The sequence below is a fragment of the Physella acuta genome, unplaced genomic scaffold (assembly GCF_028476545.2).
Source record: "Physella acuta isolate Inbredline_101_S28 unplaced genomic scaffold, ASM2847654v3 ptg000516l, whole genome shotgun sequence".
Lineage (NCBI taxonomy): Eukaryota > Metazoa > Mollusca > Gastropoda > Physidae > Physella > Physella acuta.
The window spans coordinates 554019-610000 of NW_026732035.1; the positions used below are offsets into that span (position 1 = coordinate 554019).

A 55982-nucleotide genomic window follows, 5' to 3' on the forward strand; every position below is an offset into this window, starting at 1 on the left:
CTGGCACTTATATTTTATCTCAAACTTTTTCAGACCTCGGGACTTGTCCACGATATGATATGATACCTAACGTAAAGTTGACATGATTAAACCTGACATCTTGGACAGGTTATATGTCGTGTTGTCTTCTGTCGATCAAACACACACCTTCACCTACAGAGACAATTATATTTTAACTGAGGGTCCGATAATGAAAGATAATTAATTAGCGTGGGTCATAACCCTTCTAGACATAGTCTGTTCAGTATGAAGAACCATTGTCAGTTATTGATGAAACGATCAATAAATATAAAATTCAATTTTAACATTAACATCATACAATTCGCCATAGGAAAGTCATACAGTTTAAATAACAAAAAAAAAAAAAATATTGAGATTAAACAGTAGCCCTATTTTTCTACTAATTTAAGCCAAGTGTGTCCAGTTATAAACCCAACCATTCTGGCTGAGCCTCTAATATTTTATTCACATATTTATTTTATAAATTAATATCTAATCTAGAATCTATACAAGAATCTCATTTGTTGAGATCATTATCAGATCTAGACGTTTTAAGAAAAAGGGGAAGCTACTCTAATATTAAAGTTTATCAAAATGGCAGCCTCCATCCTTTGAATGTCAAAACACACTGATGTAACGCTTTATGTTGACAGGCCTATACTGCTTAACTATGCATGGACTTATTTTTAAAATGTACGTTGGATTAGCTTTAAGTTTCATTTCTTAAATAAGCAAACATGTTACATAAATATAAAAAATTCTACAGCCAACACTGAACACTGATGAACTGATGATGATCTTCAAAATGAAAATACTTCAAATCAAAGTGTCAACAAACTCATTCCAACTCACAGAAACAAACAACAACATAGGACATAAGACATCCGACATAGATCTAGATTAGATTATCATTATAGAATATAGAAGATCCTAGTTAAACAGTAGTAAGTAGGGGCCTAGTACTAGTAGATCTACTTACTACAAAAATAGTAAGTAAATAGTAAATACTATTACTTAGGCCTAAATAAATGGCCGCATTTGCGCGGTTCGCTCCGCATTACGCGTAAGGCCGCCTTTGCGCAGTTTGCTCCGCGTTACGCTTAATCTTTGCCCTAGGTGGCACGCGATCTAAAAAAAACAGATATTATCAGGACTGCCCGATTTTTTTTCGTGGTAACAATTTGAATTTAATGTTGACATAGATCTAGATCGAGTTTAAGTGTATTTAGATCTCTATATTATTTCAACACCTAAGAGTCTAGTACTTGTAAAAAAAACAGTACAGTGTGCGTCCTAGATCTAGCAGCAACCTAGCTAAATCAAACTGTCCTTTAACCTTTAGGCCTAGCTATCTAGCATGCGTGATAGTAGATCTAAAGTCTATATTATTTATCCTACGTGAACTTAAAAAAAAAATTCAATTTGCTTGAGTGGGGAGGGGGGTGGGAGGAAGAGAGAAGTGAAGACAGACGATCTCGTGTGAACGTCTATGACGTATGCTTTAGGCCTGCTGAACTCAGTGACCTCGCCGACCGTGGGCCGTGGTGGGATTTTCCACTCACGGGATAGTAAACGTAAGGCAAGCAATCACGCCAGTGACGATGTTTGGAAATTTTATTTAAAAAAAAATAGAATCATAGTCTACGTCATATTTTCAATATGAAAAAAAAAATGTAAAAAAAAAAAGAACCGGCAGAGTAAACCCCAGGTTCGAACTCTGAACACGGGGTCTATGAACTTAGCCTACAGCTGGCACACTGCTGACTCAACCACAGCGGATGTGATAGAGAAGTCAAAAGTAAGCATTTTTAATTATAAGTTGGCAAATCAAACCTGCGAGACGCGTAGTATATTCTTTAGGGGCCACGCTTTGCGAGACGCGTAGTCACTTCGTAAATAAATACTACACTTATTTGTGGATTTTTTATACCAGTGTCCGATAGTTACCGATAGTAGAATCTAGAAGAATCATCTTAAAATTAAAAATAGTGGTGTTAGGTTACTCTCCGGTTACTGGGTTACTGGTAGTTAACTAAATAGTAAATACACACTTGGCTTGACAATCTTGATAATGTTACTTGTTAAGTTGTTACTTATAAATTAATATAAATGTCAATGCTAACCTACCTATACCTAACCTTAACCATTAATTTAACCTCAAGGGCCCAAACCTAGTCCTAGTCCTACTATTACGATAAATATAAGCCATAACTCTAATTTCTAACCATAAAACTAGATGAGATTACAATACTGTCAATACTTACTAACAACCTAACACACCTTTTTTTGGAAGAGTCTATTATCAGACATCGGTATCGTCTACCATTCCTCTAATTACTTAGATCTAGTACTAAGTCTAAGTCTTAGTCTTATTGCAACTTTCTTCCCTGTGCCACCACCTGCATTCAGTGCAGTAGGCCTATGTATTATGCAGACAAGTAATATACAGCCTTCAGACAATTTTTTGAGTCGACCCTTTGTATCCCTATCATCAGAATCAGATAATGAACCCCCAGTGTGGCCTCAACCAACTGGCTGGCTTGTTGCATTGAGTTAAACTCAAAACAATAAAATAAAAAATCTCATTTAAATAGGTTAGACCACATGCCATGCACACTTAGTGTTGTGTCTCATGCCTTGACTTTAACAAAAATAAACTAATCAGTTGAATAAATATGTATTGTTGTGTAAGCCTAATCTGATTACTAATTATTATATAATAGGAGTAACATTACAAATACTTTATTATATATTAATATGTATCCCTTTTAATTTATTTCAGCTTCAAACTTCAGACTCATTACTTCTGTGTATACCGCCATGCTTCTTGGAGTTCACACTCCGTTAGAGCTACATTTGTTGAGTATTTTAAAAGCAGGGGACATGAATCTGTTCCTTCATCCACAGTTATCCCAAAAAAAGGGGATGGAACATACTTCACCAACTCTGGGATGAACCAGGTTAGGCAGAAAGATGACATTAAAACTTAAAACATTGGTCAAATCAAAATTATTAAACAAATGTAGGCCTATTAAAATCTTAATTTTTTTTATTTTTTTTTTATTTACCAATTAAATTGTCATCACATCTCTAATTGTAATGTCTGACACTGTGTGGAACAGTTCAAGCCAATTTTTTTAGGAGAGTGTGACCCAAGTAGCAAGTTCTTCAGCTTAAGCCGAGCTGCAAACAGCCAGAAGTGTATCCGTGTGGGGGGCAAACACAACGACCTGGATGATGTGGGGCAGGACATGACACACCACACATTTTTTGAGATGCTTGGCAACTGGTCGTTTGGTGATTACTTTAAGGTCAGGTCCAGTGGTTCTATGTTATTTTCAAGTTTAAAAATAATTCTTTGCAGTTTTTGAATGAGCATGTTAAACAAGAATTAAAAGATTTGTAAATTAGTATAATTTGGTTCTATTTTTTAACTTAAATGAATGTTAGCTGTGAGTTTTTTTATTATATTATATTAATTAAGCCTTAAAAATCTGAATTAAGTAAAAAATACTTAAATATTCTTACCTGTCAAATGAAACTTTGTATGCATTAGATGAACTAATAGAAGACAATTTCTTTTATACCCCATTAGGAAGAAGCTTGTGCTATGGCCTATCAGCTGTTAACCCAAGAATACAAAGTCCCACTGAACAGGCTGTACTTCACATATTTCTCTGGTGATGATGCCATGAATGTACCAGCCGATACAGACTGCAGGAATATTTGGCTATCTTTAGGGTAAGGATTTTAATGCGCCAGTTAGGGGTCATCCAGTTTATGACGTCCATAAAAATTTGGAATTTTTAATTAATGCAAAATTATTCTAACACATCTTACACTATATAAAAAGAATAATAGGCCTATATTTTGTACCACTTAATAATAAATTAGGCCCTATGTTTATTCAAATTTTTTTTTGCCATATTAAACAAAAACTGCAAAGTATTTTAAACAATTATTTTTTTATTTAATAGGATTTTTTCTGCACACGTAGATGTCTTATAATCTTAATAATTATAGCATGTGCATGTATGTTTACTTCATTTTTCGTTTTATACCAAACATTACTCAATGCGGTCAGCATTTGTGCTAAGTCTGGAAAATGTCTAGAAAAGTAAATGTTAGACTTTTATAAGTCTGGAAAACCATTTGTTTTTGGGCTGGCTTTTAAAAAAGTCTGGAAAAAGTAATGAATTTAATGTTCTAAGATTCAAAAATTGTCTTTTTTACTGAAAGAGAATAGCTGATTTAATTCATAGATTTTATATGCAGTTTTTTAATTCATCTTTTTAATTTTTAAAATTTTAGATGTAAGTTTTTAGGTGTAAAATTCAACATGTGGACGTCCACACCCCTCTCCCAGTCCACACCCATCTACAAAAGTCTTTTTTTTTGTTTTAAAGCATCCATCCCTTTTGAAGTTAATTTTAATATTATTAAAAGAATCAACTTTCTCAGTGTTCCAAAGGAGCGTGTTCTTCCATTTGGACCCAAAGAAAACTTCTGGGACATGGGAGTTACTGGCCCCTGCGGCCCTTGCACTGAGATCCATTATGACCATGTTGGCAGTAGGGACGCGGCCCATGAGGTCAACACAGGGTCAGCCAGTGTTGTGGAGATCTGGAACCTTGTCTTCATGCAGTACAACAGGTAGTTTATGTTGTCTTAGGTCTTGTCTTCATGTAGTGTTAGGTCTTGTCTTATGTTGTGTTAGGTCTGTCTTTTGTTATGTTAGGTCTGTGTCTTCATGCAGTACAACAGGTAGTTTATGTTGTCTTAGGTCTGTGTCTTTTGTTATGTTAGGTCTGTGTCTTCATGTAGTACAACAGGTAGCTTCTGTTGTCTTAGTCTGTGTCTTCTGTTGTGTTAGGTCTGTGTCTTCTGTTATGTTAGGTCTGTGCTGTGTTATCTTGGTCACACTTTTTTAGTTATTTAAGTTTCAGTTTTGTTGTGTTAATATCTTAATATCAGTAGCTCATTCCTCTGTTATCTAAGATTCACATTGATTAATTTAGTCTCATTTTTATTTCATTGCATAGTTTTCATTTTTTTTTTGTGTTTACTAAAAGACTCAGTGTTTATTTGACTAGCTCTTAGTTCATTCAGAATGTTTTCAGGATATCTAAATAGATGTAGGAAAACCTTGATTTCATCAACTCTTTTTAATTTATAAACAAAATTCTTATTATTAATGCCATTCACCATAGTGACAAAAGCTTTCTGCGACTAATAAAGGACAGTTAAAAATGTTTTAATTCATACATGAATTTCCAGGTTAAAAGACCAGTCTCTCAAACCATTACCCAAATGTCATGTCGACACAGGCATGGGTCTGGAGAGAATGACAGCAGTTTTAAATGGCACCACAGATAACTACGCCACTGATCTTTTTACACCACTACTTGATTATATACAGAAGGTAAAACTTTATCATGCCATTAATTCTTTTATTAAAAGCCTTGAAATATTCTCCATGCTTTTTTTTTTATTCTTCATGCAATGTTGTAAATTTGTTATCTAGTAGTTTATGCAACTGAGATTTAATGTCTGCTGTTGCTACCTATGTTTAGACCACTGATGTATCAGCTCATAGGCGTCCACATTGAAACAATTAATTTAAAAAATATTGTTTGGATCTGCTTAGCTTGACTGATAAAAATATCAACTTTTAGATTTCTCTGCGTGACTGATAAAAATATCAACATTTAGAACCCCTCAGCTTGACTGATAGGTCTTGTGTTTCTCTGTCCAGACCTCTGACATTTAGATCCTCTCCCCTTGACTGATAGGTCTTGTGTTTCCCCTCAGCTTGACTGATAGGTCTTGTGTTTCTCTGTCTAGACCTCTGGGTGCACCCCCTACTGCAGCAAGCAAGATGACCTTAACATAGGGTACCGTGTGTTGGCTGACCACGCCAGAATGTTTACTGTTGCTATCAGTGATGGACTGCTCCCCAGCCACGACAACCTAGGGTAAAGTATCTAATAAGTTTACTGTTTCTATCAGGATAGGGTAAAGTTCCTAATCAGTTTACCCAGTTTCTCTATTGGTAGCTAACTCATGTAATTCAGTACCTAACCTTCTTCATTGGTAGCTGAAACTACAAATATTCTACAAATCTCAGAACTTAAGAAGCTTTACTCTAGCTAGTACACATCCCCAGGAACCAACCAGCTGAGGTAGTTTCCTACTAAGATCTAACAATCAGTAGGTGGAGTAGAGTCCCACATGTAATCTTGTCAGATCCTAAAAATGTTCTACTTAAACTTCAGTTTTGTTACTTTATTGTAGGCTACATGCCTTGTTAAACATTAAAAGATTTTGTGCAACTAGTCCAAATCAACAAATGAACTTTTTTTTACCCGTTAATCACCATGTTTAAAAAGTACATACCTTAGTGTGCTATGTTATAAAAAGTACATACGTGAGTATGCTATGTTATAAATGTTGGTACTTTGCAGGCACAAGCTGCGTGGTATCATCCATAAATGTATTCACATATGCCGCGAGACTTTCCGCATTGATCCACACGCTGTCCTACCATCTCTGGTGTCACTTGTGGTGCAGTCACTGGTAAGTCGTGTTTGTGGTGTATAGTTTGGTTCATGTGTAACATGGTACAGTCACTGGTAAGTCGTGTTGGTGGTGTATAGTTTGGTTTATGTGTAATATGGTACAGTCACTGGTAAGTTGTGTTGGTGGTGTATAGTTAACGAGCCGACCCGCTGCGTATCATACGCCGCTATTTAGTTGGTTTTTTTTTCTACTTTTCAGTAATTTATAATTTGTGAATTCGACAGTACCAATGCTGCCATTGAAAATATTTGCTTAAAAACACTAACCCCCCCCCCCCCCCCACATGAAAGCAGCCTCCTCTTAGTTACCTCCTCTAAGTTTAAAATCGTTTCAAACTAAATTATCTGCCCCTAATAGCCGTCACCAAACCCGTCTCTGTGATTGTAAAATGTAAACAGAGTGAACACCGCTCACCAGATCATGTGGGGGTGGGGTGGGGGTGGTAGTGATAGAGAGGAAGAGAGGGGACTGCAAAGGCGCGCTTGCAGCTTGTTTTCTAACTGATCCCAGAAGAGAATTATATATATAGATGTGTAACATGATAGTCACTGGTAAGTCGTGTTTGTGGTGTATAGTTAATGTGTAACATGGTACAGTCACAGGTAAGTCGTGTTTGTGGTGTATAGTTAATGTGTAACATAATACATTCACTGGTAAGTCGTGTTGGTGGTGTATAGTTAATGTGTAACATGGTACATTCACTGGTAAGTTGTGTTGGTGGTGTATAGTTAATGTGTAACATGGCACATTCACTGGTAAGTCGTGTTGGTGGTGTATAGACTGGTTCATTTGTAACTAATTAAACTGCTTTTATACAGCCTCATAAATATGTTACTACTTAACTTCCTTTAGGCTCAGTGCTGTGTAACATTATCCTCACATTTTTTACTTACATTATTTGATAAAGTATCTAACATTTTTATTTTATTAAATTTCAGGGACCAGTATATCCGGAGTTGAGGCTCAATGAAAAACAGGTAGTGACAATTTCTGAATCTTTAAAATATTCGAATCTCAATAATGATTATACCAATGTCATTACTTATCTGACAAAACAATGATAACTAAGCAATTAAAAAGACATTGTAACATTTTCTAGACTGTTGTGTAGGTAAGTTATCTTAATTTGAATTAATGCATGCCAAAAGGCATTAGGTAGGAATACAACCATAGTCTTAGATCCACTATAACAAAATCAGTGATCATCATCTTTTCTTGCGCTAAGTTTATCTCCCTTCTGCTGATCTAGATCATTGTTTCAGTAAGATAGGGATTCAATACGTCTACATTGATGAAGTTGATGATCAAATCATGGTTTACCATTTTACTTTTAGATCTGTGATATTATAAGTCAACTATAGTCACCGTTTAATATAATTTTATTTTACCTTTAGATCTGTGATATTATAAGGGCAACGTCATGGTTTAACACAGTTTTATTTCACCTTTAGATCTGTGATATTATAAGAGCAACGTCATGGTTTAACACAGTTTTATTTCACCTTTAGATCTGTGATATTCTAAGGGCAACCATACAGCACCATGACAGGTACAGGGAACAAGCACTCAAAAGTTTCAACAAAATGCTGGCTCAGTCTGGCGGTATAAAACACATTACAGGTAAACCAACAGGGATGATCAGTGTTTGCTTTGTCAGCAGTCACATGACCAAACTTGTCTCAATGTCAGCAGTCACATGACCAAACTTGTCTCAATGTCAGCAGTCACATGACCAAATTTGTCTCAATGTCAGCAGTCACATGACCAAACTTGTCTCAATGTCAGCAGTCACATGACCAAACTTGTCTCAATGTCAGCAGTCACATGATCAAACATGTCTCAGTTAAATTAAAGACATTTTTTTTTTCATTTAGATGTTTGATTTAATTTTTTATTGAAACTGCCTGAATAATAAGTTCAAATAATGATGGTTTTATCACAAATTAGCTGAAGAAGTTATTGTTAGAAAAGTTGTTGAATGTTTTATCACAAACTAACTGAAGAAGTGGTTGACCAAAGGGTTGTTTAGTCACAAGCTAACTGAGCTTGATATTGTTGAACCAGTTGAGGAGATGGTTGCACTAGAGAGGGGCCTGTATGGCAGCAACATTTCTATAGAAGTCATCAGTGAACTTGCTGCACTCAATGACCTCAGTTTGGACCTGGACGGCTACGACAAGTTCAAGCAGAAGGTGGTGAGTAACTACAACCACAGAATTTTATGGTCTCTCATCTCAGTAAATGTTGACTCATTTTTTTTGTGATTCTGAATTCAGTAATTTTCAGGGAATATTTAGTTTAAGTTTGATGAGCATATGTTTTGATTAAACACAGCAGAGGAAGAAAAAATTCCCAGAGTAGAGTATACATTTTGGAGGTATATATTTGCTGGCACTTGAAAACAGATGGTGTTTTATGATGCATGGTTACTGGAGTTCTTGAGTTCAGTTCACTGACTTAAGGTCATACAATGTCCCTGAATACACCCAGCTCTGATAGGCAAAGTAAAGATAGCTGGACATAGTGCTGACCACACCATCCCTGCAAATGCAAAAGTCAAAGAGCCAGATGAACTCTACTTCAGCTTTCCCATTGATATGAAATGGTATCTTTAAAAAAAAGCATTCAAGTATAATTTTTGCTTAGAAATAAAAAAAAATTCTATACTTTTAATACACTGTTGGCTATGAAACAAAATAATCCTATGTTAATAAAATTACAAATAATTTCTTTTATGGGTCACAGCCACAGTCCTCACCTTCACCTTTGACCTCACCAGTAGACAGTGCTGCCACCCTACTGGACCAGATGGTGTCTCTGGGAGTCCCTACAACAGATGATGGCTTCAAGTATAAATATATTTCACTGGGGGATGGAGTTTATGGTTTGTTGGAAGTTTATACCCATAGGGTATTGATAAGATTTCATTTGGCAGTAAAGAAATTTTAAAATTATTTTTAAATTTAGGAGACGTTGCTATAATTATTATAAAGAGAGTTATGATTTTGTATTTACTATTCATTGAAACCTCATCTAGTTTAACCTTGACTAAACCCCTACCACCCACCATGTATTGAGTATCAAATCTCTTGTTTAGATTTCTCTGTGAGTGGAGTTTGCGCCTGTCATGTCCTGGGTCTGAGCACCACCGCAGGTGTGACAGATTCCCTGGGAGAGGGGGAGAATGGGGCAGTTATTCTTGACCGGACGTGTTTCTACGCTGAGGCCGGGGGTCAGGATTCTGATGTAGGACAGCTGCTGTCTGAGGTTAGCTACTGCTTTAATAAAACAATTTTTTGTATAACCTCAGAAAAATTCCTCTCTATTTTTATGTATCTCTATCATCAAATTATGTTGTTTCATCCCACCTTTGAACCTCATGCCAGGTTTAACAAGAGGTTTAACACCTGCTAATCTAATCTAGACAGGCACATTTGAAGTGTCTAACGTCCAGAACAGACGAGGCTATATTGTTCACTATGGTCACATGACCAACGGCAGTTTTACCACTGGGCAAAAAGTTGAACCAAGTATCTTCCAGGTACAAAAACACATACTTAAAACTTTCTCCATAGTAATTACATTTTAGTCATATTTAAAACAAATTTATCTGGCAATGAATTAACATTTGCTGCATTGTTAATGGAAGCAACTGTGTGGCCTAAGACACTGATTGCTAAAAATATTATGTTCCCCACCAGGACACACGAGAAGGCTGCATGAGAAACCACACAGCCACACACCTCCTACAGGCTGCACTGGCCCAGGTTCTTCCCACAACACAACAGCAGGGGTCAAGTGTCATGGCTGACAAGCTGACCTTTGACTTTTTGGCACTAGTAAGTTCATCAGTTTACCTTGATCCAAAATCAAGACACTGTGTGAATTGTTCACACACATTATAAAGTGCTAACTTCAAAAATCCAGACTTGTATTGTTAGAGGCCATATTTCTTCATCAAAATGGGCTTTATATGTCCAAAAAAACAATTTATTGTTGAAACGGCTTATTTTGTTAAAAAGAGTAAATTGTGTAATTTGCTGGATGATAAATAGCTGTCTTAACATTCACCCTCAGAACATTTATTACCACAAGTAAGGGTTATTAGAAGTTGGTTTGCTGGTTTATTTTAGTAAAGTGACGGGGCATTTTTCTACTAACATTGCCACTCTCCTCTTTGAACCTGATCTAATAAATGACTATATATGGACATTTTTTCTACTGTTATTGTAACCACCCCACCCCCAACTTGAACCAAATCTGCCCTGATCTCATGATTACCTTAATCTAGACACCATTTGAGTCAAGCTTTGTTGAGCAAGTGGAGACAACTGTACAAAAGATTATCAAACAAGAGTACCCAGTCTCTAGGAGAGTGATGTCCCTTGATGAAGCTCTTCAGTTGCCAGGTTTAAAGAAGTTACCTAATGAGGTCAGTATTTCTATTGTTTGTTTTTTTTATTTGTTTTGATTTAAAATGTAATTAAAACTATAAATTTAGCAGGTTATCTAATTAAGCTCTTACCTTCAAAGATCATCATTTCCTCCCCTTTTTAAAGACTTGAATGTTTACTTTGATCTCTAGGAATATCCTGAGCTCTTCCCTACATCATTTCTTCCCCTTTTTAAAGACTTGAATGTTTACTTTGATCTCTAGGAATATCCTGAGCTCTTCCCTACATCATTTCCTCCCCTTTTTAAAGACTTGAATGTTTACTTTGATCTCTAGGAATATCCTGAGCTCTTCCCTACATCATTTCTTCCCCTTTTTAAAGACTTGAATGTTTACTTTGATCTCTAGGAATATCCTGAGCTCTTCCCTACATCATTTCCTCCCCTTTTTAAAGACTTGAATGTTTACTTTGATCTCTAGGAATATCCTGAGCTCTTCCCTACATCATTTCTTCCCCTTTTTAAAGACTTGAATGTTTACTTTGATCTCTAGGAATATCCAGAGCTCTTCCCTACATCATTTCCTCCCCTTTTTAAAGACTTGCATGTTTACTTTGATCTCTAGGAATATCCTGAGCTCTTCCCTACATCATTTCTTCCCCTTTTTAAAGACTTGAATGTTTACTTTGATCTCTAGGAATATCCTGAGCTCTTCCCTACATCATTTCTTCCCCTTTTTAAAGACTTGAATGTTTACTTTGATCTCTAGGAATATCCTGAGCTCTTCCCTACATCATTTCTTCCCCTTTTTAAAGACTTGAATGTTTACTTTGATCTCTAGGAATATCCTGAGCTCTTCCCTACATCATTTCTTCCCCTTTTTAAAGACTTGAATGTTTACTTTGATCTCTAGGAATATCCTGAGCTCTTCCCTACATCATTTCCTCCCCTTTTTAAAGACTTGAATGTTTACTTTGATCTCTAGGAATATCCTGAGCTCTTCCCTACATCATTTCCTCCCCTTTTTAAAGACTTGAATGTTTACTTTGATCTCTAGGAATATCCTGAGCTCTTCCCTACATCATTTCCTCCCCTTTTTAAAGACTTGAATGTTTACTTTGATCTTTAGGAATATCCTGAGAGTGTCTCAGTGATTTCTATTGGACCAGAGGGCTCAAGTCATGTGATCTCCGTAGAGCTTTGTGGAGGAACGTAAGTCATTTCCCTTGATGTAATTTAATATAATCTCATTGTAGTTATCATAGTCAGGTTCATTTACGCAAATATGACTTGACATGTGCTGTTACCATAGACTAATGCACATCACTTTACTCACACACGTATGTTGATTTTACCAGTGTTGGTTTTTAAGATTACCTGGATCTTGACCAATTGTTGGTCTGATTTTAAAAACTACCAGGGGACTATTTAAATGTTTAAAATTTTTGCTCTTAATATTTTGTGATTATTAATAAATTTCATAAAATTGTATCCCATATTCACAATTTTTTTCCTTTTTTTTAGCATATTTAATAATGTTAATTCTATCAGATTTAAAGTTCAATTAATTTTTTAAAAGAATGATGTTTTTTATTTTCCGTAATTTTGTTAAGTCTAAATGCCACAACCCACAAGATGTAACAAATTCAGTTGTTTTTTTTTTTAATTAAAAAAAAATTTCAGGCATGCTTGTAACACATCTGACCTAGAAAACTTTTGTATAACACATGTGTCAACCAAGTCACAGAACACCAAGAGAATCACAGCCGTCACAGGTCCAGAAGCTGAGCAGGTCAGTTACAAAATTCTTGGTGTTTTAGGATATTGGTGTTGGTTTGACTAGGTAAATTTTCTTGGTGTTTTAGGATATTGGTGTTGGTTTGACTAGGCAAATTTTCATTCTAACTTGTGCTACGAATTAAATAACATCCAACTAAGACAAAGTTATGTGTGTTTTTTTTTTCCAATATGAATTCAGTTTTTGTAAATTTAAATTTTTAAAGGCTCATGTAAATGGACAAGTTGCCAGATCAATGGCTGTTGTGCTTGCAAATCTACTAGACAAGCGTGTCATGAGTGAGATGGAATTAAAAAACCTGCAAAAAGCCATCAATAAAGTATTTCCTTATTCATTTTATTTGTATAGATCTATTCAATATCAAAATTTGCTAGCAATAATAGATTTCTTGAGTTTGACTATTTTCTAAAAAGGAGATAGAAAAAATACAGTATTTAAAATTTAGCTTGGTTGTAATGTGTTTGTTGCCTTCATTTGATGGCTAGTCAATTCTAAATTCTTTTCTTTTTTGTTTTAATTAGTAACTGTGTTAAAAATTTAGGCTGATAGCAGTGTCACTGTTTTAGTGTAGTCGTGGAATTGTTACTCTAATAACCATGCCCAATTATTTACCCTAATGACCCTAATGTCCCATTGTCCAGGCTGATCTGTGTGTGGATGCCAGACTTGAAAAACTTGAACATGGTGTGGCAGGGCCTAAACCTGAAACAAAATTCATAAAAGCTCTGGAAGACACTAAAAAGGTTTGTAAAAAGTAGATATACTTCAAGCAGATACATGTTACACTATTTCACTTGAATGTAATTTTAAAAATTTGATACAAATTACATAAATTCAAACTATAACATTACTGTCATTTTAAAATTGGATGAATTAAATCTAATTACACTATTATTTTCCAACTTATACATATGATGAAATGTACGGTTATTAATTTTATTAATTTCTTGTTTTAAAAATGTCTTACAGTTTTTATATAACAAAAAAATGTTTTTATAACAGGTGAAGGATGTGGTGGCTGGATTTCTTGACACTCTTGATCACCTGTTGAACAAAACCTGTGACCTTGAGGACAGTTTAAAAAACCTGATCACAGGACTGAAGAAGGTCAGTTCTGTTTATCTGTACACATCGGTACAAGTGGGATGGCTGGTACCAGTAAAACCAGAGTAAAACCAGAGAACACATGGAGCACAGCGATTAGTTTCTCGTTTGATATACTTAAATATTTTATCTAACTCAAAGTCACAAGTGTTGCCTCACAAGAACCTTTTGTTTTAAATGACATTAAGTGGTTATTGTTTGTTTAGTTTTATTATGCTTTGTTGATTTGAAAAAAAAAAGTTCCAAATTAGGATTTGGTTACACTATTGGTGATATGATATGAACATGTAGTAAAAGAATGTGTTGTACCCCCATGTAGTGCCACCAGCTGGAGCTGCTACCTAAATATGTCAGGGATGAGGTCCACAACTGTACAGAGAAGTTGGAGTACAGGGTGACAGATTTGAGGAACAAGAGGAGTAACAGGATGCTACATCAGGCAAGTTCATACAGCAAAATATGACAGTCATGCAAGTTTATACAGCAAAATATGTCAGTCAGGCAAATTCATACAGCAAAATATATCAGTCAGGCAAGTTTGTGCAGCAAAATCTGTTGGGGTAGTTCATACAGCAAAATCTGCCAGTCAGGCAAGTTTGTGCAGCAAAATCAAATCTGTCGGGGTAGTACATCGACTCACTGCAGCATTTAAGTTGAGCTGACAGAAATTTGTTTGTAGCTCTCGCTAGATGATAGGTTTTAGTCCTTGCCTCTCTTGTTGTGGCCAGATTTTAGTATTGAAGATGATTGTTTACATGTGTTGAACCAACAGATGATCAAGAATGGAACAGAAGTTGACCAACATGTGACCACTGTACACATTGATGAACTAGACCTCACTCCTCGGCAGGTGAGTTTTCCATCTCGGATTTTTCTAGAACCTAGATTTTGGATACATTTATTGGCTTTATTTCTATAGTAGTACAAGCACTGTGGATCAACTACCAGGACTTCTGTGTATTTTTAATTTACAAATAATTTTTTCTTAAATATTCAGATTTCCAAAAGTCTCTCCCAGCAAAACTGGGATCAATGTATTGTGTTGGTAAAAAAATCAGCCAAAATTTCTAATGTTTTCATCACCTTGCCATTGCAGAAAGTTCAAGTAAGTTGAAAATTTACATTTATTCTAGGGTTTTCTCTAGTGGTTTAAAGCAATATAAAAAGTAAACATTTGTTGTTAAAATAATTTTTTTTCTTGTATTTAAATGCTACAGCAAACATGATGAAAATATTTATCATCCATTATATTTAAGTATCTTCACTGATTAGTGTAGACATTTCATATTATGATATTATAGGGTTTGTAAGTATGTCGCCAAGTTCTCATTTTCATACATATATATTCTTGCAGTATATTTCAAACCAAATATTACTATTTTTATCAAAAAGGTAAAAAAATAAATAATTAGATAAGCTACTTCCACTATATTTACGCTATTTTAAAATCGTAAACAATGATAAGGATAGACTACAAGATGCAGGCTAGCTCCGTTTAATTGTGATTATTTTAAAAGAAGCGCACAGTTTGTCATTATTTATTAGAATACGTAAGAAGTTGTCATAAAGGTAGTTACAATATTAATATAATATTAATAGCCTGGGCATACCTATACTTAATTTGATTGTATTATTAGTAATAAATTTATAATTGCAGCATTTTGGATATTCTTGGTATTTTAATATCTTGAAGCGAGGCCTCGAAACAAATAACCACCATGTTTTTTGTTATCAATGGGAATCATGTTCACAACAATTAATTTAGTTCAAAAATGTATATCTCTCCCTGGCTAACAAGATTTCTAATTTTAATTAAGCAAGAAAGGCTTACAAGAGGTTTTCATTAAAGTTGTCTTCTTTCCGGTTTGTTTCACTATAAAAATGCTCCTACTTTTTCAGCCACCGACCCAGCAGGAAGTCAATGATCTGTTGGCAAAGCTGAGCCAGTTGGGTCCTGCAAAGGTCAAGCTGACCTCTCAGTCTAATAAAGTAGCAGTGTACAGCTGTACTGTCCAGGGGGAGGGGTCTGATGTTTCTGTGGTCAGTGATTGGGCTGGACAGTTACTCAATAAGTAATTGGGGGGGGAGGGGTCTGATGTTTCTGTGGTCAGTGATTGGGCTGGACAGTTACTCAATAAGTAATTGGGGGGGGGAGGGGTCTGATGTTTCTGTGGTTAGTGATTGGGCTGGGCAGTTACTCAATAAGTAATTGATCAACACATTTACCATGAGGGGGGTATATGTTTCTGTGGTTTTTAAATATAAGTTTAAAAAATGTACACATTTTATTAGAAATTAGTTTATTGTATAGATAATGACAATATATTTTTTTATTGTTAATTACCATGTATTGTATTCTGTTTTATAAATTGAGATTAATGCCATTTCTAAATCGTTTTAATGTTTTTATGTCTAAAGATATTTTTTTGTTCTGCATAAAAAATAAAATAAATTTAAAATTGATTTTAGTTTTTGTGAACTGTTACTTCATCTTCTTCTTCAGTCTTAATTTAGTGTTGGAAAGGATCCCCACCAGCACAATTAAGTGTTACGTGTCAACTGGTTATGCGCCATTGACTCTGATTTCAGCCTCCTTTTCTTTTTAGATTTGCTTCCATAGCCTTTGTCCAACCAAGAACAAACTACAAGGCAGCAATTGTTTGATTTTGGAGTTGTCTCTCCTAGAAGAGTGGCTGTCCCAGCTAACGAGCCTCATCTGCCCGAGGGGTCGAACTCGAGACTTTACGGTTTACCAACCATGAGCTTTATCGACTCGAACACCACGCCGACCCCTGTGAACAATCACACTACATTTCCTTTTATGATTTCTATTATTTAGCGCTATGCATAAATGCAATTTTAGGTAGCATGTTAAGCATGGATTGTCTTTTCTCGCATTTGTGACGAGTATGATTAAGACACATTTATGATGTAAGTTTGCAACTAAAAAAGAAATTCCACTATTATTATAAAATCCATTTTTATTAAAATATTTATTTTTAATGGTTATAGGTTATTATAATCAGCAATATAGCTTAAAATCTATAGGGCACAGGGGTGTTAAATGAAAGACTAAAACTTCAAACAAAAACAATTCACATATGCTTAGTCTTTCATTTTAAACTGCAGTTTGTAAATATAACTGCCTAAAACAACTAAAAAATAAATAAATCACCAAAATGGTGATAATTTGAATGATTACAATCAATATTTGGTTAATGTGACAGATGAAATTTGAGAGAGAAAAATGATTGTCACCTCACTTAAGTGCATACTTTAACCTTCAATAAAACATTTGAAAAGTAGACACTGTTATATCAAGTTGTGTCAATGTAAATAACTCTAAATCATAATAGATTAGAAAGGGTATACAATTCAAAATAATTTAAAACAGTAACATTGCATCCTTTTCTTCAACAAATTTTTAAACATTTGCCCAAATTACAGTAATATTTCATAAAATAACTTTCTCAAACATAAGTTATAAAATCATTTTTCTTCCACATCATTCACTGATTAAAATAGACAGATATTATTATTTTTTATCTATCATAGATACATTTTAATTTTAAAAAAACACAGCAAATCAATATTTTATTTGAAAAAATAATCACATTGTGCTTATTCAATTGCAGTAATTAATTTCCTTTATTAAGTTTAATTTAAAACTATGAAATTAAATGTAATATATACAATTAAGTATAAAGTAAAAGTATAGTTCCCCTTTCAAACCTGACAGTCTATAGGGCAAGTGAAGTAGAGCTAACTTGTTTTGAGGGACGGAGTGGTCTAGCGGTAGAGAGCTGGACTGCTAACCCATAAGTCTCGAGTTCGAATCCGGGTTCAAGTCAGTAGACCGTCTCTGAGTCCACCCAACTCTGATGGGTACCTAACTCACGTTACGGAAAGTAAAGGCAGCTAGGCATAGTGCTGACAACACTATCTCTTCATATGCCGAGGTCACAGAAACAAGTGAAGTATAATGTAATCTGAAATTATTATGATCTTTCCATTTATATATAAACTATTTAGTTTATAAGAAATCAAAACAATGTTGAAAGAATTTATAAACTATTTAGTTTATAATAAGCATATTACCAACCATAGAGTTTACTTATTGCAAGATCAATAAATGCAAACCTCATCCATAAAAAAAAATTACATCAATTTAATATATGCCCTTAACATTATTACAGATTAAGTATGCATAATAGGGAATAAAAAATGCAATCTATATTTTTAATTATAACATGTTTTTTTAATTGAATTAATTAGTAAGCAGTACAGGAATGTCTTCCACAAACAAAACAAGTAATTGCCATAGTCTCTCTATCAGAAGTTAGTTATCTATTGAGAAAAACTGAACAGTTTCATAGCTATCAACTCGAATCCCAAGAGTTCCATCCATAAAATGGTGCCAAGTTGCCCCTAGCAGAATGATCATGTTCCCTGGCTTTAAACAAATGCCAATTGGAACTCTCCTCATTGTGGAGGGCTGAAGGTTAGATGCACTGGTCATGTGACTAGATCCACTGGTCATGTAGGCTAGAATATCTTTATCGTGAAAGATGATGTGGGTGGCTTGACCAACCAAGTCCTGAAAATAAAAGGGATTTGGTGGTGGCTGTCTTTGTGGTAGATTTAATCTAATCTAATCTGGGCGGCTGTCTTTGTGGTAGCTTTTTTTGTGTTTTTATGTTCATGCAATATTATCTCTCAGCGTGAACATTTTTAAAGGGCTAATTATGTGTTAAACTAAACCTAGTAAATCCATCATTTAGGTTGGTATGGATTTACATCAGAGTTCTAGCCTTTGTTAAAAACTGCAGGTCATAAAAGTATAGTTAGAACAGTTTTAAATTTTTTATTCTTCAATTGGCAATCCCAAAAAAGCCTGTAGGTTTGATTTGCTGCTGTTATTGATGGTCAGGACAATGGATCAGCTAGACAGTAAGGGTAACCTCAAAGTGCAGCTAGGGTATATTTTTTTAAAAATGAGTTCAACTAAATTAGCTTCAACACTTTTTTTTTAAATGGCCAAATATCGATGTCTTATCATATACTTAGTCTTTTCTATTTTTCTAAACAAATACGTAAGTGTTCTGAGTTTCTTACCCTAACTATGACAGATGGTCTAAAAATGTGAAAGAATGGACCCACGATCTCCAGACAAATGGCAACTCTTGCTGGCACACCTGCAGTTTTGTAAAACATTTTGTTACATTTTTGGCAAAGATTTTGTTACATTTTTATTTACAAATCTGACAACAAAAATAGAAATTTGGGTAACTATTTTGAGTATTCAAAGTAATTAAACCAAAAGTCAGTTAACATTTGATATAATTTTTTATAAAACCACCAATATTTTATTGGACAGCAAATATTGAGACTTCATTGCAAAGGCAACATTTAACAGGAGCTAACAGTATAGTAACACATTCAATTTACTGCAGCATTCATCCACTAAGTCGGACAAAAATAGCTAAAGTTACACTTACCACTGTATTCATCAACTAAGTCAGACAACAATAGCTAGTTACACTTACCACTGTATTCATCAACTAAGTCAGACAACAATAGCTAGTTACACTTACCACTGTATTCATCAACTAAGTCAGACAACAATAGCTAGTTACACTTACCATTGTATTCATCCACTAAATCTGACAAAAATAGCTAGTTACACTTACCACTGTATTCATCCACTAAGTCAGACAACAATGGGCTCAACATATTCAGGCTGGGGAAGCCAATCTTCTCCATTCTCTTCAAGGTTTCCCCAGTAACGAGGGATTTGACCATCATAAACTCTGGAAGTAATTAAAACAAGATTAATTTAAATCAGGTACTTGTAGCAGTGAAAAAGCTCTAATTTGGTGATTTGATGTGTGTGTGAGGTGACTTGTGAAACTAATGGATCACATAGTGTGGGGAGCGAATTGATATAATGACTAGTGTAGATTGCTAGGGATGCCATCACTTCCCACATCCCATCTCCAGAGACAGCATGAGACAAAATTTTATATTGATGTTAGGAAGTAACAGTTGAATGAATGATCAACACAGACATGTAATATAATGACTTATCTTAATGTCAATACAATCTTAATAGTGAGCCAAAAAAAAAACCTTAGCAGCATTTAAAATTTGGATTCAATTCTTTAAGATAAAACAGGGTTCAGATATATAAAGCTTTGAGGCATAAAGCTAATAATATTAAAATTGCATGACTTTACATGTAGCCCAATAAATTACGTAAACTTACTTGTTAAATACATTTCTACATCATTGTGGTGCATCAAGCATGCCTGGCTTTCACAGAAAGAAACTTTGCATCTGGAGCAGATGACCACATTTTTATCCCCCTTGCAGAAGCAGCAGGTTAAGTCAAAAGGGAAGCTACCCTCTTCTTTTTCATCTGTTGACACTGTTATTACCCGGTTTTAAAATATGTGTTATTTCATTTTCAGGTAGAAAAATCATTTTGTAAAACAAAAACTGTTGCCCTCTGTTAGTGTAAATTTTCTCCATGATTTATAAAGTTAATGATAAACATAAATTAAAGTGACTAATGAGGTGACATTCTGTCTATAACAAAATGAAGAAAAGACCAAATAAGGTGATCCGACCTAGAGAAATAATATTCACTCACAGCAGATAATTTTATGAGCCTTGAAGTGTCGCTTCTGACAGTCTCTGTTACAGTACTTTGCTTTCTTACACTGTGAGCAGGTGAGTAAGTTGGTGCTTTCTTTTTGACAGTAGAAGCAGACGTCGGAACAGCTAGGGGAACCTCCCACTCTTTCTGCTGAGTCAGCTGTGTTTTTTGCTGTCAAAAGTCAGGACAAAAAGAATTAACATAATGACTCATATAATATGGTAATATTTCAGTTGTAAAACTGAATGGTTATGATTATTAATTATATATATTTTATTAATATTATGAACTAATTAATAATTAAGAATTTGGGTTTGTATGCAAACTAATTGTATTTGATGATTGTTCTTAAATAGACAGTTTAGTTACCAAATACAGAATAGTCAACAACTTGACAAAAACATTTACCCTGAGCCTTGTTCTTGGTTTGTGGGTTGTTGAAAGCATCACACTCAGTTCTATGATTGTCTTTGTGCTGTTGGCAGCAGCTCTCAGAGCAGTAACTACAAGTGATTTAACACACTACATATCAGTGTGACAAGTGTAACTATTGTACTTTTGATTATGAGCCATGAGACACAACTCCAATTAAACTGTCTCTCTGCATAATATTAATAGCCCTAAAGCAATTGTAAGCTCAATGGCTACACTTTTTAATCTTTTTACATGTAAGTGTTCTGACATAGAGGAAATAAACTTTAGATGTGTCTTTAATTTTGTTAACAATATGTACAGTACACTTCTACCATATGCCTTTAACACAAATTTATAAACTCCCCACTAATCTGAATAATCTATATATATAATTCTCTTCTTGGATACCCTAGAAAACACCAAGCTGTAAGCACGCCTAGCAGGCCCTCTCTTCCTCTCTAGGCATATCCCTACCACATTTTGTGGTGAATAGTAATAAAAAGTGATAAATAGAGTCACGTTGGCCATGCTTTTTAACTATTTTTGAAAGAAATTGATATATTAAAACACAAAAGTAGTATCTTTGAAGGGAAGTAGCAGGTAATAGGCTGAGGTTTGATGTCAGTTTAGAAATGGGCACTGGCTATTGGCAAAATGTGCGATAATAGAAAGAGGGGATGGAAAGTCACTTAATTAGCATGACGTCATTTATGTGTGACCTAATAACAAAAAAATGTATTTTTAGGACCTACTAACTTTACATTCTTGCACTGGTGACAAGTGATGACCTGTTTATATGTGACAACCTGTCCACACCTGCAGCACTTGCTGTAAACCCTAAACCAGTTGGTTTTATTCATCTTTTTCTCCTACAATGATGGTAAAGGAAATAGTTCTTGACTGGCTTTTTCTGTGCTCAGCTAATCAGTGTATAAATAAACCATGTCCATTGGTAGCTGTTGCTATAAATCAAGCCTTGTTTTCTCAGACAGATAAGTTAGGTGAGTATTTTTGCCTAAGAATAAAGATAATTAATTAGGCCTATAAAATTATATATTAGGGCCTAGATCTAGATAATAATACTACTAGATCTATATAATACTATATATTTACTACATAGATCTGTATATAAAATTAGAGGCCCTAAATATTAAATAAATATTAAATAAATAAATAGGCCTATTAAAATTTATTAAAAATTATTAGAATCTAATTTTGAGACATTTGAGTATTAGTATTAGTCTAGTATTAGGCCTAATTAATAGTAATTATCTATAATAATAGTTTCGCTGTCTGTGTATCTATCTATCTGACAAGAACGCTCTGGAACGCTCTAGAGAAAACATAAGCAAAAAAAGAACGCTCTAGAGAAAACATAAGCAAAAATTCTGACAAGAACGCTCTAGAGAAAACATAAGGAATTTAAAAACATGCACAGTAATTCGAAAAACGAAATATGACGTCGACACATTTAGCGTAGAGTAGAACATAATCTCAAACCAGAGAGTGCACACAGTAATGTAATGACGTCATTGATTATCGCGTAAACATTGAAAAAAAGGAAATGTTGTCTAATCTAAATGGTTTGCGTGAAGAGTTTCTTGCATACAATTCTTCGGGTAGGGGCGAAGCCCCACCCCACGCGTAAGAACGTCTGAGCCCCCCCCCCCCCCCCCTCCCCAACTCAAAAGAAATTTCTTCATCGATACTCTATAATAAAATTACCGCCTAATTAATGTGTCTAATCTAAAAAGTGGTTTTCTTGCAATTTCTTTAATGCAATTCTTCGGGTAGTGGCTAAGCGCGACACCAGTGTTTCTTTCAGACTTTTTCCTCCCCGGAGAGGGATGGGGGTAATTGAAATTTTCGGGGGCTGGGGTAGAATTTTCGGGAAGGGGGGCGGACACTGGAAAAAGTATATAATTATATTTCGTTGAATGGGACGGTAGACATGATTTTTTTGGGAGTGGGGGGTGGGGGGTAGGGGGTGGGGGTGGTGTGTGTGGGGGGGTGGGGTGGGGTGGGGGGGTTTCCTCATCGATACTCTATAATAAAATTACCGCCTAATTAATGTGTCTAATCTAAAAAGTGGTTTTCTTGCAATGTCTTTAATGCAATTCTTCGGGTAGTGGCTAAGCGCGACACCAGTGTTTCTTTCAGACCTTTTCCTCCCCGGAGAGGGGTGGGGGGTACTTGAAATTTTCGGGGGCGGGGGTAGAATTTTCGGGGAGGGGGCGGACACTGGAAAAAGTATATAATTATATTTCGTTGAATGGGACGGTAGACATGTTTTAAGGGGGGGGGGGGGGTGTGGGGGGGGGGGTGGTGTGTGTGTGGGAGGGGGGGTGGTTTTAGTTTAGACTTTTTCCTCCCCGGAGAGGGGTGGGGGGTACTTGAAATTTTCGGTGGCGGGGGTAGAATTTTCGGGGAGGGGGCGGACACTGGAAAAAGTATATAATTAAATTTCGTTGAATGGGACGGTAGACATGTTTTTTTAGGGGGGGGGGGGGGGGGGTGGGGGGTGGGGGGGTGGTGTGTGTGTGGGGGGGTGGGGGGGTGGTGTGTGTGGGGGGGGGGTGGGGTGGTTTTAGTTTAGACTTTTTCCTCCCCGGAGAGGGGTGGGGGTACTTGAAATTTTCGGTGGCGGGGGTAGAATTTTCGGGGAGGGGGCGGACACTGGAAAAAGTATATAATTATATTTCGTTGAATGGGACGGTAGACATGTTTTTTTAGGGGGGGTGGGGGTGGGGGGTGGGGGGGTGGTGTGTGTGTGGGGGGGTGGGGGGGTGGTGTGTGTGGGGGGGGGTGGGGTGGTTTTAGTTTAGACTTTTTCCTCCCCGGAGAGGGGTGGGGGGTACTTGAAATTTTCGGTGGCGGGGGTAGAATTTTCGGGGAGGGGGCGGACACTGGAAAAAGTATATAATTATATTTCGTTGAATGGGACGGTAGACATGTTTTTTTAGGGGGGGGGGTGGGGGGTGGGGGGATGGTGTGTGTGTGGGGGGGTGGGGGGGTGGTGTGTGTGTGGGGGGGGGTGGGGTGGTTTTAGTTTAGACTTTTTCCTCCCCGGAGAGGGGTGGGGGTACTTGAAATTTTCGGAGGCGGGGGTAGAATTTTCGGGGAGGGGGCGGACACTGGAAAAAGTATATAATTATATTTCGTTGAATGGGACGGTAGACATGTTTTTTTAGGGGAGGGGGGTGGGGGGTGGGGGGGTGTGTTTGGGGGGGGGGGGTGGGGGGGTGGTGTGTGTGTGGGGGGGGGGGTGGGGTGGTTTTAGTTTAGAGAAAAGAGACAGCACCATCAGCCTAGCGCCCGTTGTATCCTTCCTCAACGGGCCATTTTTCTAGTATTTTATATTAGGCCTAGGCCTATCTCATTATGATTTTGGCTTTAGATCTAGACCAGATCGACATCTAAGTCTAGATCTAGATCTAGATCTAGAGTAAGATGGGGAATAATTAATGTTGTTTCATTTTTTTAACTTTTAAACTCAAACAGACTTTCTTTGAGCTTGTATTTATTATTTAGATCTATTGTTTCTATTTTTAATGTTTGTTTCCAATTCCAGGAAACATTGTTGTGACCAGGTAAACTTTTCTTTTAAAAAGCCATTTGCATGAATAATGTGTATTCGGATAACAATGACGAAAACTATCTCTCTACATTGAACAATAAAATGATAAAACTGCATTCGATGGAATTTAATTACATTTATGAATAGGACCGTTTGAATTTTGAAATTTTTATAATTTTAAACTGAAACTAATAAGGATATTTAAAGAATGTTAATAAAATACTATTTAAAAGTGCACTTTCCTCAGACTTTTACTCAACTTTATAACAATAACTATTTTTAAAAAGAGTAGGCCCTTTCCAAATGGAAATTCGATCAATAATCGATATATTTTACTAACGTATAATAATAAGAAGTCTTCGTTGATTAAGAAAAACTATCTCTTCTGCTTATATTACACTTAGGACTAACCGAATAATAGTATTTGTAGACTACTACAAATTGGCAAATACATAATAATACATATTTATATATAGTAGGCCTAATAGATTCTAGATCTATATCTATTTTAAGCCCAAGTTTTAATTTAAAAATCGAGTTGTCCTCAGATATGTAGTATACACAGACTACCACACTAAATTCAATACTATTAAAAATTAATTCATTTCCTTGCTCAGGCCTTTTTTTTTTTAAAACGTAGAATATAGCGTAAATTATTGCACGCATTATACTAGGCCTACACAACATGGCCGCCCCCGTCTATTTATAGAAATAAACTCATTTTCCTGGTAAAAATATGTTTGCGTGTAAACAAGACTTTTTATTTTATCTAGAAATCTAGCCAGTCTACTTCTAGAATCTAGATGATTATCCAGTTTTGAAATTTTAATGCTGAGTTTTAATTGAGAAATGTTATAATGTACATAGAACAAAGGTAAGAGAATATGTTTAGGCCTAATTTTTTTTTAAATTTGTGTTTATAGACGATCTAGCGTTAGAGTCTAGTTACTCTAGTACATTTATAATTTTATATTAATTGTAATAGATCAAGTACTAGATCTAGATCTAGATCTAGTAGATAGGGCCTATAACTATAGATTACTATATTTACTCTAGATCTATATCTAGATTTCTAATACTCGGTAATGTTGTGCATTTAGGCCTAACATAACATGATTTGTGTGACTACAGTAATATAATAAAATGTACTCCTATTTTTTTGGAAATACGGATTAGTGGGCCAGTCTGTGTTATGTTATGGTATGAGTATGACTAACGAGTACGTAGGCTTTTAATATAATATAATATAATATAATATATATATATATATATAGGCCTATGTATAGTAATAGGCCTATATATATATATATATATATATATATATATATATATATATATATATATATATATATATATATATATATATATATATATATATATATGGCCTATATTTATATGTATACGCCTATGTATACGTAAATGTATACATATATATATATATATATATATATATAGTTGCCTATATATATATATTTATATATATATATATATATATATATATATATATATATATATATATATATATATATATATATATATATATATATATAATGATAGGCCCACACATGCATTTCTAGCCATCTATATCTCCATATCTAAAACCATGCATATTTTAAAGAGGCTTATTCCTTGAATATCGATCTACAGATCAATATTTCCATGGCCATGAGAGGCCCGCTCGAGGCTGGGTGTGTACACAATGAGAATGTCCAGTGTCTCGCTGGACCTTGTTGTGTACGATAGCGTGTTCGCCCAGAGGCAGGTCCAGGCCCTGCAGGGTACCTGCACATCCTGCAGGAGGGAGAGCTACACTGTCAAGAGGTGCACCAGGTGTGGCCTGGCCAGGTACTGCGACAGGGACTGCCAGAGACGGGATTACAGACGGCATAAAGGCATCTGTAGTGAGTAGCTGGCTGACCTCGTTATTTAACGAGTTGGGGGGGTGGGTTGTAATCCACAAAGTGTTGTCATTAATAGGATAATCCAAATTATAATCCTAAACATGTGACTTCTTGGTCGGGTGGTAGCGGGAACGACTTTTAACACGCAGGTCTAGAGGTCTGATCCCGGGCTCGAATCTGTAGGGTTTCGCTGAGTCAACCCAGCTCTTATGAGTACCTAACTCAAGTTAGAGAGTTAAAAGGCGTCTGGACATAGTGCTGACGTCACAAAAAGGTGAACCCTGCTTCATTTGCCCTATGGACCTCCATGTTCAAAAGGATAACTTTACCAATCCTAAAAACAGAGATCAATTTTGGGATAGTGTTATCCTAAAGTCAAAGAGTTATCGATGATCTAATTTTAACTCAAAGAGTTAAATGTGGTAACGTCACGGCATGTTCGACATTAGTTATCGTAAATGGAATACGTACTACTTTTATTTTTAAAAAATGTAATCATTATTTCCAGTGCACACAAGTTTATCAGTAGTATGATTTTGGTTCGTGTTTTGGTTCGTGCTTATCAACGCTCGTATCATTCCACGCTTAACATAAATATTTTTTAAATAAAGAGCTCTTCACATCCAAAACAACAGTGCTTTACGCCGATCGTTTTTTTTTCTATTGACGAATTCGTCGCAGAAATAATCGATTACAACGCAGACAATATAAGGGAAACTTTTTGGGGGGGGGGGGGGGTAGGCATACAGACTAGGATGCGGTTTAGGGGCTAGAGAAATAGTGTGGGTTAGGGGCTATAGAAATACTTTGTAGGTGGGTTAGGGAGCCAGACAAATGGTGTACCGGCTACATAATGTAGCGATGTAGCAGTACAGTGGGAAATATGACGTGTCATTGTGTTTAAAGTAGTGTGTAGTGTGTCCGACATGACTTGTGTTTAATATAGATGTAACTGTAAGAACTGTTATGGCCAAACAAATTGGTTGATCAACGAATGGGTTGTTGTATGTGTTGTGGGACAAGTGGTTGTATGTTGTGTGTTGTGTGGTACATGTGGTTGTATGTTATGTAACACATGTGGTTGTGTGGTCCATGTGGCTGTGTTCTGTGTTGTATAAGTGGCTGTGTTGTGTGTTGTCCACCGTGCTACACACATGTGTCCTCTGATCACAGTGACCATCTCCGACTTCGAGGCAGCCAAGAAAAGAATCGGCCCTGACCTTAGACAGGTCTTGCTGGGTCCGGCTGGTTTCACAGGGTTTAGTTTCTTCATTGGGAGTCTGCCGGACATCACTCGATGTTGGTCATATTTCTTTTTCTTAAACTTAAAGTAGAAGTATGAGATCTATGATTTGAGTAGTTGAAACACAGAAACACAGGCACATAGGCCTACACGCTAGCAAGCACACACTTTCTTGTATATACAGTCTCATATATATAATGTAATACAAGTACTTTCTTCTACACATACACATGAAAGACTCAGATTTATTGTAGTCACACACATACCTCCACACACATACCTGAGAGTCCCGCTCGAGGCAGGGTGTGTACACAATGAGAATGTCCAGTGTCTCGCTGGACCTTGTTGTGTACGATAGCGTGTTCGCCCAGAGGCAGGTCCAGGCCCTGCGGGGTACCTGCACATCCTGCAGGAGGGAGAGCTACACTGTCAAGCGGTGCACCAGGTGTGGCCTGGCCAGGTACTGCGACAGGGAGTGCCAGAGACGGGATTACAGACGGCATAAAGGCATCTGTAGTGAGTAGCTGGCTCACCTCGTTATTTAACGTGTTGGGGGGGGGGGTGTGTAATCCCCAAAGAGTTATCATTAATGGGATAATCCAAATTATAATTCTAAACACGTGACTTCTTGGTCGGGTGGTAGCGGGAACGACTTTTAACACGCAGGTCTAGAGGTCTGATCCCGGGCTCGAATCTGTAGGGTTTCGCTGAGTCAACCCAGCTCTTATGAGTACCTAACTCAAGTTAGAGAGTTTAAAGGCGGCTGGTCATGGTGCTGACGTCACAAAAAGGTGAACCCTGCTTCATTTGCCCTATGGACCTCCATGTTCAAAAGGATAACTTTACCAATCCTAAAAACAGAGATCAATATTGGGATAGTGTTATCCTAAAGTCAAAGAGTTATCGATGATCTAATTTTAACTCAAAGAGTTAAATGTGGTAACGTCACGGCATGTTTGACATTAGTTATCGTAAATGGGATACACACTACTTTTATTTTTTTTTAAAATGTAATCATTATTTCCAGTGCACACAAGTTTATCAGTAGTATGATTTTGGTTCGTGTTTTGGTTTGTGCTTATCAACGCACGTATCATTCCACGCATAACATTAATATTTTTTTAATAAAGGGCTCTTCACATACAAAACAACAGTGCCGATCGACTTTTTTTTTCTATTGACGAATTCGTCGCAGAAATAATCGATTACAACGCAGACAATATAAGGGAAACTTTTTTTTTGGGGGGGGGGGGGGGGGGGGGGAAGGCACACAGACTAGGATGCGGTTTAGGGGCTAGAGAAATAGTGTGTGGGCCATACAAATGATGTACCGGCTACATAATGTAGCGATGTAGTTGTACAGTGGGACTAACGTGTCATTGTGTTTGAAGTAGTGTGTCCGTTATGACTTGTATTTAACATAGATGTAACTGTAAGAACTGTGTTATGGCCAAACAAATTGGTTGACCATCGAATGGTTCATTGTATATTTTGTGGGACAAGTGGTTGTATGTTGTGTGGTACATGTGGTTGTATGTTGTGTGGTACTTGTGGTTGTGTGACGTACGTGGTTGTATGTTATGTGGCACATGTGGTGGTATGTTATGTGGCACTTGTGGTTGTGTGTTGTGTTGTCCACCGCGCTATACACACGTCTCCTCTGATCACAGTGACCATCTCCGATTTCGAGGCAGCCAAGAAGAGAATCGGCCCTGACCTTAGACAGGTCTTGCTGGGTCCGGCTGGTTTCACAGGGTTTAGTTTCTTCATTGGGAGTCTGCCGGACATCACTCGATGTTGGTCACATTTCTTTTTCTTAAACTTAAAGTAGAAGTATGAGATCTATGAATGGACATTGTTGGCACACAGAAACATAGGCCTGCACGTTAGCAGGCACACGCTTTCTTGTATACACAGCCTCATACATATAATGTCATACAATTAATATCTTCTACACATACACACGAAAGACTCAGATTTATTTTAGTCACACTCATACCTCCAGCCCACACTCATACCTAAACACATACCTTCACATACATACTCGCCAATCCTCATACTCGCACCGACACAACACTTATACCTAAATATGTACCTTACATACCTACCCATACGTTGACCCATACCATGTTCCCCAGTGAGTATTGTGTAACCCCTCCCACCTGTTTAACCCTCCCACCTGTTTAACCCTCCCACCTGTTTAACCCTCCCACCTGTTTAACCCTCCCACCTGTTTAACCCCTCCCACCTGTTTAACCCATCCCACCTTTTTAACCTTCCCACCTGTGTAACCCCTCCCTCCTGTTTAACTCCTCCCACCAGTGTAACCCCTCCCACCTGTCTCCTCCCCAGTCAACCTGATTGGTCAGAGAGTGGGTGTTATTGTCCAGATTGTTCGGGTCCTTGAGATGGACAACCCGCTCCGTCAGGTGGTTGTCGTTCGTGTAAGTAACGTCTCCACCTTGCCTACATCCAACTCTATCACATACAACTTTCTGACATACAACGTGTCTAACTTTCTTGTATCCAACTTCCTTATGGTGATGCATGTAAGCTACATAGGTAAACGGCCTGCTGAGTTGTGTCATACATGATATGATCAAGTGTTGCACCAATTAATCTCAAACTATCCCCGGCGTAACCAAGTGTTTAGGGGGGGGGGGATCCATTAACAGTAACGTGTCATACTTAGTTCAAACATACTTCTCACAACGCAATTTACTCATCTTTATTTAGGCTAATGTTAGTTTTTAACAATTATCTTCCTAAAACTTTAGTTATAACTAAGTAGGCCAACGACTTTTTATTTTGAAAATGTAAATGATTTCTTAAAAACATATGTCCAAGAAAAAAAACAAAGTATTGTAAAGTGTTGTAATATTTGAAATTTGAGAGTGCTTAAACAAATCTTGTGTGGTGTTCCAGGACGTAACGAACCAGACGACAGTTCTAGAATTCGCCCTGGATGACATGTTGCAGAAGTTAGCCAACTGCTTCTTCCTCCACCCTCGTCAGTTCATCCTCCTGCTGCACGCGCCACTGAGGGTTTACTCGTGGGAGGACAAAATTTCGGAGGTCGTCATCAGGAACATGAACCAAGCTAAATTCATTGTTTAGGTCAAACTTTCGGAGTTGCTGCCCCTTGTTTCTTCTCACAAACTGGAGAAAGTGTAGGATGTAGGCGAGTGATTAGTCTCAATACATTTGCAGTTCTGGTAAAAGAGAAGTGATGAAAAAAAAACTGGGGAGTGGGGGGTGGAGTTAATAATCTGTTAGTTATTTTTTGCATGTTTTTTAGGCAACAAAAAAAGAACAAACAAATGAATATACTATTTACTTTATTTAAAAATTGATGTGAATTTTAAATGTAGTCTCTATTTATAGTGTAAATGTTTGTAGGCTATTTCATTGACAGCAAACATACGACTGTTTGCATGGCTGATATTTTAAATGTGTCTGTGTCTAAATGACCGACACTATGTCCAAATGACCGACACAATTAATGCATAATGACCTTATAACTGAAATTATTACTGAATGTATCAATCAATTAATAATCAATCTATTGCGGGCAGTTCAAATACAAGTTTAAAAACCCATTACAATAGAACCTCGGTGGATTCGTGTTTAAACTCCCAGCTTCCATTGTATTGTTTAGTTACCGTTTTTTTTTTACCTTCTTAGCTTATTTTGTCACGATATTGCGTCTTGTATCAAGATGTTATATTTTTATTTGTTTACACACTGACAGAAGTAAGGGAGTCTGTAACTTACACATAGGGCGTCCATGTCAAGTACCATTTACACGGATTGTCTTTGTGTGAATGGTATTTGCCGTCCTGTGTGAATGGGGTTTCACATGCACGTCCTGTGTGAATGGTATATGGTATTTGACGTCCTATATGTGTAAGGCATTTTGTTTTGACGTCCTATGTGTGAATGGTATTTGACGTCCTATGTGAGAACGGTATTTGATATGGACGTCCTATGGCTGTATGGTATTTGACGTCCTATGGCTGTATGGTATTTGACGTCCTATGTGTGTAAGGTATTTGTTTTGACGTCCTATATGGTTGCAAGTGTGAGCACTCTAATAGCATGCAATTTGTGTTGCGAGAAAGACATTCCATAATGTCACAATTCCATTGTTTATTTAGACCTTGTTCTCATTGTGTCGCCACTATGTTTGACCTACTGACTACAACTGGCACTTGTTGAACTGTAGATGCAACAATAAACTTTCGTCAAATGAGAGCTAAACAAGCTTTCACTGTATGCATTGATTTTAATTATTGTTAATAAAATGTTGAAATAAAACAAATGCTCGTTTCATTCTATAAAGGGAAGTATTAAGGTAAAATGCTATTTTTATTTAAAATGTTATCATTACATTTGTAATGTGTTGCCTTTTTCTTTGTGTGTTTGTGACTATGCATGTTTCACAATATAGGGTTAGGTCGTTTTTATCTACGCAAATATTTGTAAAAGGTTGGACTTCTTAAAACTTATTTGTTTTGGCGCGAACTTGGTCCAAATCGACTGCGATCTTGTCATGTAGGTTATAGTAGATTAGAATCACACCCGCATTAATACATATTGAAACAATTAGTATCAATCCTACTCCCTAACAACATTTCGCTTGTATCAACTGTTTTCGTAAATGTAAGTATATAAATATAATTATTAGTTTCAATAAAATTAAAATGGTTAAAATGTTTTTTCTAGATAATAAGAAATCCTTCTATGCATGCAATGGTTCAATAGTTTAAATTTGTTCTCTGGTCTAAAACGAAAGTGCCAGTTCATCAAAAGTTTGAGTTTCCACGAATCGACAAAACTAGGCCCTGATAACGTCTGAGTTAGTGAGTATCGATCTCCAATCAATATTGATGGAAAATAATCTGGTACCGTGATTGATCAATTCAAGCCTTGCTGCCTTAGCTGTGAAAATTCCTCAGAAAATACCTTGTCTTGTTTAAAAATAGAAAATAACTTTCCTTAAAACGGTAGGCCTACCTGTTGGTCTAGTTTGTATTCGAAAGTATTCGTACTTTCTAGAATACCAAACGCAATCATTTAGATAAGATGCAATTCATTGAAACGTAAGTAAATTAAAAAAAAAAAACTTGAATATTGAAACTGAAAACGAATTCGTATTTCACATATTAACATAGGTTATATTGGAATGGGTTGTCGCAGCAATATTGTATCAGTACCAAAACGCCCACATAAATCAGTGGACATTTTTCTTTAACGTCATATACATTAGTCAGAGCTGCATTTGGAGCTTACAAGACACGTCAAACTAAATTCTCGAAGGTAAGTCCTAGAAGTTTTCTGTTTCAATTTTTGCTTATAGTGAATTAATTTGGCTTTTGAAGTCAACTAACACAATAATGAAGACAATCTATTACAGTTTCGAAATGTAGGCTAATTATTTACAATATTTAATATTTGTTTTTAGTTGTCTTCAGTAGACAGTTATAATTCTGAGTCAGCAGTTCATTATAACGAAATACATTTTATGATTTTCTGTATGTATGTATATATATATATATATATATATATATCTTTAGATAAAAAAGGAGAAAAAAAAGACTTTAAACAAACATGGACACAAAACTTCTGAATGTTAATGAGGATGGATATGACGGTCAGCTACATGCTACTGAACAAAACGTCAACATCGTAGATAAGAAAGTTGACGAGGAACTTAAAGCAGGTGATAAGAAAGCAGACGAAGACCTAACGGCAGAAGAAGAGAAAGTTGGCAAGGATCTTGCGACTGCAAATAAGAAAGCTGGCGAAGACCTAATGGCAGGAGATAAGAAAGTTGACAAGGACCTTCAGTTACGAGATAAGAAAGTTGACGAAGACCTTCAGTTAGGTGATAAGAAAGTTGACGAAGACCTTCAGCTAGGTGATAAGAAAGTCGACCAAGACCTTCAGTTAGGTGATAAGAAAGTTGACGAAGACCTTCAGTTAGGTGATAAGAAAGTCGACCAAGACCTTCAGCTAGGTGATAAGAAAGTCGACCAAGACCTTCAGTTAGGTGATAAGAAAGTTGACGAAGACCTTCAGTTAGGTGATAAGAAAGTTGACGAAGACCTTACCGCAGCAGAAGAGAAAGTTGACGAGGCTCATGGATCTGGGCCAAACGCCAGCAAATCTTCAGAGACGAGAGTCACGGCTAAGAAAGTCAATACCTGCAGCGCTTGTCTGAGGTCAGGGGTCAACTTGTCGCGCTGCTCCCAGTGTAAATGTGTCTACTACTGTAACGTCTCCTGCCAGAGACAAGACTTCAATCTCCACAAACTAGGCTGCAGTGAGTATACTAGCATTTCACCTTTTGGAAAAAATATGGTCACACATGTTTTCCCCATCTATTTGCAGTCTTTCAAACTTTTTCTAATTTATTACTTTTTTTACACTTATTTCTACCATAATTTTTGCCTATCAATTTATTTCACTCTATTAGACTAGGCATGCTGCCCAGCTTCGCTTAGGCTTTCGAAAACATTGAGAATTTGAATGCTTAATTAATTCGCCCGAGGGTCGGTCTACGACCTCAAGAGTTATGAAGAGGTTCCTCCGTGGACATTTTTTTTCGATTTATAGCTCATATAAGGTACCGGTCAGTCGAGGTCAGTTTTCACCCCCTCATCGTAGACTTTTCGGCCAACCGTGTTCTGTCGCCCCAAGGCAAGATCCTGCCAAATTTGAAGCGCCTGCGGCGCCGGGAAGTGCTCTATCGGACACCCGACAATCTAGATCTAGATCTAGATCTAGATTCCTAAAAGAATTTTTTTTTAAGTTTAGCCCGAGCATAATAAAAAAAAAATACATTAACTTCATTAACCAAGTTGACTTGGTGTGTCTCGAACCCGCACCACCTGCATGGTTTAATGTACACTAACATCTTCGCTATTTAGGCACCTTATAAAATACGGAGAATGAAACACGTATTTTAAAATCTTAACTTACGCGAATACGCCTATTCTTTCAAATTAATTTTTTTATCCCAAATTAGCCAGTTCCAAACAAAGATTTTGTATAAAATAAATAAGTCTTGAAATAGTTTAGTCCTAATATAGAAATTTATTTTTGGAATTGATTTTAGAGAAGTTAGAGTCTAAATCTAGATCTTACGTCTAGATCTAGTTATTGCGTAGATTTAGATTTAGATTTAGTCTAGATCTAGAATCTCTAGATCTAGAATCCAAATACATAAAATAAATTTGAGTTTAGGCCGGAAAAATTGTATTGTATACATTTCATAGTGTACGTAGATCTAAATCAAATTTGAATGAAATAGTTCATTTCTTTTCATTCTAAACACGGCAGATGACGTCATTAGTTAATGTATAAGCAATAGTGACGTCACAGTTTTATGCGTTCTTTTTCACATATATTAATGCTTTTCCGGTTGCATAAATAATACTGTTTCTCTACATTCGAATACGCCTTTAATTTTTATTTTTCTTCTTTAACTAAAATTGTGGTTATACATTTAAAACATCAAACATATTATTTTCAACAAAAGTCCGTAAAAAGTTCTTCATATATCGCTGCCGATTCTGACGTGATGTCCGGCGAAAATATTTTGCGGACAGACAGAGAGAGAGAGAGAGATGTGCGAACGTGGGGATTTATATATTAGGAATATACACTTATGTCTTAAACAAGGTAATTAAAAAGTCTAGTGACAATTTTAGCGCAATTTCCTTATGTTATCTAAAAATAGCTCTGTCGTAGCGTAAATCAAGAGCAGGGTTAGTAAAACCATTGGTTAGTTATTAAAACGTTTTTTATTAATTTTTTTCAGTATTTTACATGTAATATTAACAATAGAGTTACATGACTAAAAACCATTGCGCGCCTACTGAACGTGATGGCGCAGCCATGGAACGCGATGGCGCAGCTATTGAACGTGATGACGCGTGTGGTGTGGTTGGAAAAAATGCCTACTAATTCGGTCCAAATATTAATTCAAAATTTTTTTTGTGACCGAACGAAAGGATATTTTTGAAAACTTTCTTCGGCAATATTGTTCTAAATTATGGCAGGAATCGATTGGTGCATGTTTCAAGTCGCTTAGTGGTCTGGTTGCCGAGATATGGGCCAAAAACTGCATTTTTCCGAGGTTTTTTGGCTTTTCCGGGAAATCCATGAAAGAAACCCGTAATTTTTATGGCCTATGTTCATCCTCGTAACTTGCTTAACATAATTGCTTTTGGAACTAGTCATCGATATTGCTTCGTTGAGGAGGAGATACGACTTAAAGCCCGGACACACATTCATCCATACATTCATACATTCATCCATTCATTCATCCATCCATTCCCAGAAAAGACGAGTTAATAAACGCAATTCTCCAGAATGGAAATTGCGCTAAAAAATTGTAATGATTTTTATGCTTGATGTATTTATTTTGTTGTTTTAAGAAGCCGCGCCTAAATTCTACGCCGCCCGAGCGAAAATCAACCCAGCCATATTGTACGCAGCGAATCTAGGAGCCATGGGCGTCAGGCCAATATCCCACTTTTTACGTAACATGCCGACTGAACAAGAGTGTAAGTTAGCAGAGGTGGCTCCACTATGTGGGCCATCAAGCATCCATATTTATTTTATATATAGGCCAGAAGTCAGTCACGTTAATTTTACAGGTAGGCCAGCCAGGGGCGTACCACATTTATATTATGGCTAGGCCCAGAGACCAACCATATTTATTGTATTGCTAGCTCAGTAAGTTATTTTGTCCCATTGTTTAAGTTAACCAACCGAATCCAGAACTTTCCATGGCAATAATAGTTCCGGCGAGATGGAAAGTGTATGTATATATATATATATATATATATATATATATATATATATATATATATATATCTTTTGCTATTCAGATCGGCGAATTGGGTCAAGATATTCAATATTTGTAGAGATTACCGGCCTGTACTTCCATCCCCTTAGACAGGCAATCACTGTAGAGGTAAGTTTAGACAATCACTGTAGAGGTAAGTTTAGACAATCACTGTAGAGGTGAGTTTAGACAATCACTGTAGAGGTAAGTTTAGACAATCACTGTAGAGGTGAGTTTAGACAATCACCGTAGAGGTGAGTTTAGACAATCACCGTAGAGGTGAGTTTAGACAATCACCGTAGAGGTGAGTTTAGACAATCACCGTAGAGGTGAGTTTAGACAATCACCGTAGAGGTGAGTTTAGACAATCACCGTAGAGGTGAGTTTAGACAATCACTGTAGAGGTAAGTTTAGACAATCACTGTAGAGGTAAGTTTAGACAATCACTGTAGAGGTAAGTTCAGACAATCACTGTAGAGGTAAGTTTAGACAATCACTGTAAGTTCAGACAATCACTGTAGAGGTAAGTTCAGACAATCACTGTAAGTTCAGACAATCACTGTAGAGGTAAGTTCGGACAATCACTGTAAGTTCAGACAATCACTGTAGAGGTAAGTTTAGACAATCACTGTAGAGGTAAGTTTAGACAATCACTGTAGAAGTAAGTTTAGACAATCACTGTAGAGGTAAGTTTAGACAATCACTGAAAGTTTAGACAATCACTGTAGAAGTAAGTTTAGACAATCACTGAAAGTTCAGACAATCACTGTAGAAGTAAGTTCATGTAAAGTCAGTTTTATGGCTAAAGCAGTTTCTTTTTACTTTTAAAAATCCACGCAGTTAGTCCTAAATTAAACAGCCAAAGAGAACGAGTGAAATATCCACATCGTCAACTAAATTATATCAGGCAACTCAGCTTTAAGTACCAATAGTTATTTCAAACTAAATTATATCAGGCAACTCAACTTTTCCCCCTAGGATCAAGAAGGGGTCAGCACCCACCTCATCTTCTACACAGACTCGGACATAGTGTACCACCAGGACATGGTCGTCACACCCCTCTCCTTGAAGGTCTGCAACCAGCCTGGGTACTTCCTGCTCCTGTGGGACGCCTGCTGGCATGACTTCCTGGATGGGAAGCGAGGCATTCGCATCGATTCGCTGGAGAAAGTTACCTACGTTTTTACAGAAGGCATCAACTCGTTTGCCTTCTTTGTCTAAACTTGTTAACTTTTCAATACTTATAACATGTAGTAGTGTTAACTTTTCAATACTTATAACATGTAGTTGTGTTAACTTTTCAATACTTATAACATGTAGTAGTGTTGACTTTTCAATACTTATAACATGTAGTAGTGTTAACTTTTCAATACTTATAACATGTAGTAGTATTCTATTATAAAAATAAAATATTACAACTTTCAAATTAAAGTTTAAAAAGTAACAATTATTTGGGAAAATAAATGCAGACTTTGTGGTATCTGTCTCTTAATGGTCGTCCATTAACGTCACATTCCCTGGATGAAGCTAGTCGGGTAAACCTCGAAAGTTCCATTAAATATTTTAAAATGCTATTAAAATAATTGTTTTATAATTGGCTGTGTGATTTCTCTCGGACTTTACAAAATATCGAACGTAATTTGTGCTTTTTGTATTTTCGGTAATAAAGAAATTTTTTTTAAAACTATTGTTTTTTTCTTAATATGTTATTGGAAATGTAAAAAAAAAATTAAGTTACAAGTAAGTGCGGTCTTTAAAAGTACAACTTTATTAGAAACATGTACCGACAATGTTTTGAGTACGAATTACTACAATAATATATAGGATCACGGTGTTTCTATACAACCTATTCAACGTTTTCTCTGACTAAATTAAAAATTCAAGTTTTCTGACTTTTTTCTCGGGGTGGGGGGGGGGGGGGAGGGACTAAATTTTTCGTGGGGTGGGGGACACTGGTAAAATTCTAAATTTTCTATAAAAATTTCATTTCGTTCGGGAGGGAGGGAAGGGGGTAGTTTTTTTTGCGGAGGGGGGGGGGGGTGATGGAGCCGCCCCGAACAGATGCCTGGAAGAAACTCTGCTCACTATGAGGTGGGTGGGAAAGAGGAGTAAAAATAGAAGTGTGTCGCCATTTATGTACCCTTAAAGCGTTTGCGCTATTTTGTTCTTTTAGAAAAATACAGTATGTAATCTAAGTACAGATCTAATTAAAGGAATGTAATATTTTACGAGAATGAGAAGAATAAACTAGATCTACTACCCCTTGTGTTACAGAAATCAGACATCACGATTGACAATAAGGCTGGCAGTAATAAGGCCTATTTGGTGGGTTATGCATAATCATCCTGTGTTTATTCAATTTCACTAGTGTGAGATAATTACTTTTAAAAAACCCACATACATTGGGAAGTTTGTAATTATTTAATATTTTGTTAACTTTAAAAGAAAAATACTGTTGTTAATAGTTTAAAAATTAAAATCATATTGCTTATAGCTAATTGTGTTTAGATTAGTAGTGTACCCAATAAGCCAGGCTAATTATATGACTTAATTCAATTCGAAAATTCCAGAATTTTCTTGGTCTGTTCCCCCCTCCCTTTATTGTTTGCTCTTCTTGTGATGTTGGCTTCTGCCCCCCCCCCCCACCCCCTGGTGTGACCAACCCATCCCCCTCCTGCGGGGGTTGTTATCTTCGTCTCTGGGTGGCTGTCTCATGCCATAGATGGGCACCGGACAATTTTTTTTCTGGCCATCTTATTTTCAAGATGTTCTGGTGCATTTGTTAGAAGTCCTATAGGTTTGTATCCTACTGTCTATTACTTTAAGTTTATATTACTTATAAAACAAAATTACTAGCCATGAATAAATAACTATAACAACTTTGTTTAGCTATGCGAGTGGTAGGCTATTTTGGTAGGACGTTATCGGAGTCGATATGTTAAGTGGAGGGGGGGGGATGAAACAGGGTTTGGATGTGCATGGTGAGTGGTTTATGTGGCGTCGCTCGCGCAACTTGTCTCACGTGTGTAACTTACTATAAATTAAGCTAATAACAGTAGATAGATCAAAAACATTTTTTTTTTTTTAATTTAAGTATTTAACTTCTGATTTAAAAAAAAGACTAACACAACAATATGAAAATCCGTACAATTATTTATAGACTGTAGATAAACCCATTGGCCTATCAATAAACTAGATTAGAAACGGAAATTCCCGACAAATGTGCTGTTCGGTTTATTCTATTATTATTTATTCTGCCTATTTCAGGCGTTTCAAAATCTGCTAGGTGCTTTATATGTGACAGGTTAGTTTCGGTTAACGCAAACACTTTAAAAGACGTTAGGTACATTTTGAATGTATTAATACAAGTTTTGAGCAAGAAAAATACTGTTCTACGTAATTGAACTGCTAGTTTTATCAAATCAAGTCGTATTATTCAGCAATCGAGTATTCGAGAAAAAAAATTGAACGCTACTTTACTGGATTATCGCAACACGACTTGGGTATTTAGTTAAACAGTTCTACTCTTTTGTTGGTAAGTTTTACACCATTATTCATACTTGCGCTTGACAAAATAGGTACGCATACCTAGAACTTTGTATTTAGTAATTGTTTATGTTACAAAGCATGATAAACTTAAATTATAAGATATATATGTAAGATGCTATGTTGAGGAAATCGAATGAAATAAAATATGTAGAAACTTATCATGATAAACTTGTGTGTGTAGATGAGTGAGAAAGTGTGTTTTTGTGTGCGGATGCAGTATTTATCTGTGTGTGGTTATTAGTGTGTGAAATTAGTATACGTGTGTACATGTATGTGATTACGTATGTCTGAATGTTGCGGGTTTGTGTGTGAATATGTATGTAATATACGTGAGTGTAAGTGTATGTTTTAGTGTGTATATAGTGGTGTTTGCGCGCAGAGTTTCTTCCAGTCATCTCTTCGGGGAGCCCCCCTCCCCCCGTAGAAAGTCTACCGCCCCCCCTCCCCCGAACGAAATGGAATTTATAAGAAAATATTTAGTTTTAACATTGTCCGACCCCTGAAGTTTTAGTCCGCCCCCCCCCCTCAAAATTCGAAATTTTCAAGTGCCCCCCCCCCCCCCACGGAGAAAAAAGTCAGGAAGAAACACTGTTTGTGCGTGTGTTTTAATCTAATAATAAAATCTTATTATCTTCAATGAGTCAGGTTGGTGTTGTATTTGAAGCTACAGAATCAAGTATTTAGTAGCTGGCCTAAGACACGTTGGTGAGCTAAAGTGTTCAGAGCGAGAATGCCCACAGAAAAACCAACCAATCAGGATGCGGGGTCATCTATAAATAACCTGTACGGTCACCCACTTCTGGAACCGGAAGGTCTGAAAATGCTGAAAGAGAAATGTTCTTTCTGTCAGGCGGACAGTGGTCAGCTGAAGAAGTGCACGCGGTGCACATTGGTGCACTACTGCAACCAGACGTGTCAGGCGTCGGATTTTGGGCGGCACAAGGACATGTGTGGTAAGATAGCAACACTCTCCCTGTTAATGTTGTCTAATCTGTTAAGTCAGCACTCATTTTGTGGACGTAGTCTAGTCGCTGTAGTAGACCTACAGGTTATCATGTAGGTATATAAATTACAAAATTCTGGCTGCTGCGAAACTTTTTACTCAGAAAACGTGTACATGTTTTTATGTTTAGTTAACAGTTGGACTAAAAACATCTACATGCTGAAGTTGTCGAGCTATATTATTTATTTTTCTAAACCCTATACATTTTCAACGATTATTCTTTAAGCTATTTAAAATTGTATTTAAGTAAATATATTGATGTAATCTAGATTGTATGCTATATATATATATATATATATATATATATATATATATATATATATATATATATATATATATATATATATATATATATATATATATATATATATATATATATATACTATTTTAACAGAGCGCATATCCCAGTTTTTGACAGCTAGACAACGGGTCAGCCAAATTTTGCAGCCTATGATGTTCAGCTTTCCTGGAGGGGTCAGTTTTTTCATCGCAAGCATACCTGACACAATACGAGGTAATACCTGACACAATACGAGGTAATACATGACACAATACGAGGTAATACCTGACACAATACGAGGTAATACCTGACACAATACGAGGTAATACCTGACACAATACGAGCTAATACCTGACACAATACGAGGTAATACATGACACAATACGAGGTAATACCTGACACAATACGAGGTAATACCTGACACAATACGAGCTAATACCTGACACAATACGAGGTAATACCTGACACAATACGAGGTAATACCTGACACAATACGAGCTAATACCTGACACAATACGAGGTAATACATGACACAATACGAGGTAATACCTGACACAATACGAGGTAATACCTGACACAATACGAGGTAATACCTGACACAATACGAGCTAATACCTGACACAATACGAGGTAATACATGACACAATACGAGGTAATACCTGACACAGTACGAGGTAATACCTGACACAATACGAGGCAAGTCACTTACCAAACCACCGAAAATGTACCTTAAACATCCAGATAGGGATCTAGGACCAGAGGCGTATCGACCCTTCCCGGCGCCCGGGGACAAACTTTTCGATTTGCACCCCCCCTCTCGAGATTTCGATTTGCAACCCCCCTCAAACTTTCGATTTGCACCGCCCCCCCCCCCCCCCTCGAGATTTCGATTTGCACCCCCCCCCCCTTAAACTTTCGATTTGCACCCCCCTCAACCTTTCAATTTATTTTTCCAACCCATTTTGGCGCCCCCTAAGGTCGGCGCCCGGGGACATATGTCCCCCCCCCCCCGGCCCCCCCCCCCCCCTCGCTACGCTACTGTCTAGGACATCAGTTTGTCAGTTACCCATCTGAACAACCAGCAATCGTTCACCAATAACCCAATAGCCTTCATGATTCAGCTACTGAGAACAGTTAATTAAAATACTTCGTAATTTGTAGATAAAATACTAGATCTGAAGATATTCTCTACAAAACGAATAAATTAAAATTAAACGGTAGTTAAATGTGTTCTAATGTCGTTGAAGTACTAAACTATCCATTCTCTTCTGCAGCTCGTATTCTAGGTCAAAGGTCACCTGTATTAGTTCAGGTGACAGAGATCTCCATGGAAATCTGGACCAAGTCCTTGACCTTCACCGTACGGGTAGGTCGCAGTTTGTCCATCATTTAAACACATCTTTAGTTGGGTTTAATGACATGCACACTGTTTTTAAATTATTTTAGAACGGTTTTGTATTTCCATTTTATAAGTTAAGAAATAAACTACTTGCTTCAGTAATAGAATTGTGATTCTGTTCCACAGGACGTAACAAATTACACGGCAACCATTTTCTTCAGACTGGAAGACCGGGATCAGCAGCAGGCCCTGAGGTATCGTCTGCTGAAGGACGCCTTTATGTTGATCCTTAAGGCTGCCATGGTGATGACCTCAGACAAGACGTGTCAGGTCACAATTAGTGACCTCAGGCAGGTCATGTTTCTGGGGCTCAACACGTGAAACGTCACGTCATCGGTCACGGCATTTGTTACGTCATATGTGAACTGTGACGTCATCTGTGACGTCGGTTGTGAAGTGTGATGTCATTTGTGAACTATGGCGTCATCTGTGAACTGTAGTGGCATCTGTGACGTTTTGTAGCTAGTATGGAAGTGAGACTGTGCTACAATGTAGCTAGTATGCTAGTGAGTCTGCTACAGTGTAGCTAGTATAGAAGTGAGACTGCTACAATGTAGCTAGTATAGAAGTGAGACTGCTGCAATGTAGCTAGTATGGAAGTGAGAATACTACAATGTAGCTAGCATGGAAGTGAGTCTGCTACAATGTAGCTAGTATGGAAGTGAGAATACTACAATGTAGCTAGTATAGAAGTGAGACTGCTACAATGTAGCTAGTATAGAAGTGAGACTGCTACAATGTAGCTAGTATAGAAGTGAGACTGCTACAATGTAGCTAGCATGGAAGTGAGAATACTACAATGTAGCTAGTATAGAAGTGAGACTGCTACAATGTAGCTAGTATAGAAGTGAGACTGCTACAATGTAGCTAGTATGCTAGTGAGTCTGCTACAGTGTAGCTAGTATAGAAGTGAGACTGCTACAATGTAGCTAGTATGGAAGTGAGACTGCTGCAATGTAGCTAGTATGCTCGTGAGTCTGCTACAGTGTAGCTAGTATAGAAGTGAGACTGCTACAATGTAGCTAGTATGGAAGTGAGACTGCTACAATGTAGCTAGTATGCTAGTGAGACTAATTATTTTTAGTGTATATCTGCAGTTATGACTATATGAACTATATGCTTATACGCCGACGTATTTGTTTTGTTCAATATAACGTTATGTGAAATGTACCTATTTATCAACAATTCAGCAATGTTCAGTTCATACCAATGAAATAAATTTGGAAATGTAAAAATCGACTGTTTTTTTCTTTATTATTTTCATATAAAAATAGTACTATACCATCTATAAATAATCCATTGTTGAAGGTTGACCGTCGTGGAATAAATTATGGCCCTTGTGTTGAAGGATATCAGGTAGATTTTTTCTACGTGAGGCCCTATATCGCTGTGTAGAGTGATCTTGTTTATCATGGGGTAGGGGACTTAATCAGCTTCAGGCAAGAGAGGGGATTGTGTGGTCAGTCGTGGTTTACTTTCTCCTACCCTATCATGGCTGGGTGGACAATCGGGCATGGGGGGAGGGGGTTCTACTATCACCATGACTAACGCCTGATTGTGGGGGCGGGTTGGTAGAGATGGAGTCAGCACGTTTTCTCGTGTGTGGTCAACGTGAACTGTGCTGTTGACGTCACGAGTGACACGCACGAGCTGATTGTGCGGTGTGTTGTGTCCTGAGTTTAGTTCACTCCACACCGTGACTGTAAACAACATCTACCACTCAACGTATCGGCAGGTCGGAGCGTGTCGAGACTTTAGCTGGCTGTTTGCTCTACCGGAGTCAAATTTAAGGTGCAGTTACAGAATTATTCTACATTTTAGTTTCCACGGCTTTTTTTTTAAATAGCTGTAATAACAGATTGTTGCAGGAAGTAATGTTTTAATCATAGCACGAATTTTTTTTTACAACCAGTGTTTTTCAGACTTTTTCTCCAGGAGGGGAGAGGGGTGGGGAGGGAACTTGGTAAAAGTGTATATTCAATCTATAAATTTTATTTTATTCGGGGACTAGTGGGGGTGGAGGTAGATACCGATCATGGACATTTCCAAAAAAAGAGGGTGATAGGTTGCTAGAATTATTTTTCCTATTATTGTTCATCAATGAAGTTTCCGTTTATGACATACAAATGGAATATTCTCAGAAAAGGACGCTAATGCTATTGACAGTATACTGTCAATACTTTCTGAGTGTTGGTTTTACGGTATAACCCATGTCCGTCAAATGTCATAATTGGGTTAAGGAATGTGTAAGGGATATGGTTATCATTGATGGTAAAGACATTTGTATTTAACTACCAGTAATTTAATCTACACCTGCCCCAATTTTTTAAGACTTTTTAAAGACTGTTCTATTTTCCCATTTTCGGATACTGGTACAAATCTTACATAAGTCTTTAACTACAATTCTAGCTCCTACGCTAACCCCTTTATTATACTAAAAACAGCATAAAACAGGTCTTAATTTAATGGTCACTCAAATATCACCAGTTGTTTTTTTTTTTAATTACAGAACTCAAGATGTTGCTGATTACAAAGACTATACCACGTTTAAACTTTCAAGACAATAAACATTCAGACGACTTCATACCTGGTCTCATGGAACCGGAAATGACGTCAACACCCAGCAAAAGACAGGACGTGGTGCGCTACAGCCGGAGGTTCGCCATCTGGCAGGCGTGGAGGTACCTGGGCGGCTGTAGCTGGTGCCACACTGAAGGGTACCTCATGATGAGGTGCGACAAGTGTCAGGCGGCCTGCTACTGCCGAGAGGAGTGTCAGAGAAAGCACAAGGACACTCATAAAGTGGCGTGCAGTAAGTTGGTGCCACACCCCCTTACTTTGTGCCACGCCCCTTTATTTGGTGTCACGCCCCTTTATTTGGTGCCACGCCCCCTTTACTTGGCGCCACGCCCCCTTTACTTGGCGCCGCGCCCCCTTTACTTGGTGCCACGCCCCCTTTACTTGGTGCCACGCCCCCTTTACTTGGTGCCACGCCCCCTTTACTTGGTGCCACGCCCCTTTTATTTGGTACCATATCCCCTTTTACTTGGTACCATATCCCCTTTACTTGAAGTAGGTGGAAACAAAGGGACGCTCATAAAATCACGCAGCAAGTTGGTGCCACGTTTACTTTACCTGGTATAAGTCTGCAGTACCCCATTATTTTATCGATTGTGTCATGTTCTCCCCCACTGTTACCAAATATGGGAGTCAAGTGTTAGATGACCCTACTCTACAACCCTCATGAAGTCTGCAGGTAACTAAGTCTCGGAAGTTTCACGAGTGCCGGTATATTAAGGTTTTTTTCCCCCACTATTTAACATTAAACACAGAACATTGTTCCCATCCCCCACTCCTTCCACTCTTTACAAAAAACTTCCTAGCAGAAATAAATCAGTGGGAATGGTTGAGTGATAACCCATAAGTGAACCAACCAAAAGCTGGACCATTGAACACTCAGCAGTAGTAGAGGGAATGTAAAGGAGAGTGGGCTTAATGTTGTATCGATATATTTTTGTGAGGAAACTTTCTTTACTGTCGACATTTAAACTTAAATCTGCTTTATCCTCTTGCAGAAAGGATCTACTTGTTCAATTTTGCTAAAAGCCGGATACCACAGACCTTCAAGGATGAGATCTACCACAAGCTGGGTTATGTGGGCATGTCGTGTTATCTTGGACTTCTCCCCATAGGATTCAGGTGTAAGTCAGGTACTATGTCCTGTAGGGGCAGGTGTAAGTCAGGTATTACAACCTGTAAGGGCAGATGTAAGTCAGGTATTACAACCTGTAAGGGCAGATGTAAGTCAGGCATTACAACCTGTAAGGGCAGATGTAAGTCAGGCATTACAACCTGTAAGGGCAGCTGTAAGTCAGGCATTACAACCTGTAAGGGCAGCTGTAAGTCAGGCATTACAACCTGTAAGGGCAGATGTAAGTCAGGCATTACAACCTGTAAGGGCAGCTGTAAGTCAGGCATTACAACCTGTAAGGGCAGCTGTAAGTCAGGCATTACAACCTGTAAGGGCAGCTGTAAGTCAGGCATTACAACCTGTAAGGGCAGCTGTAAGTCAGGTATTACAACCTGTAAGGGCAGCTGTAAGTCAGGTATTACAACCTGCTGAGGCGGGTATCAGTCAGCGTTAAAGTTTAGCAGGTGCTAACTATACTGAACAGATACCTATTAAATTATTCACCCACCCATCATTATAAAAAAACGTTATAGTGATCATGGGTCGACTCTAAATGAATGCATAATTTTGAACTCCCTTTCCCCTCTCCTCTATAATGGTAAAACATTAATGACCCCCTCCCCCATCACACACCTGCATTACGATTGTCTTACCTTGACCTGTGTATGTATCGGGACAGACTGAAGGATTCAAGAACGCATCGCGTACTTTAGTAGCGGAGTGTTACTTGTTAAAGTGTACTCAAACCTGTGCTGCTAGTGATCTATCTCGTTCATTTTTCCCACTTGTATGTTGACACTTGTATGTTGACACTTGTAAACTTATTGTTGTACATTCGATCGTTTTTCCCGCTTGTATGTTGACACTTGTAAACTTATTGTTGTACATTCGATCGTTTTTCCCGCTTGTATGTTGACACTTGTATGTTGACACTTGTATGTTGACACTTGTATGTTGACACTTGTATGTTGACACTTGTATGTTGACACTTGTATGTTGACACTTGTATGTTGACACTTGTATGTTGACACTTGTATGTTGACACTTGTATGTTGACACTTGTATGTTGACACTTGTATGTTGACACTTGTATGTTGACACTTGTATGTTGACACTTGTATGTTGACACTTGTATGTTGACACTTGTATGTTGACACTTGTATGTTGACACTTGTATGTTGACACTTGTATGTTGACACTTGTATGTTGACACTTGTATGTTGACACTTGTATGTTGACACTTGTATGTTGACACTTGTATGTTGACACTTGTATGTTGACACTTGTATGTTGACACTTGTATGTTGACACTTGTATGTTGACACTTGTATGTTGACACTTGTATGTTGACACTTGTATGTTGACACTTGTATGTTGACACTTGTATGTTGACACTTGTATGTTGACACTTGTATGTTGACACCTGTAAACTTATTGTTGTAGATCGAGTCCTGGGAGGAAAATACGTCATCATCCTGCAAATTCTTGAAGTGGCTCGCTGCACCCATCCTCCATTTTACATGCTAATAAAAACACAGGTAAACTTTATTTTTCTCCAGGTGTTCAACTTGTTTGTGTTGATAATAAAAGATATGTTGTTCCTGATAAGATCCTGTAATACTCTAGTCACCTCCCCGACCAATTTAAATTTTGTATTACCTGTCTTTATTAGACAATATCACGGCGTGGTCGTGTGGTACAGCGCACGATTACCAACTTGAAAATCTCGAATACGCGATATGGTGTCTGTAGAACTTCCCCGAGTTCACCCAGCTCTATTGGGTACCTGATTCTTCGGTGGCCTATAAACTCCTCCACCCCCAAGGACCTTTTACTTCACAGCTTTGCTATCCATTTTACTTTGAGTAATTCCATCGCCATTTTGTTTCAGGATATCCTCGGGGGTCAGGCCCACATCCACGTCATACTGAAGAATCGCGGGGAGATCAAGGCGCTCAATCTGGTGATGTTCTACGCCAAGTTCGTCCTCCTGATGGACGCCCCTGACGTGCAGGTGTCGCCCTCCAACAATGAGCTGGACATCTTCATCAAGGACATACGTCACATGACTTTCATTGGAAAAACAAAGAGCTCCGATGTAAACAAGAAGGCAGATAGCGGTGTAAAAAGGAAATAGAATTTTGGGTCAACGAAGTATGACGATGATTTTAACTAGATCTGAGCTATATTTTTACTAGAACAAAGTGAAATTTTGTTTTGAATGTGCAGTTCTGGATGTGCAGTTTATTTTGTTTCTGTAGTGATGTTTTGTTTTCATGTAGTTTGATTAAAGTAAGATTGTATTTGATGTTGTAAACTTGCATTTGTTATAGACTTGCTCGTGTTTTTAACTTAGTAGATGTACTTTTGATGAGGAGCATGAATTGTTTAAATGAATTTTTAAAAGTAGCAGTGTAAAGAAACTAAAGATTTAGAATGAAATGTGTAGAGATAATTTGAGGCAACTAATTAAAACGAATCTTCACAGCTTGTTTTGTTGTGATTTCTCTTGGTAGCATGATGTGTTGTGTATGTTGGTTGTGAGTTCTGTGTATGTGGGTGGGTTGTGTGTTGGATGGGGTGAAAATGAGGTTGTGTTCGAACGGTATACATGTAGTTTAAGCATGTCACCAGTCATTTTCTTTCCCGAAATAATTTTGACGGCCTAACTTATTGAAATAGTTGTAACCTACGTCACTTCTCGTTCAGTTTCTTTACATCTGTGCCTGATTTATTCATGCCCGGATTCCTATGTGTAGTAAGATATTTTATTCACGACTAGATTGCTATTAGCTAAAAATATGTAGTAGGCCTTACATTTTTTGCCACCTTTAGATTGCTAATAGTAGCAAGTATGAATCCCATAATATTCCTGTGTAAACACTTCAGTTACGTTACAGATATTGTGGATTATTTTTTTTATAAATTGTTGAAAGGGATTATGAGTGGAGGTAGGTGTGGCATAATGCCATAATATAAAACCAGGTTCTTTCTTTGGTGAATGTTCACCTTAAACTGTTGGGTGAATACGTTGACACAAATGTTGATGTAGAAAGTGATTTAACGTTTTTTTTAAAGAAGTACATGGTGCAGTTTATTTTTATACATGTACATTTTTATTTTTATACCAGTACAGTTTATTTTTCACTAAGTACCAAGCCAGATGAACAATATGCTGTCGCAATAAAATAAAACAAAATTTGCTTTCTTTTCCCCCCACCCACCACACTATCTCTTCAAATGTAGAGGTCACAGAAACAAGTCAACTCTACTTCACTTGCCCCGTAGACCGAAAGTTTTGATAAGGAACTTTATTCCCCCCCCCCCCCCCAACTAGTAACTCAATCGTATTATCGCGTAGATGTAAATCTACCACACCAAATCTGAGATACATACCAGCTTAACCCACGGAGTTTATAATCAGCTGTCTCCATCTGTCTAATGAAGCGTTGTACAAGTCATGTGACTAACATGTGTATCAATTTGTGGGTTAAGCCATGAAAGGCTAGACAAAAATAGACATGACCTAATTCTTTTTAATATAGTATGTTACCCCATCACTTTTGGTTTTAAATTCAGTGAACCAGAGAATTCTAGAATATGCTAAAAATATATCCGGTTGGCAGAAAATCTCCTAGAATAGCTTTTTACTTAACACGTAACCCTACCCGCTTGAGACGGGTCAAAACAGAATCCCCATCAAAGGTAAAATTACCTGCAATGACAGTTTAAATATCGGGATTTCCCGTTATGAAAACACGTAAAGAGAATCCTCCTGCTGCCAAATATAGAATAAGTCATCAATCTCTGTCATGTTATTGGGCTTTATTGTTAACATTTTTTATAATAATCTATCAACAAATGAATACGATGAAAAATTAATTTTTATACAAGTATAACCATACCTGCAAAACGTTAGAGAACTAATTAATAATCAGGATTATTTTTGGCAATTTATTTACATTAATTTTTTTTCTATCCGTTGGTGACCTACTTTCGGTATACGTCTAGAGAGCAGTCACAACAAATGACGCATTGCCTCGAAATATAAAATCGGGAATAACCGAAAAGCTTACTGTGAGAGGCACCTATATTAAAGTGCTAAATGTAAATTCGCTTTACTCGGTTTGTTTAGCTCTAGCTGCTGTGGTGGTCAAATCGCTTTCTATTGGATTGAGAATAGTTAGTTCTACTTTTTCAACTAGCCAATACAGCGACAGGTTGGTTTTATATAATTATATAATTAAAGTTTTTTTTATATTATTTTAATAATTTGTGTAAATGGCAATATTTAAAACCATGTTCATTAAATAAATAATGCATTTTAAAACACGTTTTTGTTAGGAAGACGTTCGATATCTCCATTATGTTTAACTTAAGGTTAGGTTAATGGTTAGGTCAAGACTTAAGTTTCAGAGTTAGGTTACTGTTGTGGTTTTTTTAGAGCTTGCTTTAAAATTATTTGTCAAAGACTGTTAGTGTTAGGTTAAAGACAAGGTTAAAGGTTTATACTGATGGCTATTTTAGAGTCAGTGTTAGGTTAAAACATGGTTTAGGGTTAGTGTTAAGGCAAGGGTTATGGTTATTTAGATTTGTGAAAAATATTACCAGTTTATTTTCCTAGTTGTGTAAGGAATGTAGTTTCTGTAATACAAGCAGTACAAAATGTGTTTCTAATGTACATTTCAGTCTATAAATATTGAGGCTGAACAAGGTTGTAAAACATTTCTGCGTGAATCAACCCAGTCGTTTGGAAACATTCAACTGAAGTTTTGCTAATGACGACATGCCTTCACCAAACGATCGACGTCATCAAAAAAAGAAAACACGCTGTAAAAATCTACGAAACAAGATACAGAGGTCATCAGTGGGCAACAACTCATCTAAGGACAACAACCCTGTGAAAGATGTCGTGCCCTACGACCCAGAGTTCGCCAGAGAACAAACCCAGCTACACGGAGGTTATTGCTGTGTGTGCAGGAGGGTGGGGTTTGACATGCAGATGTGCAGCAAATGTGCAGCCAGATTCTGCAACCAGAAATGTTATCACCGCCACAACAACTTGTTGAATCAGAAAACTATTTGTGGTAAGTTATGTGTGGTGTTTCATTGTGATGTATGGTGTTTCATTGTGATGGTTGAAGTGTGGTGTTTAATTATGATGTTTGATGTTTAATTGTCATGTGCAGTGTTTAATTGTGATGTTTGGTGATTAATTGTGATGTGTGGTATTTTATTTTGATAAATGGTGTTTAATTGTGCTGTGTGGTGTTTAACTGTGTGGTGTTTCATTTTGATAGTTGGTGTTTAGATCTTGTTTGGTGTTCCATGCTGGTGTTTGGTGATCAATTTTAATGTTTGATGTTTCATTCTGATGGTTGTTGTTTGGTGTTTCATTCTGATGGTTGTTGTTTGGTGTTTCATTCTGATGGTTGTTGTTTGGTGTTTCATTCTGATGGTTGTTGTTTGGTGTTTCATTCTGATGGTTGTTGTTTGGTGTTTCATTCTGATGGTTGTTGTTTAGTGTTTCATTCTGATGGTTGTTGTTTGGTGTGTATTTGATAGTGTAACAATGACAGACAATTAATTAGATACAGGCAATCACAAGCAATCAATTAGATGCAGACACACTTCGTTAAACTCCAGAAAACATTTTGTAAGCCATGTACTAAAATACTCAGCTGAATATTAAATTTGCTACACTAAATACCTTGTACAAGTAATATAGTTTTAAAATCTTTTGATTAGTCAAATTTACTGAGTTTTGTAATTAAAAAAAATTATAAAACAATAATTGACATCATGATTAGCAATTACAATCAAACTATTTAATATATCCATAGATATTAAAAAAAATCTTCATTGGTAATAGTTCACGCATTGCGTTATAGTGACGAACAAGATACGAATTTTAAACGTGTTGTTTTTAGGTCGAACTCGCCAGTTCAAGGAAGCTAGAGCCAGAATACCCCAGGATCTGAAGACGTGGTTGTTTAAAAATCATTACCAGGAAATTAGCACCAGATTGTGTACCGTTCTAAGACGGGAAATCTGTAAGTAATTTTGTAGTCTTACATAGTTACATGGCTTACATAACTACACGCCTTACATACTTACATTGGACGATGTAGCCTTTACATAATTACATAGGGCGATGTAGCCGTACATAATTACATTCGTCAATGTAGTTTACATAGTTACATAAGACGATGTAGCCTTGCATAATTACATTGGTCGATGAAGCTTACATAATTAAATTGATCGATGTGGTCTTACATAATTACATTGGACGAAGATCAAATAATTAATTAATTTAATTATCCCATCAGCAAGCACCCTAAGGCTGCTAGCGTTCAGACGGTCTATTGGCATTGTGTATTGCTACTCATTGCTAGATTATCACCAGTCATTATAATTATTTCTATCAATGTATTTCTATTTAATTTAGACGTGTTGATGAAAGGAAGAGTATGGACGGTGTTACTAGTGCAAGTTCTAGTTGTCAATACATCGGAGGTCGTGGTTCAGGTAAAGATAATTTAATGATTAGAAATTTGATTTTACGAAACCATGTGGTTGTTCTCTCTCCCCCCCCCCCCATTCATCAACCATTTTAAAGTTTTACGTTGTCTTAGTGGGGCCATAAAATTAAATCAGTTATAGCTTATATTCTCGTATATAAAATTATAAACAGTTAAAGTTTATTTATTAGTTTATAACAAAATTATAAGCAGTTAAAGTTTATAAATTCGTATATAACACGATTACATTTATTTTCAGGATGAAGATGGAAACTGGACCCTCTTCATCTTTCATCGTCCCGAGAAGGTGGAAGAATCGTTCTGGAATAATGTACTCGGTATTTTACTCCAGCCTGGGGTGTTTATTTTGTTGTTGAATGGGTGCTGGAACGTCCACGGGGACAAGAACTCGGCTGCTGTTGATATCTTTGACATGCAACAAATCAAGGTCATCCCTGGAGCCCTTTCATGAAACTCTGACAGGCCTGGGGTCCTGATGCTACATTAAGGTCATCCACAGTATCTTTAAAAACACGGACAGGCCAGGGATTTGATGTTAAATTAAGGTTATTTCTAGTCTCTTAATTAAAAAAAACAACTCTGGTAGACCAGGGGTCCTGACGTTAAAGTAAGCTCATCCACAGCCTCTTTAAAAAACACGGGCAGCTCTGGAACCTAACGTCGTTCAACACAAACCATTTGACTGTGGCATTCTCAAGCACCGGCGTCGATTCTCTATCTCCAAACACCTATCGTGACAATTCCTTAATGGTTCAGCTGTTGAATGAAAACAAAGTTTTACACGAACAAAGCCCCGTTCAAGTTGCAATCGTTTCACTTGTAACTATAACGTGGAGCTAGTGTAGGGCTACACCCTGTGACAAAATCTTGAAACGTCCTAACAGTTCATCTTACATGACCTGCAATCTGTGACTTAATCAGACGGAGTACTCTAACAACTCACGTGAAACGTCCTAACAGTTCATCTTACATGACGTGCAATCTGTGACTTAATCAGACGGAGTACTCTAACAACTCACGTGAAACGTCCCAACACTTCATCTTACATGACGTGCAATCTGTGACTTAATCAGACGGGGTACTCTAACAACTCACGTGAAACGTCCCAACACTTCATCTTACATGACGTGCAATCTGTGACTTAATCAGACGAAGTACTCTAACAACTCACGTGAAACGTCCTAACACTTCATCTTACATGACGTGCAATCTGTGACTTAATCAGACGGAGTACTCTAACAACTCACGTGAAACGTCCCAACACTTCATCTTACATGACGTGCAATCTGTGACTTAATCAGACGAAGTACTCTAACAACTGATTGATGATCAGGTTCCTCTACATGTTGTCAAACCATTTTGCCTGTAAATCGATGCTAGTTAATGAATGACTGATGTTTACAGATGTGATATTTTTGTTTTCCGTCATGACGTACTTATAATATTATGTTTTAAATGAAAGCACATTAAATGCAGTTGTAAATATGTATATAATTTGTAGGTAATGTTACATGCAAGATATTATCTGTTATTTGAACTATCGTTACATATTGTAAGCATGTTGTTTTTCTGTTTTACTACCCAGTATCAGATAAACTCATAACTTTGATGTCATACTATTTTAGGTGTCGATATTTATTTAGATTTCGATATATTATGCTTTTGTTAAAAATTTGATTAATGTATTGTACTTCAAATAAAATTTCAAAAAGAATTTTTAAAAGTTTGTTTTCATAGTGGGTAAAAATGAGTGACCGCATTACTTAACCTTATATGGGTAGAGTGACCGCATAACTTAACCTTGTATGTGTAGGCTTCTCTGACCAGAGTTTCTTCCAGGCATCTCTTCGGGGGGGGGGGGGACAAAGCCCCCCCGAAAAATTTTTACCGCCCCCCCCCCCCCCGAACGAAATGAAATTTATATAATTTATATAGAAAATACATACTTTTAACAGTGTCCGCCCCCCCCCCGAAGAAAGTCTACCGCCCCCCCGAAAATTTCAAGTGCCCCCCCCCCCCCCGGAGAAAAAAGTCTGAAGAAACACTGTCTCTGACTCAACTTCTGAGTATACTCAGCTTCAAATGAGTACCTGACTCGCCATGGAAAGTAAAGGCCAATGACAAGAGAAACAACTGAACTCTACTCCATCTGCGGCAATGAAAACATCTAAGTGGAAACACATAATTCATATCTTTAAATACAAACATCAACGCTCATTGCACAAAATCGCAATCCTAAAAATAGCATCCACCTGCTTTATTGATGTTTTTTGGAGCTTCCTAAAACGTCAACAGAACGTGCTGCGTGTCTGTTGTTTTGATTGGTCGCTCGTGTCTGTTGTTTTGATTAGTCCGTTGAGTCTGTTGTTTTGATTGGTCGCTTGTGTCTGTTGTTTTGATTGGTCGCTTGTGTCTGTTGTTTTGATTGGTCGCTGAACTTAACTGTGAGTATTAGACCAACGAGATAGATGGCAGAAATGTATGCCCCAACAACCCAGTGGTTATGGGATTATTGATTGATTGATTGATTGAGTGATTGATTGATTGACACCAACCCTAAACACAATCCTAGACATCTTCAGTAAAATCCCAGCCTCACTGTTACACACACACACACACACACACACACACACACACACACACACACGCTCACAAACAAACCACCACACTACAAGATATTGTGTTAGAGAAGTTTTATTTGATCAAACATTTATTTTCTGCATTACGTCAACTTAACAATCTAAAAATAACTTACACTCTATTTAAACATTACACAGTTATTGCGTCTTTTAACTTCTATGTTTATCGACTTTTGGTTTCAGTTTCGTTACACAAATAGGATCGGAAATTTCCGAAAAACATTACAAAGGATTATAACGAACTGGTAAACCAATATGCTGACTGGAGTTAAATTCTCTCCCAATAGATAAATGTAAACATTCGTTGCGGTTTCGTTGTAAAGCATGTTGCGTTTTTTTAAAAGGAAGGTCTACTT

The 55982-nt window shown here is 37.0% G+C and overlaps 7 protein-coding genes and 1 long non-coding RNA gene across 14 annotated transcripts in view; 7 read left to right on the forward strand and 1 right to left on the reverse strand.

Moving 5' to 3' along the window:
* Positions 1 to 589: 589 nt before the first annotated feature.
* Positions 590 to 15949, forward strand: LOC131944969 (alanine--tRNA ligase, cytoplasmic-like). Its single transcript, XM_059305891.1, has 25 exons — positions 590 to 693; positions 2783 to 2960; positions 3123 to 3311; positions 3596 to 3741; positions 4462 to 4653; positions 5278 to 5422; positions 5845 to 5975; positions 6465 to 6576; positions 7518 to 7556; positions 8088 to 8199; positions 8644 to 8774; positions 9325 to 9463; positions 9677 to 9846; positions 10004 to 10120; positions 10281 to 10418; positions 10871 to 11011; positions 12101 to 12183; positions 12655 to 12763; positions 12975 to 13088; positions 13411 to 13512; positions 13772 to 13876; positions 14193 to 14312; positions 14646 to 14723; positions 14871 to 14978; positions 15773 to 15949. The coding sequence occupies exons 1-25, from the start codon at positions 644 to 646 to the stop codon at positions 15947 to 15949; spliced, it is 3126 nt and encodes a 1041-aa protein (XP_059161874.1). The 5' UTR covers positions 590 to 643.
* Positions 15950 to 16804: 855 nt separating this feature from the next.
* Positions 16805 to 25217, reverse strand: LOC131944942 (uncharacterized). Of its 6 annotated transcripts, none has more exons than XM_059305850.1 (8): positions 25203 to 25217; positions 21702 to 21960; positions 20940 to 21034; positions 20526 to 20702; positions 20139 to 20300; positions 19564 to 19683; positions 18989 to 19068; positions 16805 to 18470 (listed from the first exon to the last, which is right to left on the reverse strand). In XM_059305850.1, exons 2-8 carry the CDS (start codon positions 21803 to 21805, stop codon positions 18213 to 18215), a joined length of 996 nt encoding a protein of 331 aa, XP_059161833.1. In that variant the 5' UTR covers positions 21806 to 21960; positions 25203 to 25217; the 3' UTR covers positions 16805 to 18212. The 6 variants fall into 6 exon arrangements, with proteins under 6 accessions (XP_059161833.1, XP_059161828.1, XP_059161829.1 ...); XM_059305845.1 differs by lacking the exon at positions 25203 to 25217 and adding an exon at positions 25110 to 25195; XM_059305846.1 differs by lacking the exon at positions 25203 to 25217 and adding an exon at positions 24934 to 24988.
* A 60-nt stretch (positions 25218 to 25277) lies between these two features.
* LOC131944943 (histone-lysine N-methyltransferase Smyd1) lies at positions 25278 to 28889 on the forward strand. Its single transcript, XM_059305851.1, has 3 exons — positions 25278 to 25396; positions 26170 to 26423; positions 27597 to 28889. Exons 2-3 carry the CDS (start codon positions 26222 to 26224, stop codon positions 27755 to 27757), a joined length of 363 nt encoding a protein of 120 aa, XP_059161834.1. The 5' UTR covers positions 25278 to 25396; positions 26170 to 26221; the 3' UTR covers positions 27758 to 28889.
* A 4179-nt stretch (positions 28890 to 33068) lies between these two features.
* On the forward strand, positions 33069 to 37744 carry LOC131944970 (uncharacterized). The gene is made up of 5 exons (XM_059305893.1): positions 33069 to 33091; positions 33243 to 33991; positions 36111 to 36239; positions 36567 to 36652; positions 37502 to 37744. Exons 2-5 carry the CDS (start codon positions 33277 to 33279, stop codon positions 37742 to 37744), a joined length of 1173 nt encoding a protein of 390 aa, XP_059161876.1. The 5' UTR covers positions 33069 to 33091; positions 33243 to 33276.
* Positions 37745 to 40725: 2981 nt separating this feature from the next.
* Positions 40726 to 43231, forward strand: LOC131944957 (uncharacterized). The gene is made up of 4 exons (XM_059305877.1): positions 40726 to 41025; positions 41470 to 41589; positions 42630 to 42721; positions 42881 to 43231. The coding sequence occupies exons 1-4, from the start codon at positions 40803 to 40805 to the stop codon at positions 43073 to 43075; spliced, it is 630 nt and encodes a 209-aa protein (XP_059161860.1). The 5' UTR covers positions 40726 to 40802; the 3' UTR covers positions 43076 to 43231.
* A 1206-nt stretch (positions 43232 to 44437) lies between these two features.
* LOC131944939 (uncharacterized) lies at positions 44438 to 48925 on the forward strand. 2 transcript variants are annotated; one of them, XM_059305842.1, is made up of 5 exons: positions 44438 to 44545; positions 45264 to 45566; positions 46330 to 46464; positions 47889 to 47983; positions 48337 to 48925. In XM_059305842.1, the coding sequence occupies exons 2-5, from the start codon at positions 45272 to 45274 to the stop codon at positions 48580 to 48582; spliced, it is 771 nt and encodes a 256-aa protein (XP_059161825.1). In that variant the 5' UTR covers positions 44438 to 44545; positions 45264 to 45271; the 3' UTR covers positions 48583 to 48925. The 2 variants fall into 2 exon arrangements, with proteins under 2 accessions (XP_059161825.1, XP_059161826.1); XM_059305843.1 differs by having other exon boundaries at positions 46330 to 46455.
* Positions 48926 to 50579: 1654 nt separating this feature from the next.
* LOC131944971 (uncharacterized) lies at positions 50580 to 53438 on the forward strand. The gene is made up of 5 exons (XM_059305894.1): positions 50580 to 50665; positions 51135 to 51532; positions 52376 to 52498; positions 52894 to 52973; positions 53226 to 53438. The coding sequence occupies exons 2-5, from the start codon at positions 51232 to 51234 to the stop codon at positions 53436 to 53438; spliced, it is 717 nt and encodes a 238-aa protein (XP_059161877.1). The 5' UTR covers positions 50580 to 50665; positions 51135 to 51231.
* Positions 53439 to 55927: 2489 nt separating this feature from the next.
* Positions 55928 to 55982, forward strand: part of LOC131944940 (uncharacterized) — a 7627-nt gene continuing 7572 nt past the window's right edge. Inside the window, exon 1 of the long non-coding RNA XR_009387098.1 lies at positions 55928 to 55982. This exon is cut by the window's right edge and continues 81 nt beyond it. This is a non-coding gene — a long non-coding RNA (uncharacterized LOC131944940).

Excerpts from the sequence above, each read along its gene's own strand:
- LOC131944971 (XM_059305894.1), top strand. The coding sequence starts at position 51,232 with ATGCCTTCACCAAACGATCGACGTCATCAAAAAAAGAAAACACGCTGT. Across the intron at positions 51,533-52,375 it reads GAATCAGAAAACTATTTGTG|GTCGAACTCGCCAGTTCAAG; the intron begins GTAAGTTATGTG and ends TGTTGTTTTTAG. Across the intron at positions 52,499-52,893 it reads CGTTCTAAGACGGGAAATCT|ACGTGTTGATGAAAGGAAGA; the intron begins GTAAGTAATTTT and ends TATTTAATTTAG.
- LOC131944969 (XM_059305891.1), top strand. The coding sequence starts at position 644 with ATGTTGACAGGCCTATACTGCTTAACTATGCATGGACTTATTTTTAAA. Across the intron at positions 13,513-13,771 it reads CTCTGGAAGACACTAAAAAG|GTGAAGGATGTGGTGGCTGG; the intron begins GTTTGTAAAAAG and ends TTTTTATAACAG. Across the intron at positions 14,724-14,870 it reads TAGACCTCACTCCTCGGCAG|ATTTCCAAAAGTCTCTCCCA; the intron begins GTGAGTTTTCCA and ends TTAAATATTCAG.
- LOC131944943 (XM_059305851.1), top strand. The coding sequence starts at position 26,222 with ATGAGAATGTCCAGTGTCTCGCTGGACCTTGTTGTGTACGATAGCGTG. Across the intron at positions 26,424-27,596 it reads ACGGCATAAAGGCATCTGTA|TGACCATCTCCGACTTCGAG; the intron begins GTGAGTAGCTGG and ends CTCTGATCACAG.
- LOC131944942 (XM_059305850.1), bottom strand. The coding sequence starts at position 21,805 with ATGAATAAAACCAACTGGTTTAGGGTTTACAGCAAGTGCTGCAGGTGT. Across the intron at positions 20,301-20,525 it reads GGCTCATAAAATTATCTGCT|TGTCAACAGATGAAAAAGAA; the intron begins GTGAGTGAATAT and ends GGGTAATAACAG. Across the intron at positions 19,069-19,563 it reads CTTAGTGGATGAATACAGTG|GTGTGCCAGCAAGAGTTGCC; the intron begins GTAAGTGTAACT and ends ACAAAACTGCAG.
- LOC131944939 (XM_059305842.1), top strand. The coding sequence starts at position 45,272 with ATGTTGCTGATTACAAAGACTATACCACGTTTAAACTTTCAAGACAAT. Across the intron at positions 46,465-47,888 it reads AGGATTCAGGTGTAAGTCAG|ATCGAGTCCTGGGAGGAAAA; the intron begins GTACTATGTCCT and ends TTATTGTTGTAG. Across the intron at positions 47,984-48,336 it reads ACATGCTAATAAAAACACAG|GATATCCTCGGGGGTCAGGC; the intron begins GTAAACTTTATT and ends ATTTTGTTTCAG.
- LOC131944970 (XM_059305893.1), top strand. The coding sequence starts at position 33,277 with ATGGACACAAAACTTCTGAATGTTAATGAGGATGGATATGACGGTCAG. Across the intron at positions 33,992-36,110 it reads TCTCCACAAACTAGGCTGCA|AAGCCGCGCCTAAATTCTAC; the intron begins GTGAGTATACTA and ends TGTTGTTTTAAG. Across the intron at positions 36,653-37,501 it reads GACAGGCAATCACTGTAGAG|GATCAAGAAGGGGTCAGCAC; the intron begins GTAAGTTTAGAC and ends TTTTCCCCCTAG.
- LOC131944957 (XM_059305877.1), top strand. The coding sequence starts at position 40,803 with ATGCCCACAGAAAAACCAACCAATCAGGATGCGGGGTCATCTATAAAT. Across the intron at positions 41,026-41,469 it reads GCGGCACAAGGACATGTGTG|AGCGCATATCCCAGTTTTTG; the intron begins GTAAGATAGCAA and ends CTATTTTAACAG. Across the intron at positions 41,590-42,629 it reads CATACCTGACACAATACGAG|CTCGTATTCTAGGTCAAAGG; the intron begins GTAATACCTGAC and ends TCTCTTCTGCAG.